Genomic DNA, 71625 nt, shown 5'->3' on the forward strand with positions numbered 1-71625 from the left:
ACATTTTCATAAAATAAAAATAAACTACTGTGAGTTATATATATATATATATATATATTAAATGCTGCAGCAACTCCATCACAACGAACCCGGTGTTTGGAACACCGGGTTCTTTGAAATCATGACACCCGTATGTTAATTACCGGTGTCAATTTAACCATGGTAAATATTCTGAGCATTACAGTAGGGATTTTTTTTAACTCCACTTTCTTTTTGAAATTATCATTAAAATAAACATTTTTTTTAAGGAATTATACCTGTAAATGTTAGGGTATTTTAATTTTTCAAAATTGTAACTGATAATAACAAAATTCCACTCTCTCACCCTCACTCTCCATCTTTGTCTTTCTGAAACCCTAACTCAGAGTAAACTCGAAGCTTATGCATCTGGTGGAGTCTCAATCAGGTAAAATAATGCCTTAGATATTTAATTTATGTAGTTAGTAGTCACCAATCTTTTTGTTCTTTCTTTCTTTCTTTTAATTGAATTTGAATCTTAGGTTTCTGTTCAATGGAATATCATCGAATTGAGATATTTTTCAATGAGCTGCGTAAAGTTTCTGTTATTATTTGATAGCCTTTAAACAATGTGGCCTCTAGTGGATTCCGATACTACTTTCAAATTTTATTGGAAATTTTTATGTTTATGAACTGAAAATTTATTACTTTTCAGCTGGTTATCTCTATGTATACATTACTCTGTTTATGTTATCAACTGTGAGTTCTATCTATTTCTATCCCTCAAACCTGAACTATGTGTTGAATCGTTTTGCAATCCTTATATATGGATGCGACTGTTATGCTTTGAAATCCGTGTATGTAAAATAGTTTTGCAATTTTTGGCTAAGGAAGAAGAATAGTTTTCCATTTGCCTCCATTACAGCCTTGCCATTTTGTAATGTGCTTTGGTTGATGTTCTTTTTCCACACAGATTTTTGTTTTTTTCATTTAATCCTATTGGTGTTAATTTGGGCAGGGAAACTGCTTTACAGAGGAAACCAGTGAATTTAGAGGTAAAAACAGGGGATTTCAAATTAATGTCCTAAATCAATGGATTTTTACATTTGATGGGACTCGCAGATTTCAATGTCCACACATTTCGGTTCCAATCATACCCTCGTGTTTAGAGTCCACAGTCGCTCAAAAGCGGTGTAATTTCTGATTTCTGCCTGTCTTAGATTTTCCATTTCCATCTTATCTTGGTATTCTATTCTTCAAGAGAGTCTAGCCCTAGACTGAGGAAATGGAAAGCAAAAGAATGAAGATGGAGGAGAAGGCAGACCGAATCAGTGGTTTGCCGGATTCCATCATTCAATATATCCTCTCCCTTTTGCCATCAACCAAAGAAGCTATTCGGACTGGAATTCTATCAAAACGGTGGGAGAATCAATGGACTCAAGTTCCGGTTCTCATTTTAGATTCCGCTGGTATGTCTTTTGAAAAATTCCTTAATTTCATTGACAATACCTTAATTCTCCATGACTGCTCCAAGATCAACAAATTCCACCTCATATATCGTTATCCCAGTAGGAATGATCCTCAATTTAGTTCGAAAATCCGGTTTGCAACAAGAAAAGATGTGGATGAGTTATATTTGGGTTCAAGCGAACAACAATACAAATTGCCGAATTTCCTTTTCAACAATGCTTCACTGGTTAATTTAGTAACAGGTAATTGTATTTTTATGCCTAATGGAAAGATAAGCTGGGAATGTCTGACCAAATTGGTTATGACAAGCTGTAGATTCGCTGAACAAGCAATGGAACTTATTCTCTCTGGCACTCCGCTACTCAAAATTTTAAATATAAGTTATTGTTTTGGGTTTAACAAGCTGGTTATTGCTTCCAATTCCTTGGAAAATTTGGGTTTAAAAGAACTTCGCAGTCTTTTTGATATTGAAATTTCATGTCCAAAGCTCGAGAGATTGATGCTTTCCTGTTATTTGAATGTTAAAACTGCTAAACTACTGAATTTGCCATCTTCACTTTCTGCTACTGTTGATTTCAAACATTATGAGGATCAGTGTAATGAAATTCATCTAAGTTTGATTAAAGACATTCTTCAACAACTTCAGCATGTCAAGGAGCTAAGAATCGGGAGTTGGCTTATGGAGGTAACTTCTAGAAGTGAAAAAAAAAAGCATTTCATCCTAGTTTTTTTTAAGGAATGTGTGTAATATTTTTAAGTGTTAAATTGAATTATTACACTCTCCTTTCTAAATTTTCATTCCACATTATTTTTGTAGTATATGTCATCTATACAGATGGGAGATCAGTTTTCTCCGGTGTTAATTTTAAACATCAAATGCTTGGCTATGATTTCTCATAATATGTCTGGAATTGAGAGTTTACTTCGTAATTCACCTCAGCTTGAGAAATTAGAGATTAATGTGGCAACATATGATCAGGTAACAACTAAAACCTTTGAAATTCTGGATAACAAGTTTAGTTCATGTATTATTGTGAATGATATAGTGTATATGGGCAAGAAAGTTTTAACATTTCATGAGTTTTTTCAAATTTTAAATGAATATATATATACACACGCATTCAATTTCCAAGTATTGTTTAGTCCCTTGGCCTAACAATTTTTATGACCAGGACTATTGTGATTTTGGGGAAAACTACTGGTCAGATGCAACTGTTTTCAATTGTTTGGTATCTCATCTAAAGACTATTAAGATCATTGGCTTTTTTAAGAGAGATGGCAAACATAAGGTTATGCTAAACTTTGTTCAATTTTTTCTTAAGAATGCAAGAGTGTTGGAAAAGATGATCATCCAATTGAAAGATGATGGAACAGATTTCCCTCTGAAAGTTTCTCAAGAATTGTTAAACTTGCCAAGATGTTCTCAATGTGCCGTTATTGAGTTGCGATGCACTAAGTAAATAGGGAAGGTCCTTTTAGTTTGTTGTGCTTTTAGTAGAAAATGTAAATAGGAGTAGTTTGTTGTGTCATTATTGGTTTAATGACTATTCTGGTGATGTTTGTAGTTTGGTCACTGTACTAACAGAAACATAAGCTTACTGATAGAAAATGTAAAAAATTTCTTTGGAAGGTGATTTGTAGACCTAAGGATCTTGTGGCTTGGAATAAGCTTTAAAAACTTAGTTTTTGGATATAGTTTAATTGATGTGTTCCCTTGTTTGGACATTGCTGATGCTGATATTAGTGTTAAAGTTGTTGATTGTGGCATGCTTGTGAGGTTTTTCAACAGTTTCAGGTTTCTTTGGATAAATCTGCTTCTTTTTCTGTTGCTGCTGCCTGGAATTCTCTTCGGATAAAGCAGTCTTTTTTATAGATTGAGTATCAAGCAGAGTCTTTCTAAATAGAATGTAGTTCCTTTAGGGACTGCAATGGGTAATATATATCATCGGATACCTGTATTACCCGACTCTAATAGGACTATATGTACCCTGTATAAAAAGGGTATGAGACGGGTGTGGGATCAAAACCATTACCTGTGACGAGTATGGGAATACCTCCAAGGTACCATGTACCCGTTATCCGTCATAAAAAGAGTATGAAACGGGTATGAGATCAAAACCATTACCTATGACTAGACCTCGGCATGGGCCGGGCTGGGTCGGGCTCGGACCGGACCTGTCGGGCTTGTGATCAAATCTGATAAGCCCAAGCCCAGCCCAAGTCCACACTAATATAGTTGGGCTCGGGCTCGGGCTCGGGCTCGGGCCTAAAAAAGAAATCCCAAGCCCGCTCGCCCAAGCACATATCTAAATTAAAAAAAATCAATTAAAATAAAATACTAACTTTTTTTAATAAAAAATAATAAACATAATAGTTAATAAGTCTTAGAAAACTAATTGTAAATTGTAAATACTAATTACTTATTTAATTATCTATAAATTTATATATAGGTCGGGTTTTTATGGACTCATTTAATTTATATATTAAATTTATAAATACATATATGTATAACGGGTCGGGCCCGCCGGGTATTTACATAGCCCAGGCCCGTCCATTTATTAGGCGGGTTTAATCGGGCTTGGGCCGGACCGGGCCTGACACTAATTTTATGTGTCCAGGTCCGGCTAAATGGGTCTGGGCTCGGGCCGGGCGGACGGGCTCATCGGCCCATGGCGAGGTCTACCTATGACGAGTATGGGAATACCTCCAAGGTGCCATGTACCTGTTATCCGTCATAAATCTTTTATATATTAAAAAATATTATTGTTTTTTAGATGTAACATTTGGGATTCAAACTCTAACCTTTTATTCTTGACTGGTATGAGATGCAAAAAGTATACACATTAGAGTAATGGGACACGGACGAATAATTAAAAAATAAATGGGTAAGGATTTGGGATTGGTACTATCTGCGGGTCCTACCCGTTGCTATTCAATAAGGTAAATTAATCTTACTTGAAAACATTAGAAGCAAAGTTGTATCATTTTATACATTAGGTCAAATTTTAGGCTTTGTCTCTTTTTTTTAAGCATGAAATGACCGATTAAATTGTACATTTAAAAAATTAATAAACTAGATTATTGAAAATATCTATTATTGCTCATTTGATATGTTTTTCTTTATTTAAGTCATACTATCAAAAAAAAATAGTCATACATTAATTTGGAAATGCTGAAATTTAGAGTGTTTGTAATTGTGTTAATAATATAATAAATATGTTGATAAAAAAATTGTAATTAATTTATATGTTTAGATATAATTATTGATATTATCACAAAGAAAACATTTTAGATATAATTAGGGAGACGCTCAAAATTTAGAGTGTTTGTAACTATATCAACACAACAAACATTTTAAATATTTTGTAATTAATTTATATGTGTATCAGTCTAAGTTGTTGACATTTTGTATGTCTTAGTTAAATAACGGTAAATTAGTTCATTCAAATTTTCTATAAAGTAATTGTAAAATTGCTTTTATTTAAAACCGTTAGGAATAAAATTTTAGTGTTATAAATGTTAGGAATAAACGTTGATCTTTTGTTCATAAAGATCACTCAAATTTTTTTTTTCTTAAGAAATCATTGAATTTCACTAGAGTTATTAAAATTAGTCATGTTGGATATGACTAATTTTTATAACTCTAGTGACCGAGCGTCTGAATCTCCTATTGAGTCTTCCTAAGTTTGATATGTAAAAAAGTATAAGAGGTCAGAGAGTATCCGGAATCCGGCGAACCCGCTCTAATGCCTAAATTAGTAGGTGTTGGAAGAATTGAGGAGCAATGACTAGTTGTGAGATAACAGAGTTAACATATCATTTATTGTAACCATACATTGTCTATTTATAAAATGTTGGCTGAAACTTTATTCTTCTCGAAACCCTATGAGTATGAGGATTCTTATTCTTGTTGGAAGTTCGGCTTTGTGAAAGGACTTCCTAAGAAAGGAGTCTTTGCTCTAGCCGCATATGGGTATCCCTAAATAGGTACGTTCCATGAAAACTTTTTGATGGATCGTAAGACATGTGACTGGACACGTGGTATTTGATTTGAGGGTCCCTCAAGTGCCACTTGTCCTGAATCATTTCATTTGATATCAATAACTAACATGGCATAGAACATGACAGTTAGGATAGGAGTATCAAAATGGATCATGTGATGTAAGTTATCTCATTAAATTGTGTTGTTGTGTCAGGAATTGAAACTCCTAATAGTAACCAGGCGTACATCATATGGTCAGGATTATTCTTGGATATGGGTATAAGAGGCGTTTGCATGCCCCGTCTTGACAATTTATAAGTCGTAGGCAAAATACATATAAGAGCTCTTTTAATAATAAAAATGTATACATGAAAAAATTTAAAATATATTTCAATAAATGATAAACAAAAAAAAATATTGCATTAATAATTGTATCGTATGTATTATTACGTTCAATAAATACTTTTGTTTACCCTTAATCAAAAAATATTTCATAATATCTTTAAATTAACCCCATCCTATATTTAAGAAATCAATTGGACTTTTTTAAAATCTAAAATATCAATTATTTGGACTCTTTAAATCATAATATTAATCTATGCATAATTCTTTTTACTCCATATATAATTAGACCTAATCAATTTTTTTTTGGCTCCCCTCCAGCTTTAAGCCCCAAACTATCGCACTCCGAGCCTAAGTCTAGGATCGACCCTAGGCGCCTCTCCAAGGTCTAAAGAAGAAAGGGGCTCAAAAATAACATTTTATACAAATATATATATATATATATATATATATATATATATATATATATATATATATATATAAATTAAATCTCAAAAGATAACGATAATAATCATAAGTCTAGATAATCGCAGAACACATCCACGGTCTAAGGGAGGCAGATGCCATATAATAATAATAATAATAATAATAATAATAATAATAATACAAAAATGTTATTTTTAAAATAATGATTTTACATCTAGAAATGTTCACATACAATGTTTTGTATTAGTAACGAGATACTTAAAGAAAAAAAATGTTTTCTTTTATATGAAATTGAATGTTTTTATTGGATCTTTTGTTAAGTATTAAAAAAAAAAGAGAAGGTGAGTAATTTATTAGTCCATGTGTTTGTACATATTATACTAATTAGTTTATTTGTTTTTTCAAACACACTTTAAAGTTATAAGTTTTGACAAAACTAACTACTTCATTCATTTATTTATAAATTTTATATAAATAACAAGTTATCCTTCTACCTTTTACTAAGTCGTATATGTGCTATTTAATCTAGTTTTATATAGTTTTTATTATATTTATTTTTTGGAAGACTATTATCATATTAACTAGTTTTTGACCCGTGCGATGCACGGATTAATCTTAATATATAAATATTAACAAAAATATAATTAATCATTACAATTAATGATATAAAAAAGGAGGAAGTGACACCTCGGCTCCATCGTTACTGTTTTATATTATATATAGATATGCAAAGAAATAGAGAGATTTTAGGGACTAATTTAAATTATGTAGAACTTTTAGATATAGATATGCAGAGAATTAGAGAGATTTTAGAGATTAATTTAAATTCTGTAGAACTCTTAGATATAGTACGGATAAAATAATCTTTTTATAAATAAATATAATAATATAACTAAAGTTAATATATTATATTTTTTATTATATTTTTTATTAGTAAAAAAGGAGGAAGTGACACCTCAGCTCCATCGTTACTGTTTTATATTATATATAGAATATAGATATGCAGAGAATTAGAGGGATTTTAGGGATTAATTTAAATTATGCAGAACTTTTAGATATAGATATACAGAAAATTAGAGAGATTTTAGGGATTAATTTAAATTATGTAGAACTTTTAGATATAGATATGCAGAGAATTAGAAAGATTTTAGGGATTAATTTAAATTATGTAGAACTCTTAGATATAGTACAGATAAAATAATCTTTTTATAAATAAATATAATAATATAACTCAAGTTAATATATTATATTTTATATTATATTTTTTATCAGTAAAAAATGAGGGAGTGACACCTCAGCTCCATCGTTACTGTTTTATATTATATATAGATATGCAGAGAATTAGAGAGATTTTAGGGATTAATTTAAATTCTGTAGAACTCTTAGATATAATACGGATAAAATAATATTTTTATAAATAAATATAATAATATAACTAAAGTTAATATATTATATTTTTTATCAGTAAAAAAGGAGGAAGTGACACATCAGCTCCATCGTTACTGTTTTATATAGAATATAGATATGCAGAGAATTAGAGGGATTTTAGAGATTAATTTAAATTATGTAGAACTTTTAGATATAGATATGCAGGGAATTAGAGATATTTTAGGAATTAATTTAAATTATGTACAACTTTTAGATATAGATATGTAGAGAATTAGAGAGATTTTAGGGATTAATTTAAATTATGTAGATCTCTTAGATATAGTACAGGTAAAATAATCTTTTTATAAATAAATATAATAATATAACTAAAGTTAATATATTATATTTTTTATTATATTTTTTATCAGTAAAAAAAGAGCAAGTGACACCTCAGCTCCATCGTTACTGTTTTATATTATATATAGATTCACATATAAAAAAACAATATTATATTATTATTATTTAGTGTATCTTTAATTAAAAATATATAATTAAATTTATAATAATATAATACTTTAATTTAAATAATAATAAATTTATTTTTCAATAATATTTTATTTTATACCGTGTTTATAATTTATTTACCATTAAAATATATACATATAATAAAAATATATATTAAAAAATTATTTTAGTAAATAATAATAAACAAAATTTAATTGAAAGAAAATCTTATTTAAAGGGTGTCTGGACTCTCAAACCAAATAATTAAATAAAGTATATATATATATATATATTACTAAAATATTATGTATTAAAATTAATTAGCAATTATTTTATACATTTTAATTTTATAAAAGCATTAATGAGTATTTAACTTATGTTTCATCATGTTGGGAAAGTCCATCATGTTGATAAAACTACTATTGGAGCTGAAAGAGGCAAATTTGCTAGGGTTTGTATTGAAATTGACCTAGCTAAACCCCTTCTATCTAAATTTTGCTTACAACACACAATTTATTTTATTGAGTATGAAGGGATCCATAACATCTACTATGAATGTGGAATATTTGGACACACTTTTGAGGATTGTCCTAAGAAGAAGAAGAAGAAGGCCAATGAGGATATGGTTGAGGCTGTCATTGCAAAGGATGAGGGTATCCGAGGAGATGGGAGGAATTTCGGACCTTGGATGGTTGCAAAGCGTTTTGGGCGAAGAAGAACCCGCGCTCCAGTGGCCAGTAATCTCCCTCCTGACATCAGTAATGATCAAATCCTAATCCAGGGTGATTATGGAAGTAAGGAGTTAGATTGTTCAAAGAAAGGTGGGACTCCTAGCAACCCGTCGGAGGTTTGTTCTGGTTTCAGATTTGGGGTTCTGCCCGTGAACGAAGAGTAAGACCCTGCACCTTCTGATGATCAAGCAGAGTTGGAAATGCCGGACTCAGAACCTGCTGACCCTGCTGTTAAAAATGTGGATACAGTCAACCCTCTCTTCGAATCCAAAGAGGTCTCCTAGTTGGATCCTCTGGTTCGAATACCTCAAGATTCAGATGTGAATAAAGAGGTTAGTTTTTCTAAACTCAGTATTGAGGCTAAAAATGTGAAAACCATGGGGGTTAATAAGATGAATATGAAGAAGCTTAAGGGTAGTCTTAAGACTAGCCAATCTTCTTTCGGTTTCATGGAAAAAAGGGGGGCTGCACGTACCTCTTCTAGGCTCGTAGGAGCCCCAAACAAATACCTGGTTTAGTTTGGATGGGCATGTGTTTGCTGTCCTCTCTTGATGGATTTGTTTGTTTGGAATGTTAGAGAAGCGGCAAGCAAGGCAACCCGTATCCATGTCAAGGATTTGATTAAACAGTTTAACCTGTCTTGTTTTGCTTTATTGGAAACCAATATCAGTGGAGCTAAAGCTGATGATATGGTTAAAGTTTTTAAAAGTTGGAAGTGTGTCAGGTCAGAAGCGATTGGCCGTGCTGGTGGCATTTGGCTTTTTTGGAAGCCTAATCTGGTTCAAATTGATATCGTTAAAATGGATAAAAAATTTATTCATTGTAAAGTTACCTATCCTAGGAATAAACCCCTCTTTTTTACTGTTGTGTATGCTGATCCTATTCTGGCTAATCGGAAACGTCTTTGGGAGGTTTTGTTGTCTTTAAGTACTAGTATGGTGTAGGCCTGGTTTGTTGCCGGAGATTTTAATGATATCGCGGTCATGAGTGATCAAAGAGGGGGAGGGAACCACTATATTAATAGATGTCTTAATCATAAGAAGGATATGGATTTGTGTGGTCTTACTGATCTTAGGGCTGTTGGCCATAAATTTACTTGGAAGCGTAATAGTACTTTTGTTCGTTTGGACAAAGTCTATGCTAATATTGTGGCTCAGAGCAGGTTTCCGGATGTTGCTGTGTTGAATCTTCCCTTCCGTCATTCGGATTATTGTCCTATCCTTGTCAGGTTGGTGAGGGCTCCTCATGCGAGAGGGGAAAGACCTTTTAGATATCTTGTGGCTTGGGAAACCCACCCGGAGTTCAAGAACTTTGTGCATGATAATTGGAAGCCCCACTCTAATGTCTTACTAGCTGTTGAGGGATTTAGAAGTAATGTGGTGAACTGGAACAAGAACATTTTGGCCATATTATCAGGAGGAAACAGAAACTTCTGAGAAGAATGGAAGGCATCCAACGTATCTTAGAAATCAGGTTCGATCATAGTCTGAGTTGTCTTCTTAGATCTCTCCAGAATGAGTTGGAAGCGGTGCTGAAGCAAGAAGAGTTACCGTGGTTTCAGAAATCAAGGAAGACTTGGATTAAGGATGGTGATCGGAATACAAGGTATTTTCACCTTTCTACGGTTATCAGAAGACAGAGAAATCAGATTGATGCTATCAAAGATCCTAATGGTAATTGGGTTTATGAGGAAGAGGAGATTCGTCTTTTAGCCCTCAATTTCTACAAAGATCTTTTCAAAAAAGATCCGGTTGACTTGGATGGAGCTCTGTCTAGGTCTACGTTTCCGACAATTTGTGAGGATAAGGCTATTGAAGCTTTCCACCCCATTAATCTGAAAGAGATTGGCCAAGCTGTGTTTAGCATGGGTGCTTCTAAAGCTCCTGGGATCGATGGGCTCCCGGCTGGTTTTTATCATAAGCATTGGGATATTGTAAAGGAGGGTGTTTATAGTTTTGTTAAAGGGGTTTTTGATGGATCTGAGGATATTAGGCTTGTAAATAAAACTCTTCTGGTCCTGATCCCTAAGGTGGAAAAACCTTCCTCTTTCTTACAAATGAGACCCATTAGTCTTTGTAATGTGATCTATAAAGTGGTAACCAAAATTGTGGCGAATAGACTTCGATATATCCTCCCTAAGATTATTAGCCAGAATCAAAGGAGTTTTGTCCGACAGATGATGGATAACATTGTTATCGCTCAGGAGATGGTGCATTCGATGAAAGTCAAAAAGGGTAAGCAGGGTTTTGTGGCTCTTAAGTTAGACCTTGAAAAAGCTTATGATCAGATTAACTGGAGTTTTCTTCGGGATTTTTTGGAGAAAGCTGGGATGCTGGAGAATTGGAGGAATTTAATTGAGGTTTGTGTCTCCTCTCCTGTCTTCCAAGTTTTGATTAATGGGGATTTATCTGAGGAGTTTACTCCGTCCCGGTGGATCCGTCAGGGGGATCCAATGAGCCCTTTCTTATTTGTTATCGCCATGGAAAGGCTTACCCATCTTATCCAAGATGCTGTTAGCACTGGGAGGCTTCATCCGATTTCCATTAATAAATTTTGTCCCCCTATCACTCATTTGTTCTTTGCAGATGATGTGATGATCTTTGTGGAAGGGGGTGAGGAACAAATTGGTGTGATCATGGATATCCTTACTAACTTTTGTTTTGCCTCAAGTCAGAAGCTTAACATCCAAAAGTCTAGGATGCTTTGCTCTAATAATATGGACCAAAGAGTATGTAAGAATTTGAGTGAGATTTCCGGTATCCCTCTTACCAAGGCTTTTGGAAACTATTTGGGGATTCCTCTCCATAGTGATAGAGTCTCGAAAGCTTCTTTTAAAGAGATCTTTGATAAAACTAATAAGAAGTGTGCTAATTGGAAAGCTAAAACCCTTTCTCTGGCGGGGCAGCTTACCTTGATCCAATCGGTGAACTGTGTTGCTCCCAATCACTTAATGCAAGCTTACAAATTGCCAGAACCTGTTCTGAATGGCCTTGATAAAATCAGTCGTCGGTTCCTGTGGGGCAACTCAGAAGAGGGAAATAAAGTTCATCTGGTTCCTTGGAAGGAAGTCTGCCAACCTAAGGATAGGGGAGGTTTAGGGATCATACAAGCCAGAGACAATAATAAAGTTTTGTTAATGAAGCTCCTTTGGAGAATGTGGCAATCCCCGTCAGCTCTTTGGGTTCAGCTATTGTGTGGTAAATACAGAAAGGATAAGGTTTTTGGGGCCCCAAAGGAGAGAGCTCTTAATTGTTCCTTCTTATGGAAATGAGTAAATGCAGTGTTCTCAGAATTTTGCTCTAGGATTGGTGGTCAGTGGGCAATAGCAAATCTATTAGTTTTTGGAATGACACGTGGCTGGGAATGAAGCCTTTACTAGAGGAGTGTACTTCGGCGCCACCTCTGGAATTTCATAATTGGAGTATTGCTGATGTGGTGGACTCGGAGGGAGATTGGATTTGGTCGAAGTTTGAGGCCTACCTTAATCTGGAAACACTCCTGAAGATTAGGGGAGTTAAAGTGAGCAGTAAGGAGGGGGATGAGGATATTCATTGTTGGTCCCTTACTAATAACGGGACCTATTCTTGTAAATATGCTCTTGAGGCGTTCTATATTAAATTAGAATCTCCTCCTTCTGTTGATTGGAAGAATATTTGGGCCTTAAAAGTTCCCTATCGCATTAGGAGTTTCCTGTGGCTTGGTGCTAAGGACAGGTTACTTACTAACGTGGATAGGAAAAGGCGTCATTTAGTGGAGGCTGATACTTGTAGTGGGTGTAGAGGCCAGTATGAAACTACCTGTCATGCTCTTAGGGATTGTGTCAAGAGCAAGAATGTGTGGAGGGAAATTTTGGCAGATCATTTGCTACCTAATTTCTTAGCATATCCTAGCCATAAGTGGCTTATTGATGGTGTTAAGGGTTTATTATTGCCTGAGCTAGAGCATGATGCTATTCTCTTTGCCGTTGTTTGTCACCAGCTTTGGCAGTGGAGGAATGCTGATATCTTTGGGAAAGGGGCAGTTATCTCTCCTAATTTACTTGTTTTTTTCTCCAAAAAAGTTAATACTTTTATTAAGAGCTTTAAAGAGGAGGGGTTATCTAATACTGGCCAGAGGATTGAGGTCCACTTAGTAGGTTGGAATAGACCTGGTGAAGGGACTGTGAAGTTAAACTCTGATGGGTCTTGTCTGTCGGATGGAAGGATTGCGGCTGGTGGGGTCTTGAGAGACGCTGGTGGTGCTTGGGTGTCTGGCTTTGCTCAGAACCTAGGTGTTGGTTCCTCCTTTACCGCTGAGCTCTGGGGAATATTCTCTGGGCTTAGACTCGCCAAAAGTCTGGGTGTTAAGAGTCTGCTCGTGGAATCTGACAACCTAGAAGCAGTCAAGATTCTCTCTGAGAACAAAGCTCTATGTTTTACCAACCAAAATCTAGTAAAAGCGATCAAAAGATTATGTTCTTGCTTCGACACCATCAACTTTGGTCATGTCTACAGGGAACAAAACATGGTTGCTGACCGCCTTGCTGCGGAAGGCCATGTGAGGATGTTAGGATTCTCCATTTTCTCGTCGCCCCCGGACTTCCTTTTTTCTATGCTTTTTGATGATCGTATTGGGGTTAGCTTTCCCAGGCTAATCCCGGGTTAATTTCTTTGGTGTTTTATTTTTTTTCCTTCTTTCCTTTTCCTACCAAAAAAAACTTATGTTTCATTTAATCAATTACTAATTAATAAATTAGAAACCCAATAATTTAAAAAAAAAAAACAAATAGAAACTCAATAACGCGTATATAACAATTATCATATAAAATGGATAGTATAATTAAAAGGAAAAAGTATAAAAATAAACCTTGTGGTTACACCTGTTTTCGAGCAGCATTCTAGTGGTTTAAAATTTTACAAAATGGTACCTCGAGGTTCATTCTGTTAGCAAACACATGCCAAATTGATTAACGGTGTTAAAAATAGTCAAAAGTCAAAAGGGAAAAGAGTTAATTTTATCCTTATATTTATTTATTTTATAAATTAACCCCCCTCTTATTATATAATTATCACAAACAAACCCCAAAATAAAAAAATAAAAATCAATTACATCATCTCCTTTATTTCTCTTTAATTTCTTATTTTTCTTCTACTTTATCTCTCTTCTCTTTATTAATTTTTCTCTCTCTATAATCAATTCAACATAAGAGCAATGCATGTATGTGTTCGGGTATACCGAAAACTCAACTTCATCTAACGGAATGAACCTCAAGGTACCATTTTGTAAATTTTTTAACCATAAAAGTGTCGATCGAAAACAGATGTAACCACTAGGTTTATTTTTATACTTTTCCCTAATTAAAATATTATATTATTATAAAATTGGTTATCTATTTTTAATTAAAAACACACTAATAATAGAATTTTATTACTAATATCATTTTTCATTTTTGAATTGATATAATAAATAAAATTATATAAAACTTAATTAGTGATAAAAGAGTAAAGTTGTCATTTTGTATAAAATTTATAGATGAAGAGACTAAGTAGTTAGTTTTATCCAAATCTAAGGATATTATAATATTTTTCTAAAAACATAGAGACTAATTAGTGTAACATGCACAAATTCAATTAATAAATTTAAAAATTATTATTTTCAAGTATTTTTTTTTTTTTGTAAAGCATTATTTAACCCCTCAGCTATCTTAAACACTGGGTTTTGACCACTGGTCTATTATTTAATAATATTTTTCCTCTAACTTAGCGAGAATGCTTATTTTTGCCCCCTAACTAATTATTTTTAGACCTGGGCATGACTCGGGCAGGGCCGGGCTTGTTGGGCTTTTAATAAAACCTGACGAGTCCAAGCCCAGCCCATCCCACAATAAATTGAGTCGGGTTCAGAGTGGGCTCGGACCTAAAATATGAATTTCAAGACCGCTCGTTCAAGCTCATCTGTATATTAAAAAAAATACAATTAAAATGTCACACCAACTTTTTTTAATAAAAAAATAGTACACACAACACAATACTTAATAAGTTGGAAAACATGTGATTTCTCTCTCCACATACAATTGATAGGAGTAATATGAATGACGTGTCACGTTCCGTTATCGATGCCTAAATTGGTACCTTTTTCAAATGTTAAACCTATATTATTGTTATTTTGTACGTAGAGCCTAAATTGATGCTTCCCCAAAAATCATATTTTTATTTTGGTATTATTCCTATTTTTTTAATTTCTTTTAATTTTTTTTCATTGTGATATGTTACTAATAGTAATATATATAAAGTTTAGATGATAAGATTCGTGATTGAGAAAACAGTTTGATGAAATATTTCTCAAATTAATCCAATTTATCAACGTTATTGATAAAATATTTTTTAATTATCAATTTTAGGGATAAAATTACATAATTTTAAACGTTAATAATAAAATTGCTCATAGCTGTAGATGTTAGGAGTTTTTAGATCATGTCCCTATGAATTGAGACTAATTTGAGGTTTTTAAGCCTATAAGAAAATCCGAAATAGACATTTTCGAACTTTTTGTCGACCGTTGGATTAGAGGACGCAATGAACAATAATCGTCCATCAGAGTTACCATTATTACTTATCCGTTGACCACAAAGAACGCCGTCGTATTTATAACTGATAATAACAAAATTCCTCTCTCTCTCACTCTCAATCTCCATCTTTGTCTCTCTGAAACCCTAACTCAGCTTTCAGTAAACTCGAAGCTTATGCATCTCGTGGAATCTCAATCAGGTAAAATAATGCCTTAGATATTCAATTTTACTCTTACTCTTACTCACTCTCACAAATCTTTTCGTTCTTTCTTCTTTTTTTTTAATTGAATTTGAATCTTAGGTTTCTGTTCAATGGAATATCATCGAATTGAGATATTTTTCAATGAGCTGCGTAAAGTTTATGTTATTATTTGATAGCCTTTAAACAATTTGGCTTCTAGTGGATTACGATACTGCTTTCAAATTTTATTGGGAATTTTTATGTTTATGAACTGAAAATTTATTACTTTTCAGCTGGTTATCTCTATGTATATATTACTTTGTTTATGAACCTGAATTATGTGTTGAATCAACTTATATATGAATGTGACTATTATGCTTTGCAATCCTTGTATGTAAAATGGTTTTGCAATTTTTGGCTACGAACGAAGAATATTTTTACATTTTGTAATGTGTGTTGCATGATGTTTTTTTTTCGTTTATTTGGTTCTTTTTCCACTCAGGTTTTTGTTTTCTTCCTTTAATCTTATTGGTGTTAATTCTGGCAGGGAAAGTGCTTTACAGAGGAAACCAGTGAATTTCGAGAAAATTTGTTAGAGGTAAAAACAGGGAATTCCAAATTAATGTCCTAAATCAATGGATTTTTACATTTGATGGTACTCGCAGATTTCAATGTCCACACATTTGGGTTCTGATCATACCCTGGTGTTTAGAGTCCACAGTCGCTCAAAAACAGTGTAATTTCTGATTTCTGCCTGCCATAGATTTTCCATTTCCATCTTATCTTCGTATTCTTCAAGAGAGTCTAGCCCTAGACTGAGGAAATGGAAAGCAAAAGAATCAAGATGGAGGAGAAAGAAGACCGAATCAGTGGTTTGCCGGATTCCATCATTCAATATATCCTCTCCCTTTTGCCATCAACCAAAGAAGCTATTCGGACTGGAATTCTATCAAAAAGGTGGGAGGATCAATGGACTCAAGTTCCGGTTCTCATTTTAGATTCCGCTGGTATGACTTTTGAAAACTTCCTTAATTTCATTGACAATACCTTAATTCTCCATGACTGCTCCAAGATCAACAAATTCCACCTCATATATCGTCATCCCGGTAGGAATGATCCTCAATTTAGTTCGAAAATCCGGTTTGCAACAAGAAAAGATGTGGCTGAGTTATATTTGGGTTCAAGCGAACAACAATACAAATTGCCGAATTTCCTTTTCAACAATGCTTCACTGGTTAATTTAAAAACAAGTAATTGTATTTTTATGCCTAATGGAAATATAAGTTGGGAATGTCTGACCAAATTGGTTATGACAAGCTGTAGATTCGCTGAACAAGCAATGGAACTTATTCTCTCTGGCACTCCGCTACTCAAACTTTTATCTTTAAGTTATTGTTTTGGGTTTAACAAGCTGGTTATTACTTCCAAATCCTTGGAAAAATTGGGTTTAAAAGAACTTCGCGGGATTTTTGATATTGAAATTTCATGTCCAAAGCTCGAGATATTGTGTCTTTCTTGTTGTGTGAATGTTAAAACTGCTAAACTACTGAATTTGCCATCTTCACTTTTTGCTACTATTGATTTTAACCATTATGAGGATCAGTGTAATGAAGTTCGTTTAAGTTTGATTAAAGACATTCTTCAACAACTTCAGCGTGTCAAGGATCTAAGGATCGGGGGTTGGCTTATGGAGGTAACTTCTAGAAGTGAAAAAACAAGCATTTCATCTTAGTTTTGTCAAGGAATGTGTGTAATATTTTTAAGTGTTAAATTGAATTATTACACTCTCTTTTCTAAATTTTCATTCCACATTATGTTTGTAGTATATATCAGCTATACAGATGGGAGGTCAGTTTTCTCCAGTGTTAAACATCAAATGCTTGGATCTGATTTCTCACAATATGTCTGGAATTGCGTGTTTACTTCGTAATTCACCCGTGCTTGAGAAATTGATTATTGATGTGACAAAATATGATGAGGTAACAACTCAAACCTTTTAAATTCTAGATAGCAAGTTTAGTTTATGTATTATTGTGAATGATATAGTGTATATGGACTAGAAAGTTTTAACATTTCATGAGTTTCTTCAAATTTTAAATGAATATATATACATTCAATTTCCAAGTATTGTTTAGTCCCTTGGCCTAACAATTTTTATGACAGGACAATCGTGATTTTGGGGAAAACTACTGGTCAGATGCCACTGTTTTCAATTGTTTGGTATCTCATCTAAAGACTATTAAGATCATTGGCTTTCCGAAGAGAGACGGCAAACATAAGGTTATGCTAAACTTTGTTCAATTTTTTCTCAAGAATGCAAGAGTGTTGGAAAAGATGATCATCCAATTGAAATATGATGGAACAATTTTTCCTCTGACAGTTTCTCAAGAATTGTTAAACTTGCCAAGATGTTCTCAATCTGCTGTTATTGAGTTGCGATGCTATAATTTTAACGTATGCCTTTCATTTGGTAGTAGTAGATGAAAATGTAAATAAGAGTAGTTTGTTGTGTCATTATTGGTTTAACGACTATTTGGATGATGTTTGTTGTTTGGTCACTTTAATTATCAGAAACATAAGATTATTGAATGTATCTTACTGCCTAACAATCCCAGTTCATTCATAGAAAATGTAAAAAAAAAATCTTTGGAAGGAACTAGTGAGGGGAGTAAAGGGGCGGCTTTAGCTTGGAAGGTGATTTGTAGACCTAAGGATCTTGTGGCTTGGAAAAGCCGACTTCGTGGACTGCTTAGGTTATTAAGGATATGTTCCCTTGTCTGAACATTACTGATACTGGTATTAGTGTTAAGTCAAAAGTTGTTGTTGATCCGTTAAATGAAGAAACAGAGCATGCTTGGGAGGCTGTTCAACAGGTTCAGGTTTCTTTGGATAAATCTGATAGTATTAAATAGAAGGGGAATCATTCTGCTTCTTTTTCTGTTGCTGCTGCCTGGAATTCTCTTCGGATAAAGTGCTGGTTTCGTAGAGCTTTGGGTAAGAGTTTTCTTGCTCGGTTGACAAGGGTAACGTTTGTTACCACTATTTATGTGCTGTGGCAAGCTGGTATGCTTTTGTATTTTCAGAATCTTCAACCTGTTGTTGATGATTTAATTAGCCTTGTGGCGTTTTATGTTCGTTATGAAGTGTAAAATGTCCTCTAGGTTTTTATCGGAATGTTTAGTCCTAGATCGACCTAGGTTTTCTTTTTTCGGAAAATGTGATGAAATAGTTGTTGTATGTCTATGAACCTAACTTCTTAGCTGTTCTTCTAGGCGAGTCATGTTTTGAGCTTGAAGTTTTAAATTTGCCCGAGTCCATATTGTTAAACTTTAGAATTACAGGTTACAGGTTTAACCTTACTACTGTAATGACATGATGTATTCTGGGTTTACAGTATTGATGTGTTGTTTTGATGATTGAATGGACAAAGTGAATGATGAATTCGTGGAGAAAGCAAAGGCTCGTTATAGGAGACGGGTTTCGGTGATCGCTTCAAGGTAAGCATTAAGCAAGGTACTCAAGTATATATACATGTATGAGATTACAGAAAGTAGGTATATACATATATCATGCTCGGAAAGTTTAAATGCATAAGCAGTTCGAATTAGACGAGGTTGTATAGCTCTCATTCTTTGAGCATTTTGGTTCGCAATATGTGAATAACAATGAAGCAATAGCAAGCCAACTAGCTCAAACATAAACAGTTAGTTGGCAAGTTGGCTGCATTTCTTTGTGAGTCAACCCATGCACGGGCAAGCATCGCTAAGAGAGGATCCGAAGGTAAGAGGATGGGTATGTTGAACCAAGAGAAGGGAGATTAAGGTGTATAATGAAGTCTTGTTTCTGGTCTTCTATCATGGGCGAATTAGGAGTGTATTTACTCTACCTAAGGTCTCACTCCTCGGAGAATGGCCGCCCAGCTCCTCGGATGATGTCTTCCCCTTTGCTTCCCGAGCGTAAGGCTCTCTTATCCCAATGAGGAAAGACAGGACGCGAGAGGGATATTAGTATATAGTGATTCAGATACATTATTTATGGAGTCAAATAAGAAAGAGAGAAATAAGCAGGCTATACCTAAGCCTAAAAGCATATCATAGTAGCCTAATTCATATCCTTCCTCTAATGTCCCACCGGAAGGCGCATAGGAGCTTGTTTTCCAACCTGGGTGGTTGTTTTCTCGAAACCTAGTAGCTAGCCGAAGTGAACCAAGTTAAGTGATCCAATCATTGTTTGGATTCGACGTGAGACCCTGCCGAAATTTATGCGAATTGTTGTACAAATGCTTTGGATAGAGTGACTCTCTTTCATTTCTTTATGAAGGAAGGGATGCCTCGGTGACTAACTTGAGATATCCACTAACACTTTTCATTTCTCTGTAAAGAAAGGGGCGTCTTTGCATCTCACCCGAGATGTCGATGCTACCGTTAACACGAGACATCAACTAGGATTTACCTGTCTATATCGCTGTCTATATCGCTTTCTCAACCGAATGACTTTAATTAGCACCAACTTAAGACTAATGAATATAAATTGATTGAATTTTCTTTATTTGCTTATGGATCGGAACATTTGGTACTTACTGATCACATTTTGGAAAATTCTGTTCTTGCTTTATTTTTTTTATTATTTTTTTTTTAGGAAGTTCTGTTCTTGAAATTGATCTAACTTCAAAATGGATTGGAATTGTTAGACATTATTGTACGTAATTTGTGATTTTATTAATAGGATTTGTACACAAATACTCCTAGCATTTATCGTAAAGGAGCAATTTATCGCGAACGTCTAAATTAGTGCAATTTTGCTCTTAATATTGGTAACTAAGAATAATTTTACTCCAAAGTTAGCAAGTTGAATTAATTTTAGATATTATTATAAAACACATGTATTTTATTTCTTAATCTGCGGAAATTACATATAAGTTGGTTATAAAAAAAAAATCATTTTTTTATGATTTAATAATAGAACTGAAAATTAATATTTATAAATTCGGTAAAAAAAATTTATTTTTTGTTGTCAAACTTGTACAAAAGACAGTATGTTCTTTTAATTTCTTTTAACTATTTTTCATATCTAATCATATGCGCGTTACTAATGCGTGATAAAATGAAGTAAATATGAAATATAGAGGATAAGATTCATGACCAAGAAGACAGTTTGATGAATTAGTTTTAAAATTGATCTAATTTGTCAACGTTAGAGGTAAAATTGCTTCTAGCTGTAAATATTAGGGGTAAAAACGCTATTGGATGCCAACATTGTGGGTAAAATTGCTTCTGACTATAAACATTAGAGGTAAAATTGCTCTTGACTACCAACGTTAGGGGTAAAATTGCATCATTTTAAACGTTGGATAAATTTGCTTCTAACTTTAAACATTATGAATATTTTTACACATTATCCTTTTATTTATTGCTACTCTTAAAATTGTTTTTTTTTTTTTGCTCTCATCCGAGAAAACAGACATATATATATATATATATATACTATTATTCGTTTTTTAGAGCTAAGGGCCAAATTTAGCATTAACGGTTTTAGAAAGTGCAGATTTGACCATAACGTACAAAATGATATAAATTTCTCTAACGTTTCTAAGCAAGATCAAGTTTATCCTGCTTTACTGATTTTTTTTTAAAAAGACACGGTTTGACTTGTTCAAGGGTAATATCAGAATTTCCAATTATATCTTAAGATATTTAGTATGTTACTAACAGAGTTATAAAAAAAAACTTGTTAAATTATCAATAACTAAGTTTGTTAAATAAAAGTTAATCACAAATTTTTTTTTTGTCAAAATATCTAAAATGTTTATTGTGATACTAATATAGTTACATCTAACCAATAAAAAATGTATGAAACTGTTTTACCTTATCGATAAATTTGTGCGAAATGTTTAATATGATAGTAAAAAAATATCAAATCAATTCATTCAAATTTTCTATTAGATAGAGGTAAAATTAATCTTGCTTGTATATGTCGTTCAAGGTTTTTTTCATTAAAACCAATAAAATACTGATTACACTATTAAAATTACTAATTTACTCTTAATACTTCTTTCCTAAAACATTATTTTTTATGCACCCTTTTCTTAAATGTTATTTCTTAATTAGAATTATTTGCAGTAATATCAACTCTTTCGCTTACGATAAATAAGAGCACATTTGAGAAAAAAATGTACCAGTAACATAATAAATATTTTAAACACTTTGAAACTTAAGTTGTTGACACTTTAACATATTGTTTATAACTCTGATAGTAACATTCTATCGAATAACATGTTAAATAACAATAAATTAGTTCATTTATTTTTATTTCTTGGTTAGAGAAGAATACAATTGTTTGGGTTTTGCTATATACTGCCCCTAAAATATTTATCACTGCCTCCTTTTGGACATTTTTGCCCTTTTCATTTTTCCATTCAAAAACTTAATATCCTCTCTCTCCCGAGTCAAAAATTGGATTTATAAAAAATGAACCCGAGAACGTCGAGGAAATCGAATAACTACCTTTCCTATTTACACTAATTGAAATTCGTCTTCAAAAACTAACCGATACAATCAATATATATATAAAAATTCATCCAAAATGTACTAAACGGGTGATTCACACCATTCCGCCTAGGCAGAAACGGATGAACTATCCGTTTCTGCCTAGGCGGAAAATGGTGGAACACCCGTTTCTACCATGACAGAATGGGTGATCCACAATTGGGTAAAAGTATCCAAAAGTGGCGGTATATAACAATCCACAATTATTTTCACTTGAAAATGTTACTCCTTCCGTCCCAAAATGATTGACGTTTTAGGCAAGTATGGCTGTCCCATTTTGTTTGACGTTTTCATACTTCCAAGAAATATTAATTGCTTGAATAACATATACTCCCCAATATACCCCTAATTAATGTTATACTTTGGCAGCCTAATTCATTCATAGTTTTGCATATATCAAAAAAACCTTCAAGCTTCCATCTCCCAAATATAAATATATTCATAGTTTCCGCCAAATTAAAACCATGAATCCAAATTTAAACAAATTTAATTTGGTGGTTTGCGCCAAATTTTTTGAGAACTCCATGAGACACAGCCACTTGATAAATTATGGATTAATTAATGAAATAAATGCAAGTTATCTAGCCAGAAACGTTTTCTATTAATATGGGGGTAAAAAGGTATTTTTCTTTATAAAAAAAGATCATTAATTAACTTTCTTAATCTATGTGCATATGTCTTAAACGACAAACATTTTGGGACGGAGGGAGTAAGATATATTGAGGATCATTCAACATTGACGTATTGTTTACAAATGGCTATTTGGTAAGGATCTTTTTGAGGAAACATTAGAGGTTTGATCCACTTTAGAGGTTTTGACTAGTCAAACCTTTAACTGTGGTGTTTGGCGAAAAAAAATTTAAAAGAGCTGTGGTGTTTGGCGAAAAAAAATTTAAAAGAGCTTGTTGGATTCAAAAATACTAATTTTGAAAAAACTCATTTTAAGAGCTTTTTCCATTAGTTTATTGCTTCATCTCTTTTGAATGACAGTTTTACCCCTAATTACCACTTTTTAATTCCAAATAAAGTGTTTTAGTATTTTTGAAAAAACTCATTTTAAGGGCCCTGTTTGGGAATTAGTTGTTAGCTGTTAGCTGATTACATTAGCTGATTTGACTAGCTGTTTGTGTAAACCTGTTTGGTAAAAATTAGCTGATTGATAATAGCGGTTTGTGCAAAAAGACGAATAAGGACATTAATTTTGGCGCAGGAGAAGAGAGAGTCTATCTATTAGGGTTAAAGAAGTCCATTAATTTTAATATTCCAAAACGCTAATTGAAAAAGCTCATTTTAAGAGCTTTTTCTAAATTAGCGTTTTCATCCCAAAACTCTCTCCCAAACCTCTCTCCACCAAACACTCAAATCAGCGGTTTCAGTTGTCAAACCTCTAAAATTGGTCAAACCCGCTCTTTTTATCCCAAAACGCTCTTTACCAAACAGGGCCAAGAGCTTTTTCCATTAGTTTATTGCTCCATCTCTTTTGAATAACATTTTTACCTCTAATTACCACTTTTTAATTACAAATAAAGTGTTTACCATATATGTATATGTCATTTGATACAAATAGTTATTAGCAATCAGCTAAGTTTTACCAAATAAGTTTACATGATCGACTAGTCAAATCAGCTAATTAAATCTGGTAACCAAAAAGTAATCTGCTAACAATTAATGTAATCAGTTATCATCTATCAGCTAACAGCTACTTGCCTTCTTTTAAGAAATAGTTGGATTTCACTAATACATGAATAGCAAAATGATAAAATTTGGTTTAATATATCATTTGCCCTTTAAACTTGTCCAAAAATCTTGATTGGTACCTGAACTTTCAAAATATCCCGATAGCCCCTCAACTTGTATAAAATGTTCGGTTAGCTCTCTGAACTTGGACAAAGTATAATCATTTGATCACTCGGTTGTAAAAAAGGTAAGTTAAAGGCGGAAGATGTAATGCGTCTTAAAAAGGTAAAACAACCAAGATCGGATATATATTTTTAATATTAGAGAAGATAAGTTTTATAGTTGAGTAAGTAATAACTTCATTTTTAATCTATTATTGAATTATGTAATAACATTATAAGAAGCGTGGAATATATCTTTCGCATTTAACTTACAACCGAGTGATCAATTGATTACATTTTATGCAAGTTCAAGAGGCTAACTGAACATTCTATATAAGTTGATGGGACTATCAGTATATTTTGAAAATTCAGGGGACAAATCGAACTTTTTAGACAAGTCGGGAGCAAATGATGTAATAAGCCATAAAATTTTGAAAGACCAGGGCTAAATAAGACTTTAGGCCTATTTATAACGGATAATAACAAAATTCCAATCTTCCTCTCTCAGTCTCCATCTTTGTCTCTCTGAACCCTAACTCAGCTTTCACTAAATTCGAAGCTTATGCATCTGGTGGAGTCTCAGTAAGGTAATATAATCTCTTAGTAGTGACCAATCTTCTTGTTCTTTCTTTCTTTTAATTGAATTTGAATATCGTGGAATTAAGATTTTTTCAATGATTTATGTGTTTTCGTGTTTCATTTCTTAATGTATTGAGTTGTGTAAAGCCTCTGTTAGTATTCGTCGGGTTTCTTCTAGATATCAACCATATTTTGCTTGTTCCATAGCTGGATGCTTTCTGCTCTTTTATTTCATAGCCTTTAAGCAATTTGGCTTTGTTGGATAACGTTACTGCTTTGGGTTTTTATTGGGAATTTTTATGTTTATGAACTGAAAAATGATTATCTTTCAGCTGGTTATATCTATGTAATATATTACTTTGTTTATGTTATAAAATGGGAGTTCTATCTATTTCTTTCTCTCAAACCTAAATTATGTGTTGAATCGACTTATATATGAAACTGAGAGTTATGGTTTGCAATCTCCTAAACCATATGGAGCCCTTAAAGTTGTCTATTTTGGTCATTTTGTCCCCCAATTTAAGTGACAACCCATTAGCCACTCCAACTCACTAAAAGTGACATAAAGCACCCCTTATTTTGCTTCATCTAGAGAAGTTGTTGACCCATGACGACCACACGCCTTTCGGTTGACTTCCCATCCGAAACGTGGCCTTTCCTTTTATAAAGATTTGCAACGAGGCCTTTGGTGATGGTATATCAAAGTGTGTATGAGTTTAGAGAAGAGAGGCTTTGCAAGGGGTAAATTTTTTTAGTGGGAAAAGCCATGTTGCAGATAGGAAATCAACTGAAAGGTGCGTGGTCCTCATGGGTCAACCTCTTCTCCGGTTGTGGCAAAATAAGGGGCGTTGTTATGTCACTTTCAGGGAGTTGGAGTGGCTAATGGGTTGTCCCTTAAATGGATGGGGGGAGTGACCAAAATGGACTACTTTAGGGGGGCGTCGTATGGTTTATACCTGTTAGAGACCATGGAAATAGAGAGAAATCCATGAGATACCATGTAGATTAAGAGCCTACATGAATATATTAAACTTAAGATGAATACACATATTTATACAAGTTAATCCTACAATTAAGCAAACATAGCTGCCCCGCTAGACCCTACTAGCAGCCATCTAGCTGTCATATCATGCTTACATTGATTTATTCTATAACAATACCTATGTAAAATCATTTTGCAATTTTTGGCTACGGGACTGGAATAATTTGCCCTCATTACCGCCTTGCCACTTTGTAATGTGCTTTGGTTTTATCACATGATTTATTTTTCATTCATCTGGTTCTTTTTCTACTCTGATTTTTTTCTTCATTAATCTTATTGGTGCTAATTTTGGTAGGTACACTGCTTTACAGAGAAAATCAGTGAATTTTGAGAAAATTTGTCAAAAGTAAAAACAGCAAACGAACAGATTATCCTTTTCCAGGGAGAAACTAGTCCTGTTTGATGGTAATGCAAAAAGAAAGGACCTAGTTATTCATGCGTTGCTGAGGATTGTTGCAGTTAAGTCGGCCGGACAAAATGAGTCGTACAGTTCCGCCTCATAACTCTATTGTTGAAATTAATAGTTTGCAAGCTGTACGAAGTAATTCAGCAGTCAAAGCATCAGTATCCGATCTAAATTATTCAATTAAGTGCAGTCAAAGAAATCCTCAATTGGCGAGGGATCTTTGGTCCAATAGAACTAGGTATTCTATGCAATGCAAAGGATTGCAAAGAAGTGTTTGTGTGGATAGAATTGACGAAAAACATCATGAGAAATGGAGCTCTGAAACTAATGCATTCGGTGTAGGGAGAAAATTCAGTACAAAGAACCATGGATCCTCTGTCTCGTCTTCTGATGGACCTTTTGCTGAAAACGACGAGGAGTCCAACAATGAAATCCTTCAGCATTTGTGCAGCAAAGGGAGGTTAATGGATGCATCAAGACTAATAGATGTTATGGCACGTAGAAACCAAATCCCTCTTTCTTATTGTTGCATAAACTTAGTCAGAGGTCTTGTTAAAGTTGAGCAGATGGATAAAGCTGCTAGAATTCTTAAAATAATGGTGATGTCCGGTGGAGTTCCTGATGTTATTACCTACAACATGATGCTTGGTGGTTTATGTAGGAGAGGAAAATTAAGATCTGCCATTGATCTCCTCGAAGATATGTCGTTGAGTGGTTGTCCTCCGGATGTGGTCACGTATAATACAATAATCCGCTACATGTTCGATAATGGGCATTTTGATGAAGCTATTAAATTTTGGAAAGATCAATTAAAGCGGGGGTGCCCTCCATTTTTGATAACCTACACAGTTCTCATTGAACTAGTCTGCAAGCATTGCGGGACTATTCGAGCTATGGAAGTATTAGAAGATATGGCAATTGAGGGTTGTTATCCTGATCTTGTTACTTATAATTCGTTGGTTAATTTTACGTGTAAACAGCGAAAGTACGACGATGCTGCAGTGATTATTTATAACATCTACTCTCATGGAATGGAGCCGAATGCTGTGACTTACAATACGCTTCTACATTCTCTTTGTAGTTCAGGTTTATGGGATGAAGCAGATGAGATCCTTGAAACTATGAGAGAAACTTCGCATCGCCCATCGGTAATCACTTACAACACACTGATTAACGGGTTGTGCAAATCCGGACATTTGGAACGTGCCATTGACTTCTTCTATCAAATGGTGAAGGAAAAGTGTTCACCTGATATAGTCACTTACAATACTCTCCTTGATGCATTATGCAAGGAGGGAATGGTAGATGAAGCGCTTCAATTATTCAGCTATTTACGCCTTAGCAACTGTTCTCCCGGGCTGATAACGTATAACATATTGATTGATGGATTGACTAGAAAAAGCTATATGGATAAAGCATTAGAACTATATAATCAGATGAGAGGAAGTGGGATAAGTCCCGACGGTATCACCCATCGATCTCTAGTTTGGGGGTTTTGCATAGCTAATCAATTTGAGGATTCCGTGGCAATACTGAGGGAGATGGGGAAGAAAGACCACAGGATTAACCAGGGTGCTTATGGAATGGTGATTGATGGATTATGTAAGAATAAAAAGGTGGATACTGCAATACAAGTTCTGGAAATGATGATTTCTAATCGATGCAAGCCAGATGAGCGGATTTATTCTACTTTAATTAACAGTCTGTCAGATTCTGGGATGATGGAAGAGGCAAACGAACTGCGGAAGAATTTGATTAACAGAAAGGTTCTTAAAGATTGAATGCTATTGGACTGATAGAGATCGTCTTTTCAACACATTTTACTGAGATGAGTTTTCCCTAGTAAGTTGTTTTTATATTTGCAAAACGCGAATTACATATGCAGCTCTTAGGGACACGTTCTATCTCAGATTAGTAAATTCCAAATTTTGTAAAAAGAACACCTGCTAATTTTTCAGTTAGTTGACACAAATAAGGTAACTTCTAATGTGAAAAAATAGCATTTCGTTCTAGTTTTTTAAGGAATGCTGTGTAATATTTTTAAATGCAAAATTGAATATCTTTTTTCTAAATTTCCATTTCCACATTATGTTTGTAGATTCTGTCAGCTATACAGGTGGGAGGTCAGTTTTCTCCCTTGTTGAACATCAAATGCTTGACTCTGAATTCTCACAATATCTCTGGAATTGCATGTTTACTTCGTAATCCACCCGTGCTTTAAGCAATTAGTTATTAATGTAGCATATAGTTGTTAGAATCGTTCGAGTCGGGAGTCGATTTGTACGACCTCGATCCGATTCTGTCTGATTTTATCAGGTTTCTCAAATTTTAAATGAAATATATATATTCAAGTTCCATCTATTGTTTTTAGTCCCTTGGCCTAACAGTTTTTATGTCCAGAACTATGATGATTTTGGGGAAAACTACTGGTCAAATGTCTCTATTTCAATTGTTTGGTATCGCATCTCAAGACTATTAAGATCATTGGCTTTCCGGAGAGAGATAAGTGTAAGGTTATGCTAAACTTTCTTCAATGTTTACTCAAGAATTATATATGCAGATCTTAGGGACATGTTCTATCTTAGATTGCAAAAGAATACCTGCTAGTTTTTCAGTTAGTTGACCCAAATAATCTCAACTGTATGAAATATTTTCACAAAGTGATGATGAATTGAGGTGACTTCTGAAGTGAAAAAGAAAAAATCATTTCATCCTAGTTTGTTTTTAAAGGAACGTGTGTAATATTTTTAAATGCAAAATCGAATTATTAAACTCTCTTCTGTCAGCTGTACAGGTGGGAATTCAGTTTCCTCCTTTGTTTAAACATCAAATGTTTGACTCTGAATTCTCATTGTATTGGTGGAATTGCATGTTTACTTCGTAAATTCATCCGTGCTTGAGAAATTAGTTATTAATGTGACGCTTTATGATCAGGTACTAGCTAAAACTTGTCGTGTGACTGGGTTCGAGTCTTAGGAGCGGCTTCTTGCCAAAAAATTGGCAGGGAAAGGCTTGCCTCGGTACACCCTTGTGGTGGGACCCCTTCCCGGACCCCCGCTTAAGCGGGGACACGTAGTGCACTGGGCCGCCCTTTTATTATTGTGAATGATATGGTGTATATGGACTAGAAAATAATAGCATTTCATGTATTGTTTAGTCCCTTGGCCTAACAATTTTTATGTCCAGAACTATGACGATTTCGAGGAAAAACTACTGGTCAAATGTGACTGTTTTCAATTGTTTGGTATCGCAAGACTATTAAGATAATTGGTTTTCAATTGTTTGGTATCACATATTTTCATATCAATACATACAATATCTTTTTCGACAATGTAATCTAGAATAGATGTGAGAAAAAGACTTTCATTTTAAAATACTTTCATTTAAAGTTTTCTATTTTAATATTGTATTGAAATTGTATTGAATTTAATAATAGGAAACTTCACTCTCTTTACTTCTTTTTTGACAGATAGACAGATAGAGTAAATAGAACAAATATTCGAAGTGTCTTGACTTGCGAAATATTCTGGAGTGTTATTTTTTATCGGAATCGGAAAGAAAAAGAAAAAAACTGGGCAAAAGGAAATATAAGAAAGATGGTGAGAAAGAATAAAGTATAAAATATAGGATACTGTAACAGTTTAATGCACATATAAGAATACGTAAAAATACTGATTTTTAGAAATCTCATGAACAAGATCTTTAAAAGTCTATCCATTTTTGCCAAAGATGTGAATATGACTTGCGGTATAGGTTTTTGCCTATGGCCGAATATCTTCCTGCCTTTTTTATTACTTTGATCCTTTCATTCTTGTCTGTTGGAAGCTCTCGTGTTGTGGCATACTTTCATATTGGGTAAACCCACTCTACCGAATTGTCTATGAGCACGATTTCCTCTGTTTCCATACAGGGCTTTGTTTTTTTGCTTTATCAAGCATGTATAAATGTGATAGTCGATCGGAGAAGATGTCATTTTTGCTAATGAATCGGTGTTGTTGTTCTGAGGGATCCTCTGCAATTCTATCTACTTTGTGCCCTTCTAGTTTGGCTTCCGCTAACATGTCTCTAACCATATGTAGATATGATTTCATGGAATCCTTATTTGTAATGTATTGACTTGTGAACAGATTTACGACCAGTTTTGAATCACTTCTGATTATTGCTTGGTTTGGTCTAGTCACTTTTAAAATTTGTAAGGCATGAATCAATGTTTCGTATTCTGCAGCATATTTAGTTGCTAGGAAGTTGAGAGTTGTCCTATACTTTAATAGGATCCCCTCGGATCCTTTAATAAATATAATATGTCAATTGTTCGAATTTTTTGTTAATAAATTTCAATAAATGATGAACAAAAGGTATTTCATTAATATGGTATGTATTATTATATTCATCAAATACTTTTTCTTATCCAAAATAAAAAAATGTTTTACAATTTTTTTAAATTAACCATCAACCTATATTGCACGAAAATAGATATAGACACAATGAAATGTAATTTTTAAAAACCAAAGGAAATTAAAACGTGGGGAAAACATGTAAATATTAAAAATATAGGAGTATATTTGTGAATATTAAAAATATAATAATATGTTTAAAAAAACAAGAACGGAGAACAAGAGAAAGAAAGTCCAAACTCAATCAAAATTCAAATGATAAGAATTATAGGAGAAAAAAATATAGGTAAGTTCTTTAAATAAAGAATACAAGAAATAAATTGTTAGTCAAATACGAAGTTCCATTATTTTTAATCTTAGATTGAATAGGAATCATAAAATAGAAAGTTAGAATTTTAAGCGAAATAGGTAAAGGAAACGTTAGAGGCGTTTCATATTTTGGGTAATTACGAAAACGTATCCGAAAATGTTTCGTATCAGTTTCTGTTTCCCACATCCACCGGAAACAAATGAAACACATGTCACAATGAGTTTCCATGCATCATAGCCATCAATTTATATTCAAAATCAATTAGACCACTTGTGCCTCTAAAATACCAATTATTTTGGCATTTTAAAGATTACATGGTATTAATATATGTATACAATTTTTTACTCTATATATATATATATATATATATATATATATATAGAGTGAGAGACCTAATAACTTTTTTAGACTCCTCCCAGTCTTGGACCCCAGACCAGTGCACTCCTAACCTATGTTCCAAGACCAACCCTGTATAGGTCTAAGTATAAGTTAGAGTACCCAATGAAAAAATAACAAATTTAGGCGTGTAATTATATATTAAGCCTATCAATATGTTCAAATGAGTTTTCAGGGATAAAGTACCAAATAATCTCAACAATTTTAGCTCACAACGTTTGTCAAATAACACAATTAGAGCATTCATTAACAGCATTGACACATTAATGACCATACTGTTAACTCATCTACTCCTAGGAGTCACATATTTGAGTTCCAAATACTTTCATCATTCAGAATTACAAATTGACAAACATGTGTGTCGTCTAGCGGCGGATGTAGAGGGGGGGCAGGGAGGGCAGTTGCCCTACCCCCGTGGTTCTGCCATTATCAAAACATCATTTGCCACCTTTTTCAGATGTTTCGTTAGCATTCGTTTCAAATAATATTGATCACTTGAATTTGTTTAAAGTGACATATTAACCTTCTAAATTTATTTAAAATTGCATTTTTCTTCAAAATTTACAAAATTTTTTGTTACATGTTAAGAATTTTAAACACAATATATAGCTTAATTTTGAGAAGTTTACATTATTACTTAAAAATTGGTTATTGACCACTCATATTATAACACGTACATATACGAAAAAGAAATTGAACAAGTTCGATCTAGCAAAAAAATTTTTTTTACACACCATATGTAAAATCGGTCCCCCAATCAAATAATTATGTATTCGCCAATAAAAATACCTGAAATGATTTTATTAAAATTAAACGCAAATTTCAATAATTTTAATAAATTAAAAATAAAGAAACTCAATAAGTTTGGTGAAACATACAAATTTCATTTTACCCAACTTTAGTTCCACATTGGAATATCGATGCTTTTCTTTAAAAATAAATCTTAATAAATAAAGGCTTAATACCCATTGAACTTATCAAACAAAAATTTAATTAACCCTGAACTTTTAAATTATTCTGATAACTTTCTCAACTTGCATAAAATATTCAGTTAGCTATGTGAATTTGTGTAAAATGTAATCAATTGATCTTTCGGTCGCAAAAAAAGTAAATCAAATGCGGAAGAGGTATTCCACGCACCTTAGAAAGTCATTACATAATTTAAAAATAGATTAAAAAATGAGTTATTACTTGTTCAACTATAAATTTTGTCTTCTCTAATATTATAACCGTATATTCCGATTTTGGTTGTTTTACTTTTTTTTTTAAGACTCGTGCAATACATCTTTCGCATTTAACTTACTTTTTTGCAACCGATTGATCAATTGATTACATTTTGCGTAAGTTCAGGGGGTAAATTGAACATTTTATGCAAGTTAAGGCTATTGGAACATTTTAAAAGTTCAGCAATCAAACTTTTTTGCATAAGTTAGAGGGGCAAATGATGTATTAAGCCATAAATAAACGTTGTAGTTAGGGCTGTAATCGAGCCGAGTCGAGCCGAGCTTTGGTCTGATCAAGCTCGGCTCGCTATAAAATTAACGAGCTCGAGCCCGAGCCGAGCTTGCTATAAAATTAACGAGTCGAGTCCAAGCCGAGCTTGAGCTGTGCTTCGAGCTTGTTTCGAGCCTAAAATCTTTTTTGGACTTGGTTCTTTAAGAAAATTATCTAACCATGAATTGTTTATAAATAAATCATTAATTATATTTGTGAAGTTTGCTCGCAAATAACTCTTTAATTGTGAACATAAACAAGCTCACAAGTAAAGTTCGTGAATAAATAAACAAGATGCTTAAAAATAGTTCGTCTATTACTCATTTATTATGTTTGTGAACGAACTCATCTAATAACAAATGAAACTAACACAAAACTATATAGTTTTCTACAAAACTAAAATTTGTTCATAAATGTTTTAATCGAGGCTGCTCGCGAGCTTTCGAGCCGAGCTTGGACATGTTCAAGCTCAGCTAAACGAGCTAGTAAATCGTGTTCACGAGCGGCTAGTTTACACATAGAACCGAGTCGAGCCGAGCTTTTCTCGAGCCAGCCGCTCATGAGCGGCTCTGTTCATTTACAGCCCTAGTCATCTTCTCTCTGGCTCCCTTAATCCCTCCTCTTTACTCAGCCCCTTAGCTCTCAGCTCTCTAGCTCTCTCGACTCATTCCTCAGGCCAGATCATCTCGCGTCGGCCTTCCTCCTCCAGTCCTTCCAGTAGCAGTCGCAAATTTTAGCCGAATCCCATCAGTATTCACAGTATCCAGAGCAGGCATGCATCTATTCCCAATTTCGATTCATAGCTAGGCTCATTCATTGTTCATCAATCATCACTCATCATCTACATTTTTTTTTCAAAGTTAACCTAATTCGTTAATTGCATTTTAATAAAAAAATATGGGATTGTCTAAAATTTTCAATTTATGAATTGGTTGTTTTAAGTGAGTTTCTTTCTAATTGACGCCTGTCGTTGTTCGTGCCGAAATTGGATATGCCTGCTGTGATGTTTGTCTTCTTCTTCTTTTTTTCCTGGTTTCAGTTGAGTATCTATATGATACCTTTTCAGAATTCTTGTTCTCGGTGACTGGGAAAGATTATTCCTATTTTCTTCTGGTTTAGCAGTTACCAAGGATTAATTCTATTATTGATATATTATCCATTTTGTTAGTGATGCCTTAGATTATTCTAAATTTTTGAGTTTGCTCTGGTTTAGCTCATATCAAGCAAAGTTAACTGTCTAATGTGTTACTTAGCAGTTAGATTAGAGCTACATGTTTCTGTAGCTTCATGAATATAAAAAGGGCGGACTGTGTATTAAGCGTCCCCGGCGACGGTGTGGGGAGGGTCCCACCACAAGGGTGTACTGTGTGGGGGCAAGAGGCCGCTCCGAAGACTCGAACCGGTGACCTAAATGACTAAAAAGTTTAGCTTGATTTTGCTTGATCATTTAAGCTTAGAGTTGATTTTGTACAAACTATTTAGGTAAAACTTTATCCTGTGTCAGAAAATTATTACTCTTGGGGCAGCTTGTTGTAATTTCCCATTTACAGTGAATTTGGGTGGTGAATTGGGGCCTGAAACTGCTGCTATGGACTATATTTAAACATGAAACTCTTAAAACTACGATTTGCAGTCTTTAACTATGACAGAGTGATTCTTTTTGTAACATTTCCCTTTGATGCAATGATGTTGAGTTGGGAGCTGACCTGCTGTTTGATTCGTCTGAAACAAATTTAGGTATATGAGTATAACAATTACCAAGTTTGAAATCCCAATTCAATTCATTTTGTTACTTGTAACTTCTATCTCGTTTTACTTTATTTTTCTAATTAAGTTTGTTTTCGCACCATTAAAATCTGAATCGCATTCCACTTTTTTGGATTCAAATGTCAAAACATTTAGTTTTTACATTATGTATGTAGATAAAGTATATTTTATTGATTATTGTTTTACATTCTTGTTTATAAATTACTTAAAATGAAACAAAAATAGGATTAAATATGCTGGAACCAAACCGAACTGAAGTCTTCGGTTCGATTGTCTTATACTGTTTGGTTTGGTCTGCATTGGCGCATAAAAAATGTAACTATTGACATGATTAATTCTAATTTCTACTTGGTTTCTTCTATTTTGTTGTTAATTAATTGATAGATATAATCTTAAAGATGATAGAAAATTTTCTTTCCATTTTCTTGGTGGTCATAGAATACATACTAGGTTCTGCTCTTCATGTTTCTTCAGCGAGCTGCAGTGACATTGCGGTACTCAACAAGGTTCATTTCTACTAGAAGTACTCATGATATTTCAAGTGTCATTTCTGAGTTCAATAAGGTAGGACACTGTTATCAATATCAAAATAGTTACTTTATCATTTAATAAACAAACTTTTCTTTTATGCTCATCATATCCTTGTTTTAGGAAATGGAATCTGTCTTTGGTGAAACTCCACCGATTGGAATGAGTGGTTCAGCACAAGAACCAGGATTCAGCTCTTATGAGCTTGCTAGTTCTACAAGTGACAATTTTGTGGTAAAAGAATCCATATTAGCATCTCAAATAGCCAACAAGAATGTACTTGGTTTGACCCACGTTGGCAGTACCGGAGAAGCCCAAATGGTGGATGTATCTCCCAAGGAAAATACTAAGAGAACTGCTATTGCTAGTTGCAAGGTAATTCTGGGCAAAAAGGTATTTGATATGGTTTCAGCCAATCAAATGGGCAAAGGTGATGTCCTTACTGTGGCTAAAATAGCCGGCATAAATGGAGCCAAGCAAACTAGCAGCCTTATCCCACTCTGTCACAATATCACCCTAACTCATATTCGTGTCGACCTAATGCTGAATCCAGATAATTATAGTGTGGGAATAGAAGGGGAGGCCTCAACCACCGGTAAAACTGGTGTTGAAATGGAAGCATTGACAGCTGTGACCACTGCTGGCTTAACAGTGTATGATATGTGTAAGGCTGCTTCAAAGGAAATCCAAATAACAGATGTACGGCTTGAGCATAAAACTGGTGGGAAAAGCGGGGACTGGAAGCGGAACACGAACAGTGATGACATGTCAATCAAAAACGAGAAAGACTGAAGCAGTTTGCAGGTACAATAACAGAAAGTAGCACTGAGCCTATACTGTCGATCAATTGTTGTTGCCACATATAGGCATGTAGATGACTAAGAGAATTGGATAAATCTAAAGTTTTCTTTTCTATTAGTGAACAATGAGTGAATGTAGAATGGAACCAGATCCAAGCAACTAGGGTGTATACTACTGAGAAAACTATACTTAGGAGTTAAGTGAAGCCTATAGTCATAATTATCTAGGTCATGCCAGGAATCAAAGGGTCTATCTGCACAAGTTTCTTGCAAGTTCCTTACATTTAAAGATGACCAAAAGTTTACTGCTATGATGCTTCTGATTTTTCATATTCAGTTTCTTGCCTTGATTCATTTATCATTAAGATTCTCAATTGCATAGACGTGAATATTCTCCTTTGGTTTGCTTCTCACTTGGCATTCTAAAATGATATATTTTTCAGTGATTTTTCCCATTTCCTGTTTCCAAAACATAGAAAAACGCTGTTCTCAATTCGACAAGTATTTTTCTTTTGCTTTCTTGTCATTCATTATTCTTCGTTTCTGAAACTAGCTAGTTTTGATTTTGATAAGTATCTCGCGCCTAACTTCATTGTCCTTTACAGGCCATGGTTCTTCTTTATTATATGCTACTCTTTTTCTTTTCCTCTTTGTGCTTTTGCTAAATGCTTGTTCCCCTGCAGTTATACCATATGCGGTTTATACAAGTTTCCATTCCATGGTCGGTAATCATCTTATATTATGCTTTGCTTACCTTACAAGAAGCGTCTTCTCTGTTCTATTACAACTAAGTTTGATTTAGTTATAATATGAAGAAATGGTAGCCTACTTTGCTGTTCTTTTTTTTTTTTGGCAAAAAGCATTCTGAGCTCTTTATCATTTTGGTGGATTGAGCTCATGATTTTTCAGGTCACATTAAGTCTTTGATGACTACAAAAGTCAGCTTTGCTTAAAGGTTGGTTCATCCACTAAACTCGGAAAGATGAGGATTCTCAAAATGCGTTTTGCTTTCTTTTGCTTAAAGGTTGGTTCATCCACTAAACTTGGGAAGATTACCTCTGAGAACCTCTCGCCTTTTGGTTAACTTCTCATATGCAAATGTGAGTTTTCTTTTTATAAAAATTTGCAACCTGGTATTTCAATCTGTCTATGAGTTTAGAAGCTATTACAAAATATGCTTTAAGAATGGGTATATGTTTTTAAAGGGAACACCTTGCATATGAAAAATCAACCAAAATGCGACTGGTAAAAATCTTTACCGATTGAGGAAAAATAAGGGATGTATTATATCAGTTTCATGAAGTTGGAGTTGCTAATGAGTTGCCCCTTAAATTCGGGAGCAGAGTAATCAAAATGAACTAACTTTAGTGACCGTTTAGGCCTACAAATTACAATTAATGTTCATCACTTCTCTTTGAACTTGTGGTTAGTAAAAATTGAATCTGACAAGTTTGTCTACATACTTACTCTACTGTGATAATGTTTTGTTTTTCTACACTGAATTTGTGTTGACGTTGTGAACTAAGTCACTATCTGCGTACTGTTATTATTAGGGCTGTAATCGAGCCGAGCTTGCTATAAAATTAACGAGCCGAGCCCGGCCGAGCTTTGGAGCTTGCTATAAAATTAACGAGCCGAGCCCGGCCGAGCTTTGGAGCTTGCTATAAAATTAACGAGCCGAGCCCGAGCTGAGCTTTGGCTTGCTCAACGAGCTTGAGCCGAGCTTCGAGCTTGTTTCGAGCCCAAAATCCTCTTTTGGACTTGGTTCATTAAGAAAATTATCTAACCATGAATTGTTTGTGAGTAAATTGTTAATTATATTTGTGAAGTTTGCTCGCAAATAACTCTTTAATTATATACATAAACAAGCTCACAAGCAAAGTTCGTGAATAAATAAACAAGATGCTTACAAATAGTTCGTCTATTACTCATTTATTATGTTTGTGAACGAACTCATCTAATAACAAATGAAATAATATTAAGTTTAGATATTTGTGAACTAACACAAAACTATTTGTTATGGATGATTAAGAAATTTAAGGCTCTGTTTGGGACGAAGTAGAGTTACAAAAGGTTAGGAAAAGAGAAACATTTTCACTTCCCGTAGAATTATTTTCCTAAACAAATGTAAATGGGATTAAGTTTAGTTAAAGGCCTAACTCTTTTGGTAATTGATCGACCAACCAAACCAAACAAAACATTCAAAGACCGGATATGATATTCTTTCTGCTACTTTTGTAAAGTGGATTGCTAAATATCGCTCTCATTTGGATTTTTTGCTTTTCTCGTAATTTTGATAAAAAACTGAAAATTCTCTTCCTAGTTTCTTTCAAAATCACAAATCCACACAAAAATAATTGAAATTATGACAATAATTGATGTGTGACAATCTAAGAATTCCAGAAATGGATAATTACGAGTTGGAAAAATTGAAATTTACGTTTTTTTATCAAAGAAATCATGAAAATAATGCATGGCAATGAGATGATTTTGGATTTTTTGTCACAAAAATTGGACGATTTTGTATTTTTCGTCACAAAAAATTTGACCATTTTACATAACCATTTTTTTATGCTTCGGAATTGAGGGCAAAAGGAGATAGGCTTTGACGCAAGGGCCTGCCAGTGAAGTCACAACTTATTAGACAAGATAACGGCAGTTTGGTAAGGCGAAAGTTGAGGAGAAGCGTACTGCTGACAGAACGGATGAAGGACAACAGTGAAGGAAATAAGGTGTAGTGACTATTCTTCTCTCTTCCTTCGATAAGGGCGGGCTGGGGCAGATGTTCAAATCATGGGTGAAGGACTGTCTGCTAGGCATTTCCCACGGCTGGGGAAACTTCCCTCACGACATAAGATTGAAAGCTGGGGACAAACACCTGGTATTTACTTCAGACCATAGGACGTACCAGAACGTAGCTACTGTACGAGGCACGCAAGCCCTTAGCGGGATATATCTATAGTTACATCACTCCTGAACTAAATAAGGTTAAGGTCAACCCTGGAAACAGCTACAAATAAAATGTATATTCTTTCACTTAGAAAGACAAGAAGCAACGCTGACTATATTTCTAGTTATTCTTCTTTCGTGATATTCTCAATTGAGTGGAGCTTTTTGAGCTATCGTATCGGTAGTGCTAAAGATCATATCCTATTCTCAAGACATTCATTGAGGAAGACTTGTCTTGTACTCCATTGGGCAAGAAGTGCAGTCGAAGGGTAAGTCCGTAATGAAATCTGAAGGTGGATAGAAAAGCGGAATTTCTGTCCGTCTAGGCATAAATAAAATTCTCTCAAAAAACCAAAATTTCAGTTTTGAAAAAAAAAAATTATGAAAAGAGTAAAATCCTCCAAATAGAGATACAGTAAATAGCAATATTTCATGTGACCCATTTCATTCAACAACTTAATCACATACTTCATGCTTGTCCTTGTGATCAAGAAAAGGAAACTGTTCAATTAATAAATATGACGAGAGCCATATTTATTCCTAAGAAAACATGGATGAAATGATTTATTTTTGGATAAGGTACCAAAATAGGTTTATGGTTTTTGGAGAAGTATCAATTTAGCTTCTACGTATAAAATAGCGTTAATATAGGCTGAACGTTTAAAAAAAAAAAACTAATTTAGGCCTCGATAACAGAATATGAAGCATAATTTGTATTAGTCCGTTAATTTAATCAAAATTAATATAGTATAAATGATGTTTCACGTTTCGTTGTCTGAGGCATAAATTAGTATTCTTTTTTGAACATTAAGCCTATGTTGATGCTATTTTGTACTTGAAATCTAAATTGATATTTCCCCAAAAACCATAGGCATATTTTAATACTTTATCCCTTTATTTTTCTTCTAAAAGTTACCTCGATAAACCAACTCTGGATCTTTAGCTCCTTGACACGATGAAGTTGCTGCAGAATGTCTTTAACCAAACTTTTATGAATTTCTTTACTGCTTTCATCATACTACTTCTCCCAAGTAATGATAAAAAGCAATAGTAGCACAAAGTTTAGACAACAACTTCAGTAATTTAGCAGTTTTAGCGTAAGAACAACTGACGAAATGAGCTGATATGAGCCCAGCCAGGATAAACCTCTTCTCCCCAGTGGCGAATCCAGGATTTGAGGGAGCGGGGGGCAAAATTCTACGTAAAAAATTTTTAGACAAAAAATGTAAAATTATTCAATTTTTTATGACAAAAAATGCAAAATTGTTCAATTTTTTGTGACGAAAAATGCAAAATCGTTCAATTGTCATTCATTATTTTCATGGTTTTTTTTATAAAAAACGTAAATTATAATGTTTCCGACTCGTAATCATCCATTTCCGGGATTCTCGGGTTGTTACGCATCAAATATCCCTAACGTTTTGGGCCAGATGCAATTTTACCCCTAACATCTAAAATGGTGCAATTTTACCCCTAATGTTTGTAGCCAAAAGCAATTTTATCCCTAACGTTGATAAATTAGATCAATTTCAGACACTATTATAAAATACAGTCATTTTTTCTTTATTTTGCACCAATTACATATCAATTTTGTAATTTTGCACCAATTTTACCTCTAACGTTGATAAATTGGATCAATTTCAGACACTATTATTCATGACTGAGAAGACAGTTTGATAAATTATTTCTCAAATTTACCCAATTTATCAACGTTAGGGGTAAAATTGCTCTTGGTTTCCAACATTAAGGATAAAATTGTACCATTTTAGACGTTAGGGATAAAATTGCTCCTGACCCAAAATATTAGGGGTATTTTTGCACTTTAACCTTTATTTTTGGATTTAAAAAAAAAAAAAAAAAATTTTTGGGGGGGGGGGGGGGGGGGGGGGGGGGGGGGGCAAATGCCCCCTTTGACCCCTCCCTACATCCGCCCCTGCTTCTCCCAGACTGGGACTCACTCGGATAGCGAACAGGATGGCCTGGAATAGGAATTCGACTTCGATGGCTTCATAGATTTTCATCGGCTTCATAGAAGGGAAATCTGCTTTCAAAGAAAGGAGACCCTTGATCTGCCACGCAACCCGAAAGCCTGGCCTTTGGTAGGTCTTATGCTATGTATATGCTTATGAGACTCCGGGTGGGCCCAATCCCAATAGAATAGAACATGTCGACACACGGCACGAGAGGTACAGTAGAAATGGTTCTCACTCCTTCAGGTGAAATAAGGTAGCTTGGACATGAAATTTCAATATAAAAAACGCTCCGAAGAAATCTTAAGTCCAATATGTTCACGTATTTGGAAGCAATAACCAGCTTTTTAAACTGAAAACAGTTCCGTAATTTTAAGCATTTGAACAGCAGACTACCGGATAGAATATGTTAATAAATTATATCCATGTTTTCCTCATTAATTGTTCAATTAATAAATTATATTTAAAAGTGAATTAATTAAAAAAAATGTTCTGAATTTCAATTTCCGCCTTATGTTTGTAGGTTCTGTAAACGATAGAGGTGGGAGGTTGGACTTCTCTAGTGTTGAATGTCAAATGTTTGACTTTGGATTTTCCTTCGAATAAGCACTATTATGGAATTGCATGTCTATTTCGTAATTCACATGTGCTCGAGAAATTAGTTATTCGCCTTTTTAAATTTTAAATATCAAATTTACTTCAAGCATTCGATACAGTCAGAGGCGGATAGAGGGGCTTGGGCCTTTCCCATGGCCGGAACCACCATGACCACGAGTAAGTTCGTTCCCCTTTCTCCGAAAAATATTATAGACCAGCGAAACGTGATGCTATTGTTGAAAGTATTTTCAAACTCCATTAGAGACTAGCGAAGCAGCATAAATCGAGAAGAGTAAACCCTAAACCTTGTCAACAACGAGATGAACAATAGCGAGAAATACAGAGCCGCAAGAATTAATTTTATGTGTGTAATTAATTGTACATTAAGTCTATCAATATGTTCAAATGAGTTTTTAGGATAAGGTACCAAATTGCCTCAATAATTTCAGCTTCAACGTTGGTCATATGTAACAATTAAAGCATTCGTTAACAGAAATTGACACATCAATATTATAATGTTAACTCATCTACACCTGATGCCATATGTTTGAGTTCCAATTTCACTTTCATCTTTAAATTAGGCTTAATACATCATTTGCTCCCTCAACTTGTCCAAAAAATTTGATTGGTCATCTGAATTTTCAAAATATCCCGATTGCCTCTCAACTTACATAAAATGTTCAGTTAGCCTTCTGAATTTGGGTAAAATGTAATCAATTGATCACTCGGTCGCAAAAAAAGTAAGTTAAATGCAGAAGATGTATTTCACGCATCTTAGAATGTTAATACATAATTCAAAAATAGATTAAACATGAAGTTATTTCTTGCTCAACTATAAAACTTGTCTTTTCTAATATTAGAACCGCATATCCCGATTTTGGTTGTTTTATTTTTTTTAAGACTCGTGCAATGCATCTTTTGCATTTAACTTATTTTTTTGCAACCGAGTGATCAATTGATTATATTTTGCGCAAGTTCAGGAAGCTAACTGAACATTTCATGCAAATTGAGGGGCTATCGGGACATTTTGAAAGTTCAGAAAGTCAATCAACCTTTTTGGACAAGTTCAGGGGACAAATGATGTATTAATTTAAATTAAATTGACAAATGTTTGTGTCATCCCATGGCGGATGTAGAGAGGGATAGGAGGAGCCCTCCTCTCCCCCTGTCGTCTAGGCTTTGTGATTCTGTCACTATTCAAAAGGTCATTCGTTTCCATTTTTAAAAGTTTCATTAAACCATTAACTTATTTAAAATAATATATTAGTCATCTGAATTTGTTTTAGATGATATATTGACCCTCTAAATTTATTTAAAATGACAAATGCATCTCTAAGCTTATAAAAAAGTCTCTTCTTTTCTTTTTTTCTCGTAGCTTTGTGCTTTTTCTTACCAATGTTGCTCCGCTCTTTTGAAAATTTCTGGATCCGTCACTAATGTCATCTAATGTGTCAATTTTTACCAACAAGAGATTTAATTGTGTGGCTCGACAAATTTTGAAACTGAATTTGTATTGTTTTATAAGGGAAACCGATCAATGATTGATCCAGCCTTTAATCCTTGAGGCCTTCAAATCCTTCGTCAAAAGAGGAATCGGTTGTGCACTTATTCTCAGAGACTTCAAACAAAGGTACAAGCGAACAAAGGGTCGGTAGAGCAATCACAAAGAACTTGTTAGCACTCTGATTAAAGGAAACCGATCAATGATTGATCTGGCCTTTAATCCTTGCTACCGGTAAGCGTTCGTCACAACAGGAACTGATATCAGAGGGAAGAGTCTGTAAAAAAAACAAAAAAAAAAGAAGAAGAAGAAGAAGAAGAAGAAGAAGAATAAGAAGAAGAAGAAGAAGAATGTCGAAATTATCACTAGTTGATGAAGTATGGAGAAATCAGTAGAATCGACCAAATGTTCAAACCACAGGCCAAACAGAGATGTCGATTGTTGAGATTAATCATCAAAACCTTTCATAGCATATTTCCTCAAAGAATTAATCATCAATATCTTCAATACATCGGATGGAATCTGATTGGCCTTTAAGTGATGAAGAGCTTGACAAGAGGAGAAAGATTGGCGGTACAGTTAATCAGCAAGGTCTCTAATGCATAGAGTGGAATCTGATTGGTCTTTGAGTGATGAAGAGCTGTGAAAGAAGAGAAGAATTGGCGGCACAAAGCAGGTGAGTTTTCTAGGCTTATTTTTTATATGTAAAGCATTAGGGTTGGATCAGTGCCTTTATTAATCTTTCAATATTGTTACTTTTTCTCCGAAACAAATTAAGTCTTTATTTGTTTTTTCAATTCTTTCCTAACTAGAAGTCTGTTTTCCACCGGCACTTTTCTTTTCATAAATCTAATCATAGAATCAATTCAATCACTAGGTGTCCTAGTATTATATCGTTTCTAATTACTTATTTGAGGTTATCTTTCATTTGGTTTCAGTTGTTAATTTAAGTTTAGTTATTTATTTTATTTTTTATGATTAATTCGGGTCTCAAAAGATTCAATTCCATTGAAAGTCATTCTGTTTCAGTTTTTTAGGATTGGATCAGAATTTGAATTCATTTTATGTGACAATTAGTTTATTTTTATTTATTTATTTTAATGGGTTATTGTATTTATATTTTGGTAATTATTTCCGGGACAACTAAAATTCTAGTTGTTTATTTTGAAAAAAAAGGCTTTATTTTTATTTCTATTTTTGTTGTTGCATTTTTTAAATTTTTCGAAGTCTAAAAGATCTTTGTCGAGGGATCCAAACATAAATTTTCGTCTCTCAAATCCATGCTTGTGGGGGCAATTGTTTGCACCATAAATAATTTTTGGCTTTTAATTATTTTTTAATATATTAATTGGCCTAACTTACATCTAAATAGATTTTCCAATAGACAATACGGGGGGAAAACTATTTTCTAGGATGAACCTCAAGGGGAACCTAAGGTAAATCAAATGGATTATCAGAAAGCCAGATAATATTTTAACGCGTATTTTTGTGAGCCAATTAGAATGCAGGAAAGTTAGAAAGCGCAATGTTATCGTGGAAGTCAAAGTGGAGTGGTTACTCAATATGGTGGAGAACGTGGATTAGTGGAAAGAAGCAGGAAGTTACCCCCAATATCTATAAAAGGAAAGAATCACGATGAACAAAGCCCAACCAACCAACTCAACAACTCAACAATCCCAAGCAAAAACTCTATCAAATTATCCTTAGATTTCAGCATCTTTAGAATTCTCAGTTGTTCCCTTAGTTTCAATTTTCAGATCTAAAGTTCATTCATTTTCCAGTACATTTTTATTTTATTTATTGTTCAATCGTTTCTGTAAGGTCGGTATCGTTTTGATAATCGAATCTTTGGAATTTTACGGTCTCTTTTATTCCATACAATCGTTTTGATAATTAGAAGTTAGAAAGCGCACTCAATTTCATTCCATAGTTTGATAATACTATAATTATCTGGCACGCACGCAATTTCCCACGAAAGAGCCAAATAAAAATTGGCACGCCCAGTGGGACACAATCACAATGCCACCGAAGAAAAGCGATAAGAGCAACAAAGATCCTGTAGTTGCAAGTTCTGAAGAAGAGGAGGTCATGACAATAGGCAATGTTCCACAGATGGTGGGACGAATCGAAGGGGAAAAGGTTGCTAGCCCCAGAGGAGAATCATGGATTTCTACAGAGATCCAAAATTCACCATTCTTGGAAAGGAGTTTCAGTTCCATCGAGAATAATATGGAAGCTCTGCGGAGTGACATGGATTCGAAGATGGATAAAATACTCCAGAAGCTGTCAGAACCAGGGGTAATCAAGAATGGAGAAAACCATGTTCCTCAAGGTTCCCCAGATTCCAATTGGGGACGTGGGGTGTCCGGCGCTGAGAAGTATCAAATCCCACATTTGAGGGATGAAGTTGTCTTGCAAAAGGCCGCTGGTTCAGCAGGCCGAGAAAATACTGGTAAGTCACCCGTTTCTCAATATTTTGGAAACACTAATCCTACCTCCCACACAGTTTCCTATCATGAGGAGGCAGGAGGCCACCATATTCCTGGGGACATGGGGGAAAACTATAGAGGCAATGGAAGGAACACTGGATTTTCTCATATGCCTTATGGTCACCAGCAGAATGCCGTTCCTCAACATGTTCCAGCATTCAATATGGAGGCAGTGAGAGAAGTTGTCCAAGAGCTGTATGGGCCTGGCCTTCGTCAAGTTGGCCGCCCTGAGTTCCACAAGCCTTACCCTCATGCGATTGACATGGAGAATCCTTACCCAAGGGGATACAGAGTACCTGACTTCTCCCTATTCTCTGACGGGACCAGCCTTCACTTGGTATGCTACTCTCCCTAGAGACTCCATCCATGGTTGGCAAGATATGGAGAGGCAATTTCACACTCAATTCTTCTGAGTAGAGCCAGAAGTGTGTGTTGCAGAACTTTCTAGGCTTACTCAAAAGGGAGGTGAAAGAGTAGACCAGTTCATTGCTCGTTTCAAAAAGATGAGGAACAGATGCAATGTCTATCTCCCAGAGGTGGAGTACATGAAGATGGCCCAGAGGGGACTTGACATCGAGCTGAGGAAGAAGTTCCAAGGAATGGAGTTCAGAGACTTTTATGAGTTAGCTGCCAAGGTGACAGAGTATGAAGATCTGTTGAGGGAAGAGAGTCACAGAAAGAAGAGTGCCATGGGAACTTATTGCCAAGAAATATACCACGAGGTTGCAGTGGCAGATCTTAAAAGTACAGGGACTCATGTTTTCCCCTTACTCCAGTCCACCGGAGGACATGATGCAGCAAAGAAATCTTTCAACGATAAACCTCCGCAATTCAGCTTTGATGTGTCCAAGAGTGATGCTCTCTTTGAATTTCTCTTAAAGGAGAAGTTTATTAATTTGCCTGTAGGTCATAAATTGCCAACAAAAGAAGAAACCAAAGGGAAGACATATTGCAAGTATCATGATTCCTGGAATCATGCAACCAACAATTGTTGGGGCTGCAAGAATGCAGTTCAGGAAAGAATCAACAAGGGAATTCTTAAGTTCCCAGAGAAGAAAGAAGCAATGTTGGTTGATGAAGATCCTTTTCCACCGGTGGTGACTATGAACATGGTGGCAGTAGATATGCGAGATGTCCTCAATAGGAAGAAGGGAGACCTTCGTTTGAGACTTACAGAGTCCAAGAAGGAGAAAGGCAGAAGTTACCATACTTGGATCCCTAAGGAGTATCTCAAAGGTCCTGATGAACTTCAGGCTAACATCAAGGAGCAAGGGGGGCAGAAGTCAAAAATTCGAGTAGAAGTGAAGAGCATCGGAGGAAATCATTATGAAAGAAGAGTTCAGACTGAGAGGAATCAAAAACCTCTAAGAAGTGAATTTCACCGAGAGAAGTATTCCCCAACTGCCAATCAGATGAGAACTCATTTTGTGGTGCCTAAAGCAGAAACTTCTGGTAAGTGGCGCGTGGTACGCCATAAAAAGTTCCCCCAACCTCTTATAATAACACAGAAGAGAAGGATGCAACATAAGAGGGCAGTTGAAAGACACCATGATGAGAAAGATGAAGTAGGGGAACCGGTGGAAAAAGAAGAAGTGAAAGCTAGTGAGCCAGAACCAATAGTTTCAGAGGAGGAGCTTGAGGAAATCATTCAAAACGTGCGAATAGGTGACATGGTGATACCTATCAGGTGTGCAACAGCTTCAGTGACATTGCCAGCAGATTTCCTAGGAAATTCAAGGGATCATCGTGTTGAAGAGGAGAAGAGTTCACCTATTCTTGAGAAGAGAGATTCATTCACCAGTGGGGTCTCAATTCAATCGAGTGGCCCAGGAGAACCAAAAAGAGTGGTTTTTGAGAAACCTGCAGATAGCATGACCAAACATATCAGGCCACTTTACATCAAGGCACATCTGAATGGCAAGCCAGTATCAAAAGTGCTGATCGATAATGGCTCTGCAGTGAATATCATGCCATTTAGGATGATGAAGACCTTGGGGAAGTCAATAGAAGATCTAATTGCCACAGAGGTTATGGTGTCAGCTTTCACAGGGGAAACCACCAAAACCTTAGGAGTTCTGCCAGTAGATATTATTGTGGGAAGCAACACATCTATGGCAGCATTCTTCGTTGTTGATTCAACAGCAAACTATCAAATCTTGCTAGGGAGAGACTGGATTCATGCCAATTGGTGTGTACCGTCCTCACTCCATCAATTCTTGCTTTTTTGGAAAGGAAATGAAGTAGAAGTTGTCTGGGCAGATGGGAAACCATTTACAACTCAAGCTGATTCCGTGGAGGCAAGGTACTATGATGGAACTGTGGGTCCAATAGAGTTTAGAGGTGAAAGCAAGAGAGGAGGACCCAAAAGTATCACCTGGAAGAAGCAATGTCAGAACAAAGGGAAAGCTATCCTCCAACCATCAGCCATCGTTCCATCCAAAGCTTGGGGAGCGTTGGGAGAACCTATCATCGAAGAAATCGATGATTAGTAAGCATAATGAGAAAGAAATGGCAGTAGCTGCCGCTGCCATAGAAAAAGCCCAAGTGCATCAGGTGTTGGAGGAATTGCAGAAGGAAGACGGTCTGGAGGCTCTAGGTGCTGAAATAATCTATGAAGAAGAGCCTCTGGAAGAAGAAAGTGAAAACGTCATCCAGATAGATGAATTGAAACCAGCTTCTTCACCACTAGAGGATGATAGATCATTGGCCAGAGATCCATTGGAGGAAGTGAACTTGGGAACTTCTGAGAACCCAAGATGTACATACATCAGTAGTCTTTTGGATCCACACATCAAAGAGAGACTCATTGTATTGTTGCAAGAGTACAAGGATTGCTTTGCATGGGAGTATCATGAGATGCCTAGACTTAGTAGAAAGTTGGTGGAGCATCGTCTGCCAATGAAGCCAGAATTCAAACCTTATAAACAACCTCCCAGAAGAATGTCCAAAGAGGTAGAATTGAAGGTGAAGGGAGAAATTGAAAAGTTGCTGAAAGCTGGATTCATAAGACCCATCAGGTATGCTCAATGGTTATCTAATGTTGTACCGGTGGTAAAGAAGAATGGCAAGCTACGAGTTTGTGTGGACTTCAGAGACCTTAATACAGCAACTCCGAAGGATGTGTATGTGATGCCTATGGCAGACATGTTGGTGGATGCAGTAGCTAACAATGAGCGTGTGGCAGGATATAATCAAATTGCGACTGCTGAAGAAGATACTTCAAAGACCGTCTTTCGATGTCCAGGTGCTATTGGGACATTTGAGTGGATGGTCATGCCTTTTGGCTTGAAGAATGCAGGTGCTACCTACCAAAGAGCCATGAATGCCATTTTCCATGATATGATTGGAAAAAATCTTAAGGTTTACATTAATGACATCGTCATAAAGTCCAAAAAAGAAATGGAGCATATAGATCACTTGAGATGTGGTTTTCAAAGGATGAGGGAGCATAAACTGAAACTTAATCCCCTCAAGTGTGCTTTTGGGGTGAAAGCTGGAAACTTCCTCGGATTCCTGGTGCACCAAAGAGGCGTGGAGATAGATCAGAACAAAGCCAAAGCGATAATGGAGTCCAAATCCCCTCAAACAAAAAAGGAGCTTCAGCGGTTCTTGGGGCAAGTGAATTATCTCAAGAGGTTCATCTCCAACTTGGCTGGAAAATCTAAGACATTTTCTGATTTGCTGCGATTAAAGAAGGAAGATGAATTCAAATGGGAGGAACACCATCAGCAAGCCTTCCAGAGTATCAAAGAGTATCTATGCAAACCTCTTGTACTTATGCCTCCAAGGCCAGGTGTACCTCTAAAACTTTATCTATTTGCCGCTCATGATTCTATTAGATGCTTGTTAGCACAAAACAATTCCAAAGGATACGAGCAGGCAATATATTATTTGAGTAGATTCTTGAATACAACTGAGGTAAAATATTCACCAATCGAGAAACTCTGCCTTACATTGTATTTTTCTTGTACCAAACTGTGGCATTATATGATTGGGGCAAGGGTGTTGGTGGTATCTCAAACTGACTTGATCAAGTACATGTTGAATAAGCCGCTCATAACTGGGAGGATTGGAAAGTGGTCGCTGGCTTTGGTAGAGTTTACTCTGGTGTACTATCCTCAAAAGTCAGTGAAGGGGCAAGCACTTGCAGATTTCCTTGCAGATCACCCTTGTCTTGATGTGAAGGATGAAATAGATCAAGATCTACCAATCTTCAGTGTTGAAAAATCCCGCTGGATTTTGAAATTTGATGGATCTAGCACCGAGACATCTGCAGGAGCAGGAGTAGTCATTATATCCCCCGTGGGAACCAAAACAACAATGTCTTTCAACCTGGATTTCAAATGTACGAACAATCAAGCTGAATATGAAGCTGTGGTCATTGGCCTAGAGATCTTAAGGGAGTTAGGGGCAGATGAAGTCTTGATCCAAGGGGATTCCTAACTCGTGTTGAGGCAACTATCAGGAGAATACAAATGCACTAGTCTCAGCTTGGCTCCATATTATACAGTCGCTGTTCAACTACTGCAGGAATTCAATGACTTCTCCTTTCTTCATGTTCTAAGAGAGATGAACTGGGAGGCTAATGAGCTAGCTCAAATAGCCTCTGGTTTGAAAATGTCAGAAGAACTCACCCATAAGTTGATAATGATCAAGAAGCTCAGACATCCTTCCATCATGGAGAGGGGAATTCAAGTGGAGACATTCAATACAGATGTCAATCTAGCTAGTGACTGGAGGAGTCCCATCAAGGAGTATTTGTCGAACCCAGGAAGACGAGTACCTTATTCCCTCAAGATTAGAGCATTGAACTTCTTATTGATGGAAGGTGAATTGTACCACAAAAATGTAGATAGACTTTTGCTGAAATGCTTAGGATTTCCAGACAGCATGGAAATTATGGAACAAGTCCACGAAGGAGTATGTGGAGCTCATCAGGCAGGCATCAAGATGAAGTGGCTCATCAGGAGACATGGGTACTTTTGGCCATCAATGCTGAAGGATTGTATGTCTTATGCAAAAGGATGCCGCCAATGCCAAAGATATGGGCAGATTCAAAGAGTTCCTGCAGATGAGATGCACGCAGTCATCAAGCCATGGCCCTTCAGAGGATGGGCAATTGATTTGATAGGGAAAATTTATCCTGCATCATCAAAAGGGCATAACTTCATGATCGTGGCAACAGACTACTTCACAAAATGGGTGGAAGCCTTACCAATGAAGAAAGTGGACCAAAGAGATGTTGTGAAGTTCATCAAGGAGAACATCATTCATAGGTATGGGATCCCTCAGTCAATTACCACAGATCAAGGAACCATGTGTTGGTCCCGTGTGATTAGTTCCAGGGGGGTTAGAAACTAATGTAAATTTTTCGCTTAATTATGCTGACTTAATCAATTCTTTAAATTACTTAACTTAGTTTAGGTCAGCACGGCCGAGAGATGTAAGACAACTTTAGTCAGATGCTGACTAGAACTGTTTTACTTGTGAGTTGGGAATTAACACTTGAGGTCAGCTTCCAACTCAGCACCAAGATTACTCAGTGTCAGCTTTTACAATTTATATTCTGAGCAATTTAATCAAGCAACACATACATATATATTGAGAGAGAGTTAGAAATTACTCAGCAGACTTATCCTGGTTCGGCCTCTCCGCCTACGTCCAGTCCCTAGAGTCCCTCCGGGCTTTTTCAATCAAATACTGAGCTCTTTAAAGGTAGAGCAAAAACCGTTTACAAGGCAGTTTAATATGCAAGAGTACCTTCCTCTATTCGTCTACTCAACTCCTACTAAGTGCTATAACCGAACACCTAGATTTCTCTACCGCTGAGTACTAAAACCGAGTACTCAGCACCACTCTCTCAAACTTTACAGTTGATACAAAATTGTTCTTTCTAGATGAAGAACACTTTAGATGATTACAAAATCAATCTAGCTTTTACACAGAAATGGAAATTTGGTGTAAGATCTTTTTCTTGTTTGAATGTGCTTTGTATGTATGCTCTTTTTCTCCTTTTGTATTTCGGCAATCGGCAAAGGATCCAAGAATGAACTTGTCCTTTTATAGTTGAAATTTGAAGTCTCAATCATTTGAATCTGGATATATCCGTTGAATTCAAACGGCTCTTTCTTGCGTCATTGTTCTGGTCAGCTTCAGATTTGCAGGCCAATCCTGTCGTTTGAAATTAGTAGGCGTCAGGCTTGTCTTCTTCCGGCAGGTTCGTCTTCTAGCGCCAGTTCGTCTTTTAGCTAACGGACAGTTGACCCATGCATCTTGAAATTGACTCTGTGCGTAATTCCAAAGCTTCTGTTATTGGTGCAGACAGTTGTCGGATCTTGTCTTCTAGCAAACGGATCAATCGCGCTGTCCTGACGAACACCCAGCTTCACTTTGCTTTTGTTCTTTGTTTCTGAGTCATATTCTTACTCAGCTTCCGTGATCAGCTTTGTCTGCAAGCATTAGTTTAGAGGAAGACTTCTCTTCTTTGATATTGAGTTGCGTTCCACTCAGCTTCTTTGGTCAGCTCCATTTTCAAGCGTTTGTTCTGAAGATGACTTTTCTTAATATTATGCTGAGTTGCACTCCACTTAGCTTGTACTGTGTTCTCATGCTGACTTCGTCCTGTCTTACTTTTTATTTCTGTTTTCATTTATACTTATACTCAACATTGAACAAACATATTAGTACAATTAAATCAAAGCACTTAAATTTAATTGCCTCTTAATCATGGATTTAACTTAAATCATTTTGTCAAATCAAAATCATGTGGAAATGTGTTTCAACAAACTCCCCCATTTTGATGTTGGCAAAATATTTAATTGTGGAACTCAGCATTTAGATTCCTCATGATTTGAAATTCTTTTTATACTTCTGAAGTTACTCCCCCGTAAGGGTTGCATCTATTGACTTAAATTAACTCTAAACCTTCTAAGATTTAATTGAGTAAAATTAAGACATGCCTATACTGACTTAGTTCAATTCTAGACCTTCCAAGATCTAATTCAGATGAGCCTAGGTCAGCTTTCAGAAGAGTTCAATGCTTGACACATGTGTTTGCTCAGTTTGATACATAGTCAGTTTAGGTATCAGAGTTATGAAAGGATGTATCAGAGCTAATGTGAACTGAGTATGGTCCTTTTTAATTTTGTTTGTTTGTTCATTTAAGACAGATCAGCACGAAGCACAATAAGTAAGTAAGCATCACATAAGATTTGTCAATTTGAATAAAGGATGCATAAATATATAGATGGTCAGCATTAACAAAATAGAACACGCCAGATAAAACTACAAGTCAAAAACTAAGACTAGCCAATCTATTTCTTCCTGTTGACTTGAGCTTGGTTAGCTAGCCCTTTGCCTTTGGCGTTTCTTTGTTGCTGACTCTGAGTTGCGGAACCAGATGCCTCTCCCATTTTTTGCTGAGTTCCAGCAGCTTGCTTTTCTTTCTCCCCCGTTTTGCCATCATCAGATGAGGGAGGGATAAATGTCTCGCGAAGAACAGCACGAGTTAGTTTTGATGAGTATGCTTGGAGTTGACTCGTACGCTCCCAAAGACCGTCGAAGACTGCCATGCCATCATCCAGAGTGGAAGCGGGTATCCTGATAGTGGAACTGAGCATACTGAGTAGATACTCTTGAGATTTACCGATCTAAGTTATAGATTCAGTCAGCTTGGCATATGATTGATGATACATTTTGAGCAAAGCAACATCATAGAACTGACGTTGTGCATTGGTATGCCGGACATGTTTAAATGTGGCTTGAGAGTACTGCATGACGTCATTTGTCTTGACTTGGTCAGTATCCATTTCTTCTTTACTCAAGTTGAGTAGGTGAACAGCTTCACTAATTTGCTCAATGGAACACTGGGAGGAGGAGGAGATTAACTCACGAGTTCTGGTCAGCTCAAAAGTTAGTTGGGTAAAAAGTTGATTAACCTCAGCAGAGGTTGCATAGATTGAGTTCGCAGCTGACAAAGTGTTGAGTTGGCCCTGGATAGAATTCATATGATTTACCATTGTCAACTGGAGTTCAGCCAGCTTCACTATTGAATATTGCTTGGGTTGTTGAGATGCGAAGGATGTCATGACACTCATCAGATCCTTGAGACCCTTGATTTTAGTTAAAAGTTGAGTGACAGAGGAAAGTTGTGTTGGCTCAACATTAGCAGACCTAGCAGCATCGGCATGAGGCTGATGAATATCCTGAAGTAGGGCTTGAGCTGAGTCGATGATTCTTCGTCCAGACTCAGTGGCATGCAAGAAAGCATAAGATTCATCAGATTGTGTTTCAGAGGCCGGAATTGGAATAGCACCAGATAGAGGAGGTGTTTGGTGCTGTCCAGACTTAGATGTGCCAGCTTGGTCAACAGTTGGGCTTTTATTCTGATTACCAGAAGGAACTGATTGGTTATCATTCTGCGATAAAGGAGTAGGAAGAGGTGGATCGGCAGAGATATTGACCTGTTCAGAGTCAGTCTGAAGCTGATTAGTTTCAGAGGGTTGAGGTAGTTCAGTGCTGACCTGAGCAGGATTTTCCTTTGCTTGAGCAGCAGGAACTTCGAGCTCTTGCTCGACAGAGATAGGATCTTGAGGAGCTTTGGGGTTGGCTTGTTCCTCAGCTTGAGAAACAGAGGCTTGTTTTTCCTTAAGTTGATCTTGGGTTGGCTCGATGACAGTAGAGAAAAATTGAAACTGAAGTTTGGTGAGGTCAGTTATTGGTTCACTTAGGGGAGAATCGTCCAGAAGGTCGATGACTAGAGTTTTCTGAGCCTTTCGCTTAAGTCGTTTGCCTGTGCTGTCCTTTTTGTTTGGAGGTGAGGGATCAGCTGGAATAGAGTCAAGAGACTCAGAAGAGGAGTTCAGCACAAGGTCAGCATTGAGATCACTCACAGCTTTGTCTTTCACTGTGGAATCAGCATCAACTGTCTTACTTTGCTCAGTTGGATTCTCAGTTAGCTCAACATCAACTGTTTGATTTTGCTCAGCATCAACATCCTTACTTGACTCAACATCATCCGTGTTTTCACCATCAAACTGACCTCCAATATTATCCAGTTCTTCTCCTTGGTCAGTGGGAGGTTTCTCGAGACCGATTTCTTGACTTCTCACAAAGTGTGAGTCTTCAGAGATGACGAAGTCAAGAGGAGGTGCATCAATCGGTTTTAACCCAGAAGTTTTCTTCTTCTTTTGCAAAGGTTGCTCGGGGGTTTCCTCACTTTCTTCCTCAGGCACATCTTGCCTTTTTCGTTTCTCTGCTGACTTAGGTTCCTCCTGACCTTGCTCAGCATCAGCTTTCTTCGCACTTGATACAAACCGAATCTTCTTCGGAGCTGAATTAATATCTTTAGGAGAGGTTTGGGCAGCTTTCCGCTTCTTATCCTGTCTAGTGCGATCAGCAGGTTCCTTGTTCACCACCACTTTCTTGCCCTTCTTGGTCGGCATAGCTTGTGCTCCTTCCACAGCATTAACTTCTTCCTCATTTTCTTTAATAACCCCCTTTCCTTTCTTAGACTTGAGGGGTTGGTTGTATGCTAACCCGAACAGCAGAGCCGCTGTTATTTCTGTACCCCAGATTTCTATTTCCCCGACAGTGCTCACCTGATGGTCCTAGAGAATTTTCGTGATGAGGGAGCCCATCCTGAGTTCCCCTGTGCTCCGTTGGAATGCACCGACAAGAAATACGGGCATGTTGAGTGGTTTGTAGGTCAGCATGTGCCATATGAAGTTTTGCTCGAAATTGGAGGCTGATGAGGTGGAGTTGACTTTAGGGAAGATGAAGTTGGTCAGGATGTAATGAGCCATCTTTTGATTCTGACCCATACACGTGTTGGCTATTTCTCCTTTGTGGTCCTTCGGTTTACAAAACTCAACAGGGTAGTCAAGTTTGGCGTTTGTGGACCTAAACTCTTTGCCTTTGGCCAGCAGCTTCAGCAAAGTTGCTAGATAGGAAGAAGTAATCGTTATTTTCTTGCCTTTGACACTGGTTACCAGATGGTCAACATTGTCCCTGTTAACCCTGAGGTTTGAGTAAAATTCCCTTACTAACTGTGGGAAGGTATTTCCGGGGAGAGAGAAGAATTCAGACCAGCCATTTTTGGAGATCCACTCACAGAAGGGTTGCTCAGCCTCAACGAATCCCTTAGAGAACCAGCGGCACCGGAGTACCTCGCAATTCTGTACACTATTGTAAACCTGAAGAAATACCTCCTCCTTAGGTTGTTTCTTCTTCTTTTGTTTCTTCGATGGAGTGGCCTGGTCAGCTTGGGGGTTTTTGCTTAGAGTTGAACCCTTAGTTTGGTCATGCTGACCATGTTCTTGAGACTCAGTTGAAGTCTCCTCATGCTCCAGCTCAGTATGAGATGAAGGATTTTCATCGGAGCGATTTTGGTCGTAATCGACACCGAAGATATTTTGAGAATCAGACATGATTTTCTTGAGAAATTTTGAGAGGTTTTGGGATTTAAGAGAGAGAGAGATTGAATGCCAGAAATTTCAGATGTAAAGAGGGATAAGTGGGAATTCGTCCACTATTTATAGAAATATTGAGTTGATCTGATACGTTGGAGTGGCTGTTTTACCTCGAGATGATCAATCGACAATTATTCTGGCATTTATGACACAATCGGCGCATGTGTTTTCTAATTATTGCGCTTACGTCATCCTAGGTGGCTATTAATGCGCGTGCTATCATTTATTGTGCATGAGAGTTTTACTCAGTTTCGAGAATACTAATCGTTTTGAGATTCTAGGAAGTCAGTTTTATGTAGAAGGAATGTTCGTATGCTTAGTAACTCGGTTTATGATAATCACTCAATATGTATGTCTACTCAGCATAGGGTGATATAGTTCATATTTAGCTCAGCATACAACAGTTACTAATTTAGCACAAATTATTCAGCATGGTAATCACTCAACATTTAATTTAAACATAGAATTTTATTGAAGAGGATTAGACATACCGATAGCTTCCCTTAGTATGTTAAATTGCTCACGAGCCAGAGGCTTCGTAAAGATATCCGCAAGTTGTTCATCTGTTGGAACATAGGTCAGCTTGATCTCACCCTTGAGTACATGATCCCTTATGAAGTGATGCCTTATGCTGACATGCGTCATCCTGCTGTGTTGGATTGGATTTTTGGATAAGTCAATGGCACTCTTGTTGTCACATTTGACTTTGATGGTCTCTGTTTTTACACCATAATCAAGCTGTTGCTTAATCCATAGGACCTGGGCCACACAACTTCCAGCAGCAATGTACTCAGCTTCAGTTGTAGACAGGGCCACTGATGATTGCTTCTTGCTGAACCAAGATACTAAACAGCTTCCAAGGAAGTGACACCCTCCTGAAGTACTCTTACACTCTAGCTTATCTCGTCCATAGTCAGCATCAGTGTATCCAATGAATGTGAAGTCATTTGTATTTGGATACCATAAACCTGCATTAACTGAGCTCTGCAAATATCTAAAAATTCTTTTTACGGCTATAAGATGAGATTCTCTGGGGTCAGCTTGGTATCTTGCGCAATAACATACTGAGTACTGAATGTCAGGCCTACTAGCGTGTTGGGGTTTAGTGTCCTATAGACAATTGTTCTAGGATACGGACTTAATGTAAATGAAGTGTTCTTTATATCATTTGTTTTAATGAGATATATGTTTTATAACTATATAAAGGCAATCCCTTTTACGAACTAAATAAAGTCTAATAAAAGGAAATCTGTAAGTTTGTTTAAAGTGATCATAAAGTGTTCATACAAGCATGAAGTGAGACTAAACTTTATGATAAACTAATAAACTTAAAACCACCCCAAGTCAAGTGATATGCCCAGGATTGACATATCACTGTTGAGACTTGCATGTAACAATGTCTTCTGTCCGACAGAAAGCTGATCTCACAAGCTTCATATATACAAATATCTGGACAGTTACGTGGATCCAATGAAAGGGAGTTCATTAGGATTGGGGATCCGATTTGAGATAACAGGATGGGTAGATTCATCCTTGTCACCTGTTCATCTCATTGGTATTAATAGGTATAACTAATCCTCAGACTCAAAGGAATGTTAATTGGTCATTCTGAATTACTGAATGTGAGACTTTGATCCTGTTGTAACACGATCCTTAACAGAGATGACTCTGGGGTGTGAACAGCAAAGGTTGGGTGTCACAGGAGGTAATTTCAGGATAGTTATACATTGGATTGAGCATTTATCACTCCCGATAAATGGGAGATACATCCAAGGATCGCTTGTGGAAGACTCGACTCTAAATCCTTGCAAGGTGATAGCTTAAGACTTGAAATACAGATTTCACTTAACCTATCTATTTGAGTTGACTCGGCCTGTACAAGTAAAACGAACGTCTCGCTATATGTGACTTGACATCATCCATAGTCATAAGATTCAGTTCAAGGATGTAGTTGATAAAGGATCGAATTATACTGTAACTAATACGGAAAGGTTAACGACAGAATCAACCTGTCTTCTTATGGCTCTGGGGGAATGATTACGGACTTGCTAATCACATACTCTGTACATCATTCTGTTATGCAAAGATTAAATATAATTCTTTGAAAATTAATTTAATAGTTGCATACGGCCAGAAGTAATAGGAACCTAATGGGTCACACATAAGACTTGGAACCTAAAAAAGAGATAGATGTTAATTAATTGATGGAAGCACAATTGAGCCCAATGAGGCCCATGGACCATAGGGGGTCGAAATTCATGTATAATACATGAATTATTAATTTGATTTTAATCAATCCTAATTAGATTAGGATTATGAATTAAATTAATTAAAAGATAAATAAGTTAGGAGTTTTAATTAGATTATAATACTCCTATTATTATCCAATAAGGTTATTATTATTATCCTTAATATATTAGATATATAATGAGATAATAATTAGGAATTCTATTCCGAATTGAATTCCTATTCAGTAACCTAATTCTATCTAACTATGGATTAGATACAAGAGATTATAAATACCCCTATATAGGAATTTCGGCCAACACAAGCCAAATCCCTAGAGTGATTTTCGAAATCTACTATAGTGCAAGAGAGAGAATTTTCGACCCCCAGTTCGAGGACGAGATTTTCTACGGCTTCCTTCCGATCAATTGATTTCATCTATTTCTTTTATCCTTGATCTTGTGTTAATTAATTAGAGGCAATCTATTTTGGTTGCTATTCATCGGTTGATTTCTAATCGTTTACTTGTTTTGTTTTATTGTGTTCATGAAAGAAGAAAAACAAACAAAAGGGAGAAATTCGTTTTGCTATTCCTACATCAGGTCAGTTCACGATTTCGCGGATTCTCGGAGATTGAACCGTCGGATCGCCGCGATTTTTGGACAGGAGCTTCTAGACATATTCTTCCATGTTTCCACCGAATGGATTGTCGTTCGGGGTTCTGGAAGGTCCGTTCGGGTAGGGGCAGATTGGTAGACACTTTCCATCTCTTTTGAAGTTGTGGGCACTTCGTTTGCAACGGTAGATAGAACTCCAAAAGGTTTTTCCTTCTATCCCTCTTTATATGAAATAACGATTAACAGATCTTGGGGTTAATGGAAATAGGTTAAAATTTTATATTTCCGCTGCTATACGTTAGCCTATTTTTCCAACATAGCGGTTAGATAAAGTAGAGAGCCAATCATACCTCGATATAACTTGCTGTCTACTGACTTACCTTTTTCGCCAGCACAAAGGACAGTGTCAGTACCCATTGGGGTTGATATGGGCTTACATTCTTCCATATCGAATTTCTTTAACATTTCTTTGGCGTACTTAGACTGACTAATGAGGATGTCGTTCTTCCCTTGCTTTATTTGTAATCCAAGGAAGAAGTTGAGTTCCCCCATCATTGACATTTCGAACTCAGTTTGCATCTGTTTACTAAATTCTTTGCACATAGATTCATCAGTAGCACCAAAGATTATGTCATCAACGTAAATTTGTGCCAGCAGGGTATTTTTACCCTTTTTGTTAATGAACAAGGTTGTGTCAGCTTTGCCTTTGACGTAGTTCCTGGTCAGTAGGAAACTGGTCAACCTCTCATACCAAGCACGTGGTGCTTGCTTCAGGCCGTACAAGGCCTTCTTGAGTTTATAAACGTGGTTTGGAAATTTTGGATCTTCAAACCCTGGAGGCTGACTAACATATACCTCTTCGTTTATAAATCCATTAAGAAAAACACTTTTGACATCCATTTGATATAGTTTTAAGTTCATGAAACTAGCATATGCACATAATATTCGTATTGCCTCTAACCTAGCAACGGGAGCAAAGGTATCAACGTAGTCAATGCCCTCTTGCTGACTATAGCCTTGGGTTACAAGTCGGGCTTTGTTTCTGACTACATTGCCTTGCTCATCTAGTTTCTTTCTAAAGACCCACTTAGTTCCTATGGTCTTTTGATTCCTAGGTTTTGGTACTAAATCCCATACCTCATTTCTTTTGAATTGATCAAGCTCTTCTTGCATAACGTTGATCCAGAATTCGTCGTGCTCAGCATCAGCGAAATTCTTTGGTTCATGGAATGAGACGAATGTAACATTGCTAAGATATCTCTTGAGTTGATTCCTTGTCATCAGGTTGTTCTTAGCAGCATCAAGAATGGACTTCTCCGAGTGTCCTCTTGGAATCTTGATTTCTTTGGGTAATGTTGAGTTGTCAGGAATAGGTGTTTCTACAATATCTGCAGGAGTAGATTGGTCAGCAAAGGTAATTTTGGGTTCGTGTTTACCTATGGTCAGCTCTTGTGGTGATGACTCAGCGGCTCCATTTTGGTCAGCGGAAGCTGAGCTTGGGTCATCTTCGGCTGACTGAGTTGTCTTTCCTGTAGGGTCAGTTTCATCGAACTCATACAGACTCTTCTACAACCTGAGTTCGTTCATTATACACCCTATATGCTTTACTGTTAGTTGAGTACCCTAGAAAGATCGCTTCGTCAGCTTTAGCATCAAATTTAGCAAGGTTTTCTTTTGTGTTGAGTATAAAACATTTACACCCAAAGGCACGAAAGTAGCCAATGTTGGGCTTTTGTCCTTTCCAAAGTTCATAAGGGGTTTTCTTGAGTATAGGTCTAACTAAAGCCCTATTGAGTATATAACATGTTGTGTGGATAGCTTCACCCCAGAAATACTTTGGAAGCCTATTTTCGCGCAGCATTGTCCTAGCAATTTCAACTATTGTTCTGTTCTTCCTTTCAACAACCCCATTTTGTTGAGGAGTCCTAGGAGTAGAAAAATTATGGTCAATGCCACTGACTTCACAGAATTCGTCAAACTGTTGGTTTTTGAATTCTCCGCCATTATCACTTCTAATATGAGCTACTTTTAGGTCTTTGTCGGTTTCAAGCCTTTTGACTAATGTGGAGAACATCTCAAATGTTTCATCCTTGCTACCCAGCAAGATGATCCAAGTATACCGAGAGAAATCGTCTACAATGACTAAGGAAAATTTCTTACCGCCCAAGCTGAGTGGCTGGACAGGTCCGAAAAGGTCCAAATGTAGTAATTCCAATGGACGTTTGGTTGAGACAATATTTTTATTTTGAAAAGACTTTTTAGTTTGTTTACCTTGCTGACAAGCATTACATAATTGATCTTTCTCAAATCTAAGTTTGGGCAATCCCTCAACTAATTGCTTTCTTGCTAGTTTGGCAAGGAGGTCCATGCTTACATGACCAAGTCTCCTATGCCATAGCCAGGAATTGTCTTCCTTTGACACTAAGCATATATTTTTTGAGAAATTCTTTTCTAAACTCAACATGTACACATTGTCAACACGAGGGGCAGTTAAAATCAAATTGTTTGTTTTTCCCTCGAGTATCCGACACTCAGTGGCATCAAATACAACCTTTCTACCACTGTCATACAGCTGAGCTACGCTCAATAGGTTATATTTGAGACCCCTGACTAAAGAGACTGACTCAATAGTAGGGTTACCTCCGATAGTACCTGAACCGACTATCTTACCCTTTTTATTATCTCCGAAGCTTACACTTCCACCTCGTTTACGCTCAAGTGTGATGAATTGAGTTTCATCACCAGTCATGTGCCTCGAGCATGCGCTGTCAATATACCAAAGTTTTGACTTCTCCACTCACCTCAGGCTCACCTGCATTTTGAATCATTCATCTTTAGGTACCCAATTCTTTTTGGGTCCTCGTTGGTTAGCATATACAGGTGCTACATCATGTTTTAATTTGTGACGACATATATTTATTGTGTGGCCAGCTTTACCACAGAAGTCACAATAAGTCACCCTTCGAGAGTGATTTTGTTTCTGGTCAGCACGATTGTGCTGAGCATGCCAACATACCTTAGTGGTATGGTCTCTCTTTCCGCAGAAGTCACATTAGACATTCCACTGAGTATGCCAACACACATCTATGGTGTGTCCTCTTTTCCCAAAACAGTCACACTGAGTGAACCGTCTATGCTGACCAATACCTTGATACTCAGCATTGGGATAGAACCCTTTCTTAGCCGATTTACTCAGCTGGTTCTGTATGGTTGTGATGTCCTTTCTAAGCTTCTTTGACTCAGTTTGGACTTCCGAGACAAAACCATGCATGAATTTTAGATTTTCATCTTGCCTGGTGTTGTTTTGGAGAAGATATCGGAGGTCACTCAGTTTGACCTCTTCAATCTCATCACATCGCCTGATGAGTGCCTTTATTTTCTTGTTACACTTTTTAGTCAGTGTATATAGATCACTCAGGGCGTTAACCATTTCATTTCTAAGAAAGAGAAGGGATGTTACCTCATTGGAGTGGTCCTCTTGGTCAGTGTCATCTGAGAGGTCAGCATGCTCAGATTGGCAGTGGTCAGCAGCGTCATCGGCCATGAAGCATATATTTGCTGTATCATTTGCATCAGCTTCTGATGAGGTTGACTCATCACTATCGCTCCACGTTGCCACCATAGCCTTTTTGCTACCTTTCTTGTCTTTCTTTAGATTTGGACATATTGATTTAATGTGCCCAGTTTGGTGGCATTCAAAACACGTGACAGGCTTGGAGCTGTCCTTCTTGTATTTGTCGCTGGACTCAGCTTTGTACTTATCACTTCTTCTGAATGGACTTTTGCTCTTCTTGTCATTCTTTCTGAACAGCTTCTTCATTTTTCTTGTGAACATGGCCATTTACTCATCATCTGATGAGTCAGCTTTCATGACAAGTGATTTTTGTTTCTTGTCCTCTGACTTTTCTTTAGCTTCAAAGTTTTTCATAGAGATCTCATGAGTCAGCAGAGATCCGATCAGCTCATCGTATTTATACGTGGTCAGGTCCTGAGCTTCCTCCACAACTGTTTTATTAGCTTGCCAGCTCTTGGGCAGACTTCTCAAGATTTTCTTCACCTGCTCTTCTTCAGTGAAGTTCTTACCGAGTCTCTTCAGCTCATTTATAATGTTGGTGAATCTAGCGTTCATTTCAGAGATGTCTTCATTGTCGTTCATCTCGAACAGCTCGTATAATCTCATATGTTGGTTCACCTTTGATTCCTTGACCTTGCTTGTACCTTCATAGGTCACTTCCAGCTTTTTCCATATTTCCTGTGCTGACTTGCAACCTGAAATCTTATTGTACTCTGCAGCATCTAGCATACAGTGAAGCATATTAATAGCTGAAGCATTATTTTGTAATTTTCTAAGGTCATCTTCTGACCACTCAGTTTCACTTTTGACAACTTTTTCGTTGTCTACTGTTTTGTAAGGCACATATGGGCCTTGAACTATTGCAAGCCACACACTCATGTTTGTAGCTTGAATAAAGTTCTTCATCCTGTTTTTCCAAAATGTATAATTTGATCCGAAAAACAAGGGTGGCCGACTAATTGATAATCCCTCAGGGAGTATCTGTGTTGTTTGATTTCCTGGAAGGAAACGAGTACTGTTCTCAGCCATTTATCGGGATCAGCTCAAGATAGTTATATCTTTGAGTAGTGAGCTACTGTGCTCTGATACCACTTGTTGGTCCCGTGTGATTAGTTCCAAGGGGGTGTTAGGAACTAATGTAACTTTTTCGCTTAATTATGCTGACTTAATCAATTATTTAAATTACTTAACTTAGTTTAGGTCAGCACGGCCGAGAGATGTAAGACAGCTTTAGTCAGATGCTGACTAGAACTGTTTTACTTGTGAGTTGAGAATTAACACTTGAGGTCAGCTTCCAACTCAGCACCAAGATTACTCAGTGTCGGCTTTTACAATTTATATCCTGAGCAATTTAATCAAGCAACACATACATATATATTGAGAGAGAGTTAGAAATTACTCAGCAGACTTATCCTGGTTCGGCCTCTCCGCCTACGTCCAGTCCCCAGAGTCCCTCCAGGCTTTTTCAATCCAATACTGAGCTCTTTAAAGGCAGAGCACAAACCGTTTACAAGGCAGTTGAATATGCAAGAGTACCTTCCTCTATTCATCTACTCAACTCCTACTAAGTGCAAAAACTTGTTGAGCGATTTCCGCAAGTGCACGGTATACGCTTGTAGTAATAAAAGATATCGAACCCACAGGGAACGCTTTTTAACTAAAACTTTATTTAATTCGGTTTAATCACGTGTTTAGGTTTAATAAAAGAAATACGTTTAGTTGATGGAATAGGTTTTGGTAAATTAGGATTAGATAGAAAGATTATATCGAGTTTAGAGAACAATTCCGTTTGGAATTTTGATTACAAAACAGATACTTCCGTAATCGGAATGAAATAGATCTTATTTTCATAAAGCAAAGTAAACAACTTTAACTTTGTGAGATTATGGACATGTAACAATATAATAATTTACTCAATTAAATGGCTTCGAACCATAGAAATCCCTCTGGCGTAGAGACGATTCCTACCTTAATCAAACTAGTGTTTTACTTTTGATAAGCCGCGATCAGCGATCATGTCATCCATAAAAACTAAATTTGTTAAGTGTTCAACAAAGTTCTTATAAGAATAAGATGGAATAGAACGTTTTAATAAAAACACCAATATATCATTTTGAAAATCATTTTGTCAGAACAATATCAAAATAACAACAGTAAGAATATATTGAATAAATAAGTATATCATTAATTGAAATGTGAATTTTCACAAGTTAACAGAGAAGTAGAAACTTGGATAGCATTGTAACGAAGACTTTGAGATCCGAGTCGTCAATCTTTCTCTCAAACTTCGTAGGCTCGTCAAACCATATGAGCTTCAGCCGTCAATTCTTCTCGCTGGATCTTTGGAATAGAGACTGGTCCCGTCCACTATCAGAATGAAAACTAAACTAATACTGTGTTTATAACTAATCTAAATACAATTCGTGTACAACACGATTGCTTACAGAAATGAAATCTAACTTTCTGATTCTTTTCTGAATCAGAAACTCAACATAACAACTTTCTTCTCTAATTTCTCTAACTTTTCCAACTTAACCAACCTTGATTTCTGAAATGGATCACTTATTTATAGTTGGTGAAGGGTTGTAAATGACAGGTCGTGTCCGCTGGTGAAGGGTTGCTTTTATCCGAACGAACAGACGCGTTTTTCTGAATTAAACATGTGTTTTGTGTGCAGGAAGACTTGCTGTCGTGACTGAGATTCTGAAAATCTCAGTCGCGACAGGGGGTATAGGGGCGAGCTTGAATACGTTGTTTTCCCCCGGTCTGGCCTCCGTGAGTCGCGACTGAGATTTTGAGAATCTCAGTCGCGACAGAGAGTTTTCCTCCCTGGCGTTCGACTATTTTTCGTCCTCCTCGAGCGTTCTTCTGGCTGATATGCATTCTCGATACGTTTTTAAGGTTTTTCCTCCATTTTAGCTTCGTTTTAGCTCCATTTTCGCTCCTATTTGGATTTTACCAAATATTTAGGTACCTTGCATCAAAGAAGTAAATAAAGACGTAAAAGTATTCCAAATGAATATAATTAGCATGATTTTAATGTAAATTTAACGTATTTATATATGATATTTTAGGTATATTTTGGGCTTAACAATAACCAAACACCTAGATTTCTCTACCGCTGAGTACTAAAACCGAGTACTCAGCACCACTCCCTCAAACTTTACAGTTGATACAAATTTGTTCTTTCTAGATGAAGAACACTTTAGATGATTACAAAATCAATCTAGCTTTTACACAGAAATGAAAATTTGGTGTAAGATCTTTTTCTTGTTTGAATGTGCTTTGTATGTATGCTCTTTTTCTCCTTTTGTATTTCGACAATCGGCAAAGGATCCAAGAATGAACTTGTCCTTTTATAGTTGAAATTTGAAGTCTCAATCATTTGAATCTGGATCTATCCGTTGAATTCAAACGGCTCTTTCTTGCGTCATTGTTCTGGTCAGCTTCAGATTTGCAGGCCAATCCTGTCGTTTGAAATTAGCAGGCGTCAGGCTTGTCTTCTTCCGGCAGGTTCGTCTTCTAGCGCCAGTTCGTCTTTTAGCTAACGGACAGTTGACCCATGCATCTCGAAATTGACTCTGTGCGTAATTCCAAAGCTTCTGTTATTGGTGCAGACAGTTGTCGGATCTTGTCTTCTAGCAAACGGATCAATCGCGCTGTCCTGACGAACACTCAGCTTCACTTTGCTTTTGTTCTTTGTTTCTTAGTCATATTCTTACTCAGCCTCTGTGATCAACTTCGTCTGCAAGCATTAGTTTAGAGGAAGACTTCTCTTCTTTGATATTGAGTTGCGTTCCACTCAGCTTCTTTGGTCAGCTCCATCTTCAAGCGTTTGTTCTAAAGATGACTTTTCTTAATATTATGCTGAGTTGCACTCCACTTAGCTTGTGCTGTGTTCTCATGCTGACTTCGTCCTGTCTTACTTTTTATTTCTGTTTTCATTTATACTTATACTCAACATTGAACAAACATATTAGTACAATTAAATCAAAGCACTTAAATTTAATTGCCTCTTAATCATGGATTTAACTTAAATCATTTTGTCAAATCAAAATCATGTGGAAAGGTGTTTCAACACCATGTTCATCGGAGAAGAGATGAAGGACTTCATGGAAGATTATGGAATCAAGTTGTTGCACTCTACTCCTCATTATCCACAAACTAATGGTCAAGCTGAGGCCTCCAATAAAGTTCTCATCAACATTCTTGAAAAGATGATCGAAGATAACCCTAGGGAATGGCACGTCTTACTTTCAGAAACTTTATGGGCATACAGAATATCAAAAAGGAGTGCCACAGGTGTTAGTCCTTTCTCATTAACATATGGACATGATGTCGTGCTTCCTATGGAGGTAGTAGTGCCGTCCCTCAGAGTAGCCAGACAAAATGAACTCACTCCAGCAGAATACATAAAAGCTATGATGATGGAACTTGAAGAATCTGATGAAGCTAGAATGCAAGCACTTGATCGAATGATCGCCCAGAAAAAAAGTAACCAAAGCATACAATAAGATAGTGAAGAAAAAGACCTTTGAAGAAGGAGATATGGTTTGGAAACTCATCTTACCAGTCGGGAGTAAAGATAGAGCATATGGAAAATGGTCTCCAAATTGGGAAGGACCATTCAAAGTCTTCCAAGTTCTAAAAGGAAACTCTTATTGGTTAGCTAGCTTGCAAGGGGAACCACATAAGAGGTTCATTAATGGAAAGTACCTCAAGAAATTCTATCCCACCCTTTGGGAACTGAGGGAGCTTCAGCCATAGAATATAAGCAATATGTATTTGATGTAATGCAAAGCAATTTCAATTTGAAAATTGTAAAGCTGGCTTATAGCCGCTATTCTGTTTGCAATAAAATAATAGCAGGCCGCAAGGCCGCAATTTATTCATCATTCCATGTCTATCAAATATGTTTAACAAAGAAATCTATCTAGAAGGGAATCAAATCAAACATCCTCTAAATCTATGGTCTTCAGATCTTCCCAACAAACCCGGGAAGCAGATTGAAGTTTTGGATGTTCGGCAGCCCATGCTTTAGCTTGGTCATAGTTTGATCTTAAAGAGTTTGCCATGAGTCCCTTGCTCTCCCACCTATCTTTCTGGAGTTGGCGCAACTTTTCACCTTGGACTATCAAGCTCATCAGTTCATCGTCAATTGTCTTTAACAGTTTTTTGATTTCTTCCATCTTTTTATACCTTTGATCGATCAATTCAATGGAAGACTCAACTTCTTGGTCAGCAATAGAGTTACTTTCACACAACTTCTGGTAAAGGAGGTGATCGGAGGCATACGAATCTAACTTGTCACTTAAAAGGACCAACTGAGGTTCCACAGCAGAGTAATCAGAATGACATGAGTGAACTTGAGTCTTGAATTTAGTCAGGTGTTTCTTAAACTCAGCAGAAGAGGAGCGGTGAATAAGATCATCAATAGTCGAAAAGAGCATCGTCAAATGTTGAGCAGAAATTGAGGATATATCAAGATCAAGTATCGATCGTATCATATTCTTAGAGGCAGAAGTATGGTCTTTATCAGGCGCATCACTATGAGGGTCATCCTCAAGAAAGGAGAAGTCGATGTTCCAAGAAGGATCCTCAAGGGGAGAAGCTTTCACTCCGGCAATTCTATCTAGGAGTGCCTGATCAAAAGTAAAGAAATCTATTAGAAAAAAAATCCCGAAGTTGGAAGTTGGTTTCATTTACCTCAGATCTAGAAACAATGTGAGCATCATTCTTTGATGGAAGTTCCCCTACATGGTCTATGATGGCTAGATCAGATGAAGATTGAGATTAAGGGATATTGACCACGGTTGAAGCAAGAATCTCACCTACTAATGGCGACGTACAATCAACTTGTGCTACAAAGAGTACGCCATCATGCTCTGCATGAGTGCCTTCATCACCTAGGTCAACGGTGTCAGCCGGAATATCAGGGGACTTGCCCATTCTTTGCCTTTTTAAAGGAGGAGAATCATCTTCTAAGAGTCTCTCATCTGAATCTAAATCTAAATCTTCAAAGTTAACTTGATCAAGGAAAGCAAAATCTGCTTCAGGGAAGTCATCGAGGTCAGCAGATTCAGATTCATCAGGAGCAACATCAGCTTCAACAACATCGCTATCTTCGTCTCCATTGACTTCTTCCTCATCAACCACCTTCCTTGCATGAAATATGTGTGAATGGGCTGTTTCAATCAGAGATGAGAGGAAGTAGAAAGAAGTAGATCAAGGAATATACCTGATGCTTCCATTTGTTGTTAAAGGTAAGGAAGGCGCAAAGACCACCACTTATCAAACTCAGTAGTAACAATCGAAGAGATCTTGCCCACTTTTGTCAATTTGAAATGAAAACCATCCTTGAGAAGCTGACGTACGCGAGTTTCAGATGCTTTGTAACGTTCGCCCAAAGGGAACGAAGGAGAAGTTGGAATAACCTGAGTAAGTCCAAATTGACGTGCACACAATGCTGGCCAATACAAATAAAACAGGCACCCATCCCTGTGTTATTTGGCTTGAAGGTAGCACCGACATGAAGGAAACGAGTCGATAAGAATGACCTCCACATTGCATATGTCTCATCCAAGTTGATTGTAGAAGCTTTCATTATTCTTCCAGATTCTAGTAGTCTAGAGAAACAATAAGTGAACCTCAACGGAGGCTTATCTTTTAAACAAGAGAAAAACTTGAAGAACTTTCTGGTCGGGGTCATTTTGGTTCTACAGCTCATCAAAGACCGACCAATGGGCATAGATGTGTCTAAAAGAGAACTTTTAAGTTGAGGAAAGTAAACAAGAAGCCACAATTGAACGATCCAGAGGTTTCCACCAAGGCGGGTGAAAGGTTCAGTAGAGACCGTGTGGGCAATATGATGATAAGTGGCACCCAACAACATGGATCCTAAAGCCGATTTTTTCCCATTTGCAAGCTCATATGCAATCTGTTCGCTTATTCCTTGGAGGATGATTAGCCATATATTCGATCATCACCACCGAATCCACAGATCTGTGAGTTTTGAAATATTCTGGAAGCTCATGTTGAACTAAGGAAGGTATCTCAAGACCAACCACTGGCAAACCTGTCAGCGCACCCTCAAGGTAATAGTCAACGGTACAACTGGAAATAGAAAAGCATTACAGTTACATGACCAGAAACCCAAAGCTGCATACAATAGATTCTTGTTTGCTGGAAGCTCTATCTAGGACATTTTAATCAACTCATTGATTCCAAATTGCACCATTTTCGCTCATATGTTGGATTCAATTGATTCACCCAGGTGGACCATGCTTTTGTGGCTTTTTTCACTAGCAAGACGGGGCCAACTTTTGCATTTAACATGTCGACCGATGAGAAGATCAGGTTTCATAAAAAGAAGTTCTCCCTCGTGAGATAATGGAAAAGGCACTTGAGAAGGTTTGTCTCGACCAGCCGGCAAAAGAGCATATGGTTCATCATCATTAAAATTGATCTTGATGGCGGCAGGTTGATGTGCTTTTTCGAGTTCACCAGCACTTTTTCCAAGAGGATTTGGATGTGACTTTCTTAGAGGTGGAGCAGTTGGTTTCTTGATAAAAGGGGTTTCTGCCAAATTAAAGGTAAAAATTAAATTTTTTAAAATTTCGGCAGCATTTCCCCTTAAATTTTAAAGTCCCAAAAATCATGTCAACACAAAATTGCTCTTTCACGATTGTCATCCATTCACCAAATATCAATCATCAAACACATTTGAAGTCCATTAATTTTTATTCACAAGTTTGATGGTAAGTTTACCTTTGGAAGACATCTTGGTGGTGATTTTGAGTAAAGGAGTTGCACTTCAGCTGTGACTCAATCTCAAGTTTGGTAACACCTTGATTAAAGGAAACCGATCAATGATTGATCTGGCCTTTAATCCTTGAGGCCTTCAAATCCTTCGTCAAAAGAGGAATCGGTTGTGCACTTATTCTCAGAGACTTCTAACAAAGGTACAAGCGAGCAAAGGGTTGGTAGAGCAATCACGAAGAACTTGATAGCACTCTGATTAAAGGAAACCGATCAATGATTGATCCGGCCTTTAATCCTTGCTACCGGTAAGCGTTCATCACAACAGGAACTGATATCAGAGGGAAGAGTCTGTAAAACAAAACAAAAAAAGAAGAAGAAGAAGAAGAACAATGTCGAAATTATCACTAGTTGATGAAGTATGGAGAAATCAGTAGAATCGACCAAATGTTCAAACCACATGCCAAACAGAGATGTCGATTGTTGAGATTAATCATCAAAACCTTTCATAGCATATTTCCTCAAAGAATTAATCATCAATATCTTCAATACATCGGATGGAATCTGATTGGCCTTTGAGTGATGAAGAGCTTGACAAGAGGAGAAAGATTAGCGGTACAGTTAATCAGCAAGGTCCCTAATGCATAGAGTGGAATCTGATTGGTCTTTGAGTGATGAAGAGCTGTGAAAGAAGAGAAGAATTGGCGGCACAAAGCAGGTGAGTTTTCTAGGCTTATTTTTTATATGTAAAGCATCAGGGTTGGATTAGTGCCTTTATCAATCTTTCAATATTGTTACTTTTTTTCCGAAACAAATTAAGTCTTTATTTGTTTTTTCAATTCTTTCCTAACTAGAAGTCTGTTTTCCACCGGCACTTTTCTTTTCATAAATCTAATCATAGAATCAATTCAATCACTAGGTGTCCTAGTATTATATCGTTTCTAATTACTTATTTGAGTTTATCTTTCATTTGGTTTCAGTTGTTAATTTAAGTTTAGTTATTTATTTTATTTTTTATGATTAATTCGGGTCTCAAAAGATTCAATTCCATTGAAAGTCATTCTGTTTCAGTTTTTTAGGATTGGATCTGAATTTGAATTCATTTTATGTGACAATTAGTTTATTTTTATTTATTTATTTTAATGGGTTATTGTATTTATATTTTGGTAATTATTTCCAGGACAACTAAAATTCTAGTTGTTTATTTTGAAAAAAAGGCTTTATTTTTATTTCTATTTTTGTTGTTGCATTTTTTGAATTTTTCGAAGTCTAAAAGATCTTTGTCGAGGGATCCAAATATAAATTTTCGTCTCTCAAATCCATGTTTATGGGGGGCAATTGTTTGTACCATAAATAATTTTTGGCTTTTAATTATTTTTTAATATATTAATTGGCCTAACTTACATCTAAATAGATTTTCCAATAGACAATACGGGGGGAAAACTATTTTCTAGGATGAACCTCAAGGGGAACCTAAGGTAAATCAAATGGATTATCAGAAAGCCGGATAATATTTTAACGCGTATTTTTGTGAGCCAATTAGAATGCAGGAAAGTTAGAAAGCACAATGTTATCTTGGAAGTCAAAGTGGAGCGGTTACTCAACATGGTGGAGAACGTGGATTAGTGGAAAGAAGCAGGAAGTTACCCCCAACATCTATAAAAGGAAAGAATCACGATGAACAAAGCCCAACCAACCAACTCAACAACTCAATAAACCCAAGCAAAAACTCTAGCAAATTATCCTTAGATTTCAGCATCTTTAGAATTCTCAGTTGTTCCCTTAGTTTCAATTTTCAGATCTAAAGTTCATTCATTTTCCAATACATTTTTATTTTATTTATTGTTCAATCGTTTCTGTAAGGTCG

General features: G+C 36.2%; 4 protein-coding genes across 17 annotated transcripts; all 4 read left to right on the forward strand.

The window, feature by feature from the left end:
- Nucleotides 1-265: 265 nt before the first annotated feature.
- LOC136225815 (F-box/LRR-repeat protein 25-like) lies at nucleotides 266-3164 on the forward strand. Of its 2 annotated transcripts, XM_066013931.1 has the most exons (5): nucleotides 266-406; nucleotides 977-2113; nucleotides 2246-2407; nucleotides 2601-2657; nucleotides 2751-3164. In XM_066013931.1, the coding sequence occupies exons 2-5, from the start codon at nucleotides 1244-1246 to the stop codon at nucleotides 2886-2888; spliced, it is 1227 nt and encodes a 408-aa protein (XP_065870003.1). In that variant the 5' UTR covers nucleotides 266-406; nucleotides 977-1243; the 3' UTR covers nucleotides 2889-3164. The 2 variants fall into 2 exon arrangements, with proteins under 2 accessions (XP_065870003.1, XP_065870002.1); XM_066013930.1 differs by having other exon boundaries at nucleotides 2601-3163.
- Nucleotides 3165-15415: 12251 nt separating this feature from the next.
- On the forward strand, nucleotides 15416-18098 carry LOC136227699 (F-box/LRR-repeat protein 25-like). Of its 3 annotated transcripts, none has more exons than XM_066016436.1 (5): nucleotides 15416-15527; nucleotides 16057-17202; nucleotides 17333-17488; nucleotides 17673-17789; nucleotides 17890-18098. In XM_066016436.1, the coding sequence occupies exons 2-5, from the start codon at nucleotides 16333-16335 to the stop codon at nucleotides 17905-17907; spliced, it is 1161 nt and encodes a 386-aa protein (XP_065872508.1). In that variant the 5' UTR covers nucleotides 15416-15527; nucleotides 16057-16332; the 3' UTR covers nucleotides 17908-18098. The 3 variants fall into 3 exon arrangements, with proteins under 3 accessions (XP_065872508.1, XP_065872507.1, XP_065872506.1); XM_066016435.1 differs by having other exon boundaries at nucleotides 16057-16107; nucleotides 16175-17202; nucleotides 17673-18098; XM_066016434.1 differs by having other exon boundaries at nucleotides 17673-18098.
- A 6265-nt stretch (nucleotides 18099-24363) lies between these two features.
- Nucleotides 24364-29978, forward strand: LOC136226582 (pentatricopeptide repeat-containing protein At1g08610). 7 transcript variants are annotated; one of them, XR_010687778.1, is made up of 5 exons: nucleotides 24364-24479; nucleotides 25809-27761; nucleotides 28018-28042; nucleotides 28320-28427; nucleotides 28854-29241. XR_010687778.1 is itself a non-coding variant. In XM_066015149.1 (2 exons), the coding sequence occupies exon 2, from the start codon at nucleotides 25991-25993 to the stop codon at nucleotides 27698-27700; it is 1710 nt and encodes a 569-aa protein (XP_065871221.1). In that variant the 5' UTR covers nucleotides 24364-24479; nucleotides 25809-25990; the 3' UTR covers nucleotides 27701-28011. The 7 variants fall into 7 exon arrangements, 1 of the variants encoding a protein (XP_065871221.1); XR_010687775.1 differs by having other exon boundaries at nucleotides 28320-29978; XR_010687777.1 differs by lacking the exon at nucleotides 28018-28042 and having other exon boundaries at nucleotides 28320-28432.
- Nucleotides 29979-33089: 3111 nt separating this feature from the next.
- LOC136227643 (cyclic pyranopterin monophosphate synthase, mitochondrial) lies at nucleotides 33090-37156 on the forward strand. 5 transcript variants are annotated; one of them, XM_066016359.1, is made up of 4 exons: nucleotides 33090-33285; nucleotides 34719-34844; nucleotides 34932-35612; nucleotides 36518-37156. In XM_066016359.1, the coding sequence occupies exons 2-3, from the start codon at nucleotides 34743-34745 to the stop codon at nucleotides 35598-35600; spliced, it is 771 nt and encodes a 256-aa protein (XP_065872431.1). In that variant the 5' UTR covers nucleotides 33090-33285; nucleotides 34719-34742; the 3' UTR covers nucleotides 35601-35612; nucleotides 36518-37156. The 5 variants fall into 5 exon arrangements, with proteins under 5 accessions (XP_065872431.1, XP_065872430.1, XP_065872432.1 ...); XM_066016358.1 differs by lacking the exon at nucleotides 36518-37156 and adding an exon at nucleotides 36292-36489; XM_066016360.1 differs by lacking the exon at nucleotides 36518-37156 and having other exon boundaries at nucleotides 33092-33285; nucleotides 34755-34844; nucleotides 34932-35973.
- The last annotated feature ends 34469 nt before the right edge of the window (nucleotides 37157-71625 follow it).

Source organism: Euphorbia lathyris, chromosome 4 (assembly GCF_963576675.1).
Source record: "Euphorbia lathyris chromosome 4, ddEupLath1.1, whole genome shotgun sequence".
Lineage (NCBI taxonomy): Eukaryota > Viridiplantae > Streptophyta > Magnoliopsida > Malpighiales > Euphorbiaceae > Euphorbia > Euphorbia lathyris.

Bases quoted from the DNA above. Each gene is read 5' to 3' on its own strand.
- LOC136227699 (XM_066016434.1), top strand. From the start codon at position 16,333: ATGGAAAGCAAAAGAATCAAGATGGAGGAGAAAGAAGACCGAATCAGT. The intron at 17,203-17,332 runs GTAACTTCTAGA...TTATGTTTGTAG, and splicing joins TCGGGGGTTGGCTTATGGAG to TATATATCAGCTATACAGAT. The intron at 17,489-17,672 runs GTAACAACTCAA...TTTTTATGACAG, and splicing joins ATGTGACAAAATATGATGAG to GACAATCGTGATTTTGGGGA.
- LOC136226582 (XM_066015149.1), top strand. From the start codon at position 25,991: ATGAGTCGTACAGTTCCGCCTCATAACTCTATTGTTGAAATTAATAGT.
- LOC136227643 (XM_066016359.1), top strand. From the start codon at position 34,743: ATGTTTCTTCAGCGAGCTGCAGTGACATTGCGGTACTCAACAAGGTTC. The intron at 34,845-34,931 runs GTAGGACACTGT...TCCTTGTTTTAG, and splicing joins TCATTTCTGAGTTCAATAAG to GAAATGGAATCTGTCTTTGG.
- LOC136225815 (XM_066013930.1), top strand. From the start codon at position 1,244: ATGGAAAGCAAAAGAATGAAGATGGAGGAGAAGGCAGACCGAATCAGT. The intron at 2,114-2,245 runs GTAACTTCTAGA...TTATTTTTGTAG, and splicing joins TCGGGAGTTGGCTTATGGAG to TATATGTCATCTATACAGAT. The intron at 2,408-2,600 runs GTAACAACTAAA...TTTTATGACCAG, and splicing joins ATGTGGCAACATATGATCAG to GACTATTGTGATTTTGGGGA.